The sequence below is a fragment of the Lactuca sativa genome, chromosome 3 (genome assembly GCF_002870075.4).
Source record: "Lactuca sativa cultivar Salinas chromosome 3, Lsat_Salinas_v11, whole genome shotgun sequence".
NCBI classification, from domain to species: domain Eukaryota; kingdom Viridiplantae; phylum Streptophyta; class Magnoliopsida; order Asterales; family Asteraceae; genus Lactuca; species Lactuca sativa.
The window spans coordinates 106,530,022-106,602,110 of record NC_056625.2 but is presented as its reverse complement, the minus strand read 5'-3'; the positions used below and the strand labels follow the sequence as shown (position 1 = coordinate 106,602,110).

The window sequence follows — 72,089 nt, the reverse complement described above, 5'->3', positions numbered from 1 at the left end:
GATGACATACTTATCTACTCTCGTAGTAAGGAAGAGCATAGTAAGCATCTACGTCTGATCTTAGAAACATTACGATCAGAGAAGCTCTATGCGAAGTTCTCTAAATGCGAGTTTTGGATCCGAAGAGTCGAATTTATGGGTCACGTTGATAGTGAAGAAGGAATTCATGTGGACCCTACCAAAATCAAAGCCATTGAGAACTGGTCAGCAACGAAGATGCCTACAAAAATTTGCCAATTTCTAGGCCTCGCTGGCTACTATCGTAGGTTCATTCAGAACTTCTCTTGAATTGCGAAACCTCTTACGACTTTGACCCAGAAGGGCGTGGCCTTTGACTGGGAAGAGAAGAAAGAGAAAGCATTCCAAACACTGAAACGAGCCTTATGCACCACACCGATACTATCCCTCCCAGAAGGAATAGAAGACTTCGTGGTCTACTGCGATGCATCCAATCAAGGGCTCGGTTGTGTTCTGATGCAACGAGGTAAGGTCATTGCCTACGCCTCAAGACAGCTGAAGACACACGAGGTTAACTACACCACACATGATCTTGAGTTAGGAGCAGTGGTGTTTGCTCTGAAGATCTGGAGACACTACCTGTATGGTACGAAAAGCACTATCTTTACAGACCACAAAAGCCTACAACATATATTCGACCAGAAGGAGCTCAACATGAGACAATGACAGTGGGTCAAGCTACTCAGTGATTACGAATGCGAAATTCGGAAAGAATACTCTGGTCGTAGAGTCAAATCATTGACTATGACTATCCATTCACACTCGTCCACACAAATTAAGGAGGCTTAGCTCGACGCTTTGAAACCTGAAAATGTGGCGAGTGAATCCCTGAGAGGGATGAATAAGAACTTGGGAGTCAAGGGTGGCAGAGCCTTATATTTCATGGATCGGATCTGGACACCGAAATATGGTGGCTTTAGAGACTTGGTCTTGATAGAAGTGCATAACACTCGATATTCCGTCCACCCAGGTTCGGATAAGATGTATCTGGATCTTAAAAAGTTATACTGGTGGCCTAACATGAAAGCAGAGATTGCAACCTTCGTAAGTAAATGTCTTACTTGCGCCAAGGTCAAGGTCGAATACCAGAAACCCTCAGGTTTACTAAAACAACCAGAGATACCGAAAAGGAAGTGGGAGCGAATCACAATGGACTTCATAACCAAGTTGCCCAAGACTACGGGTGGTCTCGATACCATTTGGGTGATCATAGACAGGTTAACCAAGTCCGCACACTTCCTGCCTATAAAAGAGACAGACAAGATGGAGAAGCTAACAAGAACCTATATTAGGGAGATCATACGACTGCATGGTGTTCCTATATCCATTATCTCTGATAGAGATAGTAGATTCACTTCAATATTCTGGCAGTCGCTACAAAGTTCCCTAGGAACTAGGCTGGACATGAGTTCAGCCTACCATCCATAAACCGATGGACAAAGTGAGAGGACTATCCAAAATTTAGAGGATATGTTGCGAGCCTGTGTGATTGACTTTGGGAAAGCATGGGATATTCACCTACCCCTTGTCAAATTTTCCTACAACAATAGTTATCACACGAGCTTAAAGGCTGCTCCATTCGAGGCCCTCTATGGCCGAAAGTGCAGATCCCATCTTTGCTGGGCTGAGGTGGGTAACACCCAGTTAGCTAAAGGACGAGTTCTTGACAGCACTCTCACAAGTCCGGAGATCATTTGGGAAACGATAGAGAAAATTGTTCAGATTTGTGAACGATTGAAAGCCTCTAGAGACCGAAAGAAAAGCTACGCAGACAAATGAAGGAAACCTTTGGAATTCCAGGTGGGAGACCGTGTTCTTTTGAAGGTCTCACCCTGGAAGGGCTTGATACGCTTCGGAAAGCATGGGAAGCTCACTCCAAGATACATAGGGCCTTTTGAGATTCTCGCTAGAATCGGCCCTGTAGCTTACAAACTCAACCTACCCCGTGAACTTAGTAACATACATTCTACCTTCCACGTCTCGAACTTGAAAAAGTGCCTATCCGACGAGACTCTTGTAATCCCACTCGACGAGATCGAGATCAACGAGAGCCTTAACTTCGTGGAAGAACCTATAGAGATCATGGAATGAGAGGTCAAGCAAATGAAGCAAAGCTGTACCCCGACAGTGAAGGTTCGCTGGAACGCCAAGCAAGGATCTGAATTCACTTGGGAGCGCGATGATCAAATGAAATTGAAATATCTTGCTTAAACTCTAATTTCGGGACGAATTTCTCTCTAACGGGGGGATGATGTGACAATCCGAAACTTCTAGCTTGTTTAAACATTCAAAATTTTCAGTGTTAGACTCGTTTTGCGTCCAGTTATCACTGGTTAGGATCTATTGTGAGTATTATAACTCTAGTGCATCAAAGGAATCAGTATTTGGAAGTGTCAGTTTAAGTTCTAAACTACCTAGTAACCGTAAACCTCCTCAAAAAGGAGTTTACGGTCGAGACCTTGAGTTTACGGTCAAGGTACCCATCCTTATATATATGGTGGATGATCATTTCGATCATTCTTTTTCCCTTTTCAAGCATAGGAGCCGATTTCCCTCTCAAAAATCATAAGATTTTTGCTTCCAAATTTTCAAACAAGTGATTCCTTCCCTTGGGTGTTAATCCTTCCTATATCCATGATTCACTCTTGATTCATCCATGGGTTTCATCTTTTAATCTAGATCTTCAATAATTCTCAAGAATACCTTAGTGTTTTGGACTGAAAGCACACTCCTTTGCCTCCAAATCGTGAGTACCTTCCTCCTATACTTGTATCTAGTTAGGATTCTTGTTATGGACTTGAAATCGTCACTTTATCAAAGAACAAAGGTGTTTACGGTCTAAGTGTATCTCCTTAGACCGTAAAACCTAATGAAAGGCGCATTAGAGACCTTAAACCCTCCTAAAGCCTAGAATGGAACTTAGAACCCTTCAAAATGCTTGGAAATCATCCTATGCACAAAAGGATGCGAGTTTACGGTGGTAAACTCACTAGACCGTAAACCTGATGACTATAAGGTCATAGGACCGTAACCACATGGGACCGTGAACCCATTGGACCATAAACCGTTGGACCGCAAACTCACTTGGTCATGCCATTTGGACCGTAAACTCTTTAGGGTGGCCATACACCCTAAGTGTGCAATCATATGTGATTGTATCCCTTAAATCTAAGAGTTTCCTAGTCTATTAGGGTGTTATCCCTTATAATTAGTTGTTTATACACTAATCAAATACACATACATGTCATTATATGTTTATTAGGATCTTTGTGTGCTCAAGGTTTCACCTGACACTCTACATCCTTTTTCCAAACATACTTCCGTATCACTCACTACAGGTGAGTTCATACCCCTTAATCTACCTTTTAAATGATTTTAAATGCTTTTATGGGGGGGGGGGGGAATACTAGTTGAAACATTATAGTTATTATATCAATCACATGTGATTAATAACTATCAAACAAATGGATTTGCTATAATTTAGCTGTTTTATCAAACAAACTACTTTAAAATGTTTATCAAACTCTTTTACATGTTAAACTCTTTATCAAACTTGTTCTTGCCAAACCTTTTCTTTAAACTCTTTTAAACTTATATATTGTCAAAACCGTGTCTAATGCATATATAGTTATATAAGTAAGGTTAGAAGGACTTAGGACTGATAACTCACTTTATTTCATGTTCCTTGTTTGGTTGTGGACTTAGAGGACCCTGTTATTTGTCCGAGTGCCATTTGATCCTTAGTATATATTATGTATATATTTATAAGACATAAAAGCTTTTGTCTCAATTTAATACACTCAGTTATACAAACAACCTCACTAGTAAACTATAATAGGTATAGTTTAGGAAGTCACTATTCACTATTTTTAGTACAATGAAACATACAAAGAGTCATCTCATACATGAGTCAATACATACTATAAAGAGAAACAGATAGAGAATACTATAACGAGAAACAAATAGAAAATACTATAACGAGGAACAATACATACTATACACTATACAAGAGAACATACTATGATGAGAAACAAAGAGAACATACTACATACTAGACAGAGAGAACATACATTACACTAGTACATACAATACATATACAAGAATACTATAACATAAATGTGAGCCACGGTTTCGGGGCATGGCATCACCTGCCATGGCTCATTTTGTATCCAGAGTCTCCTAGAGGGAGAGCGTGAATTTGTGTATAGATCTATACTGGATTGACTATCCGACACCTTGCTGTTCGCTACAGTGGGACTTGCAAGTCTACGGGTGCCAAATTTCATTTCTTCCGACATCTTTCATCATCGTGTTTTTAGTCGATAGTATGGTACAATCATATCACATTATACTTTAATTAATAACCGGTTTAAGGTAGTTAGTACAACAATAGTTACCATAATACAACACTACAATACTTTATTATTTTCCCATTGCATTCACCTTGTGATCTTCTCACATAAACGGTAATGTAAAAACTATATGTTTGGTTAATGATAGTTACATTTGGGAAAATGCACACTTTTATACAAAACAAACATACATAACATTTGATGCCTTAGTAGAAGGCTACGTTTAGTAGAAAATATATGATTTTCTAAGAGATACAAACATTTACTACAAATATTTACAAACTTATACATCAAACACTTACAAACATTTTCATACAAACAATGACACTAAAATGCTTATGAACTCACCAGCTTTAAAGCTGATCAACTCTTTCAAAATAACTTGTATTCTCAGGTCATCAGTTGACAGGTACCGATGCCAGGTTTTGAGAAGATGGAGCTCGTTCAAGACTCATCTCTTATTTTGATTTACATTTTTGGCGTCTTATAAACTTCACAGAACACACTTGTATTAAATTATATTATTAATGAAATGGATGATGTTGTTGTTTGTTTACTATTATGCTTTGTTGTGATACTGTATATGACGTCCTCCGCCCCCGAACGTTTCCGCCGTTCCAGTTTTGGGGTGTGACAACATGTAATGTGACACTTGAAGAATCGTTTTTATCGTTGTCGCCACGAAATGATAACAAAGAGAATGGGTGGAGAGATGATGAGATGTTAGGATTTATGTAATGTTTTGTTAGAATTATAACATATTTTGGAATTAATGTTTGGATTAACATTTTGGGATGCTGTATTATTATATTATTAATGTTTGTATGTATTTTTCTGCAATTAATATTTAGTAGCACTTTTCATAGCATTTTTTCTGTGTTTGGAAGGTGCGGTTAAAAAACAAAAAACAAATAACGACTATTAGTTGCATTAGTGGCGACGGGCTATTACCAGCGACACAAGGCAATGACAACGACAACTAGAACATTAGCGACGAACCATCAACGACGACTGTTTAGCAACGACATGTTGCCATTAAAGGTATTAGCGGCGAAGCCGTTAACTTTAACAGCGATAGACATTGTCACCAAAGGCTGTGTTTCTTGTAGTGTTAAATATCTCAAATTTTATTAAATTTGAATAGCCATATATGTAAGTATACCCATAATTAATTAGGTACTAAATAAATATATTAACCTTATCACATATAGTGTGTCTAAAAGATTATGAACACATCCATATTCATTTGCACCCTTATATTTTGGAATGTGGGGTTACTTATAGGTAAGCCTTCTTTCTTGCTTCTATAATTGAATGTTCATTGATAATGCATGGGATCAGATTTAGGTGTCAAGTAGGGTTATGCATGTTTCTGACCAATTTGGGAATGCCAGTGCTATTAATTAATTATTGTTTTCTCTTGCATTTTATAGGCTAAAAATAATTTTAAACTAATTATATACGTATTTTTTTTAAAAATTTAATTATTGTTGTGCATTTGTCATATATTCCTTTAGAAAAATACGTTCCCTACCACATTTTGAGGTCAAAACTAGTTTGTGAATGCATATATTTCCATTAATTGCACATATTTCAATGTTTGAATATCTTTCAGAATATCTATGCTGCTTCACATGGAATTCGACATGTAAACCCCACAAGGCCAGACCTATATACGCTCAAGCTCAAGTATGTATGCACTATATAGTATACACACACCTGCGAGTTTATGTTCAGGGTTCTTTTATAGTCTACAAACAAATTCTTTTATTATTGTATTACGTACCAAAATATTTTTAAGACCAATGCATACACTACTGTTTCTCAGATTCCTGGATCTGCCTAGCTATATATGCGACCCCCACAATCTCTTTGTCTTTAAATAAGGCAAGAGTAACATGGACATGGAACCACTTGGGAGCTGTTTTAGTAGAAACCAAGTGTTAGTATGTGGTTAGTAGTTCATGCCACTTGTTGACAATGATGGTTCTATGCACAATTGGCCATTTTCAAGAGTAACATAGGAGGACCCAAATATGTCAAGGTTTAAATTTTGCATTTTCCGTACAACAGTTTATGGTACCATGGGCTAGCTAGCTCGACCTTTTGTACGTTAGTCATTGATGTCACGAACCATCGCTATAGTGACTACATGAAGTCTTAGATAACTGAAACTAGAACTGTTCATATGGTAATTAATGACAAGTGGCTAGTGGTTATCTCAAACGTGAGTGTTACAAATGAACGGGAAAATTTGGACAGACGAATTCAACCTCATGAGTCATGACATACTTTTATTATTACCATTTGCACGAACTTATATCTAAAAGATGTCATATGAAATGCGTTCACCGTAAAATAGGTGTGATTTTGAGTGTACTTTGAAATTATGGTATCGATATTTTAATGTGCTACATTGTCGATATAGGTATCCTATCGTTATGAATATGGGTAAATATGATGTATTGTGAAAAATTAGATATATGTTTTAAGGCTTATTTTACAGAGCTACAGGCATCGAATAAATAAACATGATTTTAGGTTAATCTAAGGTTTCCAGCCTAAGTGTAGCAGCGGATATTTTGTGTTCGTTAGAAAAGGCACAACTAAGGAATATATATGAATCTATTAGAAGAAAAATTAAAAAACAAAATTTTTAAATGAAAATCTCTTAAAAATATGCATAATAATAATAATAATAATAATAATAATAATAATTATTATTATTATTATTATTATTATTATTATTATTATTATTATAAAGGTGAAATCGTAGAAAAGACTAAACTGTAAAATAAAACTAAACTCATAAAAACATATTAAAATAATTTGTAATTTGGTTTTACAAAATGTTGGAAATAGAAAGTTGTAAAAGAATACAAAAGTAGAGCTATGATGAAAAGGGAAAAAGGGGTGAAACACCCTATGTACCTAGACGCAAACACCTTACACTACTATGCAAGCAGGCACCACACCCTATTGGTAATGGGTGGAGCAGTTTGGGATGGTCCACAGCCTTATATTTATTTAGGAGGGTAACTATCTTTTATCCGTGTTCATATATTGACAACTTCTTTTTCTTTTTTGTACATAATAAAGCAACTAACTTGTTTTAACTGTTTAAATTGCACCAATATTACCGGTTAATACCTGTTTTAACCGGTAACTCAAAAGGAAAATGAATTAGGAGGGTAACTACCTCTTATCCGTGTTCACATGTTGACAACTTCTTATTTTTTAAGAAAGCAACTAACTTGTTTTAACTATGTAACATCCCAAAAATCATGACCAAAAATTGCGTTTTTAATTTAATACTAAAACCATAATTGTCAAACCATTAATTTAATACTCCGACATCGGGCCCCGCCCGGCATCAGACCCTGCCTGGAATCGAGCCTCGCTCGGTATACATGTTTGTCTCTCTTAGGCCCCGCCTGTCTCCAAGCCCCGCCCGCTAAACACATACAATCATATAACATACTAACACATAAAGAAACATACTCTACTATATCTCTGTACTAAGAAACATACTCTGCTAATAATGAGATACGAAACATCGTCCGTACTCAGCTACTGATGAGATATGAGACCTCGCCCACACTCACCTCCTTACCAGGCACATACAAGTATCACACAGACAACAAGTATAATCTAACATGCAAACATTCCTTGGGCACCTGCCCGACATCGGACCTTGGTCTGGAATAACATACTAGCATACAATGCCTAGGGCTAACCCCCAGGTCTTCCTACTCATAGACTACATGGGCTGACATTGTGGCCTTAGACCCATTCACACAGTGAGGTGACTCACCTTGCACTGCTGAAGCCCTGGCTGGAACTAGTTGAGTACGGACGAAGTTCCGTATCTCATTATTAGCAGAGTATTTTTCTTAGGACAGGGATACGGTAGAGTATGTTTCTTTATGTGTTAGCATGTTATATGATTGCATGTGTTTAGTGGACGGGGCCTAAGAGAGACAGATCTGTATACCTAGTGGGCTCGATGCCAGACGTGGCCTGATGCTGGGCGGAACCCGATGCCGGAGTATTAAATTAATGGGTTGACAATTATGGTTTTAGTATTAAATTAAAAACGAATTTTGTTCATGATTTTTGGGATGTTACACAGTTAAAACAAGTTAGTTGCTTTCTTTTGTACAAAAAAATAAGAAGTTGTCAATATGTGAACACGGATAAGAGGTAGTTACCCTCCTAAGTCATTTTCCCTTTGAGTTACCGGTTAAAACATGTATTAACCGGTAATATTGGTGTAATTTAAACAGTTAAAACAAGTTAGTTGCTTTATTATGTACAAAAAAGAAGAACTTGCCAATATGTGAACACGGATAAAAGATAGTTACCATCCTAAGTCATTTTCCTTATTTATATATACTTTATGTTATATTAGTATAGAAAATAAAATTATGAATATATAACATTCCAAAAATATAACAAATTTTTTTGTTTTTAAAACTATTCTAAAATCTATAAATTACACAAAATATAGTTTCAAAATTAGAACCACGATTTAGAGTATCCCAAAATCATAATTTAAATAAAAATTTCAAATGATGTGCACAATCATTCATTCGTCTTGTCCCTGTTCTCTGATGACCCTGAAAACATAAAACCAAACTGTAAATCAAAGCTTAACGAGTTTATTCCCAAATACCCCACACACTACTAACAAGAACAATAAATGCAATAGGGTTTGTTGGTCCATGACCTCAACCCAACTGTCTAGAGTTTGTTGGCTTACAACCTCAACTCAAGAATCTTAGGTTTGTTGGTCTACCGAACAAAGCAATACACCTCAAACTCTCCCATCCATGGTTTGTTGGCCTCCCGCCTCAACCCAACCACCAATATGTCGACAAATGCAATATATATATATATATATATATATATATATATATATATATATATATATATATATATATATATATATATATATATATATGTAATTGTTGGAATAATGTCTAAGGCTGCAACTATATTAGACAAGTATTTGACCCGGTTGTGCATGGTCCTTTTGGGTTGCCTTCACCATAGCAACTTGACAGGATGATTTACAATGAGAGAAGAAATATTATTAATATATTATGAGAATAATATAAGGAATAATAATATTATTATTTGATTAATATAAGTCATAAATTAATTAGGAATTAATTTGGTGACTTAAAGAGATTAATTGAATAAAGGGGCATAAACTATCAATTGAATGATAGTTGTATTTTGGGCTATAATCCCTTAAGGATAAAGGGGGACGGTTTTGAGGGCTTTGGATAGACCTTAAAATCGTCCAAGGCTTGTCATTAGGGTATTGGATTGCTTAGGGCCTAAGTTATCCAATTAGAGTTTTAAGGGTGAAACCCTAGGAGCCTTACAAGTATAAATAGACCCAAGGGGTTGATGAAATCGACACTCTTGCCTTTGGAAGAACCCTGGCCGATTTCTAGCTCCTCTCTCCTCTCTCTATAATCATCCTCTTGCTAGTTGGTGTTTGTAAGCCATTAGAGGAGTGACACTTGTGACTCTAAAGCTCCAAGGACAAGAAGATTCAAGCAAGTGATTCAAGGTAATCATCTAAATCTGATTTCTTATGTTATTATACTAGAATCATCATTAGAAGTCTTGGATTCAATGCATGTTCAATTAGAGAAACCTAGATCCAAGCATTAGGGTTTGTATATGCACATATGAATGTTCATATGGCTAAAACCCAAAAGTGGTATCAGAGCCTATATTGGTTTCTATTGAATTGATGCATTGGTTGCTTGTTTGTTGCTTGCAAAATTCGAATTTTGTGATTTTGCTTGATGAACTCGGCGAGTCCCATAGTGGACTCGGCGAGTCCATTGTGGTACTCGGCGAGTCCGAGCGTCAGAAAGAGCTAATTTCGGGATTTCTTGTTGTTTATCTTTTGGATACTTACCATAATCTTAATAGGTCAATATAAATCCGATTTAATGATATATTTGAGTATATTCTTGACCTAATTGAAGATAATTATCAATTAATGAAATATTAATTTCCTTATATGATAATTGATTAATTATTTTAATTAAATTGGTAAATTGTTTTGCAAGAAATAATTAAATAAATCAAATATGGATAATTATGTGATTAAATGTTAATTTAGATTATTTGTTATTTGATCCCCTATGTTTTGAAAAGTTTAAAAATGCTAGTCATACCGTTAGTAGGCTTCATTCATGAAGCCGATCTATAAGGTGGGTATAAGGTTGCTGCCTATAAAATGGCGCTTAATGGGTGTACACTCACACCCACCGCTTGCTTGATCGGTGGAGGGTCGTTAGCCGAACGGGTAGGATAGGGCAACCTCATCTCCTCATTAAAAGTATAATAGGAAATACAAAGTAACTACATGTTTTTCAAAAATTCCCAATCATAGTTACTTTAGGAAAAGTGAATTGATGCAATCCCATGAAATTACACTTTGCACCCTTGCTAAGAAGTTAGTGGAGCGTGTGTGGTTTACCGACACACTAATTGGTTCTAAGCAAAGGTGGCAAAGGGTGATTCATTATTTATCATAGTTCGGTGGAGCGTGTGTTTTTACCGGCACATCGAATAAGTGATTGTTACAATGAAGGCACCGTGTGAATTTGCATGGTAATTCACACCCACTTTGTGATCCTCGGTATCCCAGTCACAAACGAGAGGGGCATGTCGAGCTTTAAACATGCCATTGAAAAGTTCAATGAATCTCATCGAAACCTAGGAATTCTCAATACATTTAGAACTTAAAGTTATGTTTTCATGGTGGAGAATTAGTGAATCGTCATTCACTTACCTTCAAATTGTTTGCATGTTAGATTACGGCATCCCTTTTCTAATATGTAAATATTGTTGTTGGATCCTAGCCCTAATTTTTCTTATTGGGTGATAATTAGGGATTCAAATTCTAATCTATCTTTGTCCTTTCTATTTGTAGATGTCGAACGCGAACAACGCTGCTGGTAGCTCGTTCACATTGATGAGCCTTTGCCAAAAGGTGACTTTCGATGGGACGAACTTTAGTGAATGGATAAGATACATTCGCACGACTGCTCGCTACGAGGACAAGGAGTATGTCCTCGATGAGAAGCTCGAGAAAATCAACCCAGAAATCGCTACTCCGACTGAAATGACTGCTTTTGAGACTCATGAACATGATGCAACGAAGGTTCATTGCATCATGATAGCCACAATGAACACCGAATTCCAAAATTCCTATGAGGACATGTATCCGTATGAAATGCACCAAGACTTGTTGGAGAGATACCACCAGAACGCGAGGCAGGAACGTTACGAGATCTTCACTAACACGATCTCCGCTAAAATGGGTCATGGAGAATCTCTAACCGTGCACCTGCAAAAGATGCAAAGGTATGTCGATCGTCCACTACTAGAAAAAAGGCCTTTTACGACGCTCATTGCGCGTCGTAAAACGCTCAGACGACGCGCAAATGCGTGTCAAGGAAGGCCCTGTCATAAAGAGAGACGACGCGCTTTTGCGCGTCGTCTATAGACGACACGCAATTACGACGCGCATTTATGACGCGCATTTACGACGCGCGTTTACGACACGCAATGCGTATCAAGGAAGGCCCCGTCATAAAGGAAGACGACACGCATTCGCGTGTCGTAACCTTACGACGCGCGTGTTAATGACACGCAATGCGTATCAAGAAAGCCCCTGTCAAGAAAGGCCATGTCATAAATGAAGATGACACACATTTTTGCGTATCATAATTCTAAATGTTTTAAAAAAAAATATTATATTATTGATTTACTAATTTTCAAATTAAATAATACATTAAAAATCTCATAATACAAAATAAAATACCATAAGTAACAAAGATAATTCATTTCACTAATATGTCAAATACAAATAATTATTCCAATATTGAGTAATTGTAATAAAATAAATGAACTCAAGAGAAGTAGAATTTATATACAATCGCATTATCTAGCTTACTATGTGCTAACAACTCTCTAGGTGTTTGCTTTTGCTTGAGTTTTGTTTCCTCCAAAGCTTCTAGCCATGCCAAAGTATGAGTCTTGCTTTTGCTTGAGTCTTATGCATGTCCAAATCAAGTAAAACATTGCTAAATTATATTCATCAAGTCCTTGCTGTGAAGTCTTAGATAGATGCTTAACTGTAATATCCAATCCTTCTAGCAGGCCCTAGAGATCAACCTGCCAAAATAGTACACCAAATTAATCAGAAGCTGAGATGCTACCTATAGGACAATCCAAAAACACAATAAATCCATGGACTTACTGTGGATCAATAATTACATACACCAAAGTAATGAAAACAGATGTTTGTTGGCCACACAACACACATAACAAATGTAGCAGAAATGACACATACCTTCTTGGAACTGAATTGAAGTCACCACAGACGAACATTGGAATATCTGCACTTGCAATTATCTTTTCCAATCCTTTTAACAGTGTGTGAACCTTCAATTTTCACATTCATATAGTTTTTAAGTTATTAAACAAGAAGAAAAAGTGTATATATACAAACAACAAGAGACACTTATCTTCTTTGTTGTCATTTCTCTTCGACAAAATCTACACTAAAAAAATGTGCGCATGTATGTTAATGTCAAAATTCCTATGAGGGCAAAATGGTCATAATAATTTGGAACAATCCGGAAGAGTATTTTTGTCCGAGTGGAAAGTGAATCTTGATTTTATACATTTATATATATATATATATATATATATATATATATATATATATATATATATATATATATATACACACACACACAACACAACACAATATCAATGTATGTTAGTGTGTGTGCTAATAACCGAGAAGCTAAATAGCTTCCTAACATGGAAGATAACATGAAAGTAGCAAAAATGAAACCATGTGGAATGTCTTCACCATTTAGGCTTAAAGCAGGTGTCCATAGAAACACAAAAGTGTACATTGAACCCTCGAATAAAGATTGTATTGCACCCAATAATGCTATCTTTTCATCTGTTTTTACACAAAAAAAAAAAAAAACTATTAGGTCCAAATTTAGAAGGCAGAATGATATGTATGCATAATTACAAGATTGCCACTTTGGATTCTTCATGCTTCTCCTGTATATGTATGAGAGAGAGAGAGGGGGGAGAGAGAGACCTGATGCAATTGCAACAGCAGCACCCCTGAATTGGGTCATTAGATCTTTGCTTTCTGATGAGTCACCATAATTTTTAGTCCATGATGATATGATGATGGCCATTCCAATGGCAAGAAAGATTGAAGCTGCATCAAATGGAGCAACAGGTCCCATGGCCAATGAACCAACTAAAAGATTTCCAAATAAACCAGCTAAAATGGCAACCAGTCCATTCCCAAGAAATATTGCCTTAGAGAACGTAATTGATAGCCATTGTTGCTCAAAACCTCTCTATAGATGCATCAAAACAAGAGCATTAGAACCATACACAATATAAAGGGTGTATTTAGAAATGTAATATTATATCTCACCTTGTTGTGTTCAGCAACAAGCCATGATTCAAAGGCTGAAAAGAGGAGAGAGGTGGCAATCCCTCCCAATATACGCCACACCATTAGAATTCTGTACTGAGGTGAATGCTTGGTGATGCAACTCAGAATGTAGGTTATGCAGTAAGTAATTGAAGCTCTTTTTCCTTCTCCTTGTCCTTCACAACCCCATTTTTAACAAGTTCTTGCTCTTCTAAGGTTGTTTTCTTTGAATTTTGATCCTTAATTTTCACCTTTGATTCAGGTTCCTTTCGTGACAGATCTGGTAAACTTTTCCTCACTACATATTACATAACAAGATTTCTAAGCATCTATCTCACTAACAGTTGAGTAAGGAAAACTGAAATTTGCTTTGTACTTTATTTTTTACCCATAGCAGCAACCTACTTACATACGTACGTCTCCTTACCAATAATAGCAATGTATTTGATTATTATTTTTTACTTATAATAACACTTATAAGTTATACCTACCATAATAGCAATGTACTTGATTTTTACCCAAAATGGCAATGTTGCATTTTCTACATATATATACAAGCATTTTAAGTTATCTACTACATAATACTACTATCTGTAAAGAAAATATAAGTTTGTTGCTACTAAAAACAAGCTATCAAGATTAAAATCCAACATTGCTATATTGTTATTATGGGTAAAAATACAGTACAATGCCTATATTGGTAGAAAGAGTATAGTATGTTGTAATTTCTTGCAATATGCCCTTAAAAAGAAGGGAAAAAAGTACAGCAGAAGTACTTGGAGGTCTATTTTTGGCCTTTGCAACACGTCAATTTGCTTTTCCATCATCAGAACTGCTACTTCCACTTTCTGTTTCATTTGAACTCCCAAAGCTCCTAAAGTAAGTCCACTTTTACAAGTTACAAATACAATATTATATGAAAAGAGATTTAAGTTATATATATATATATATATATATATATATATATATATATATATATATATATATATATATATATATATATATATATATATATATATATCAAAAGCAACTATTTGGACCTTCTTTTTGATCTTTTGCCAGACAACCGTCTCTTTTCTTTCCGTCTGTTCTTACGCTGTTTGACTTCTTTCTTTGTTGATCTCTTCTTCCTCCTGTTACCACCAGCAGATGAACTTGAAGAATCGGAATCAGCTTCTTTCTTTCCGTTTGTTCTTACTTCACAGTTTTTTTCTTTTTACCTATAAAGAAAATGTAACAATAAATTATATAATCAAATAAATGTTATTCATGGTTAATAAATAACAACAACAATACCTTTTACGGGTTCCACCACATTATTGTTCTTATCTTCAATAACTTCGCCAAAATCCACAATTTTTACCACACCAGAAGGTTTTCCATCATTTGTTCCAGATCTTATCACAGTAACACTACATATAGTATGAATAACATGTTAACTAGTTTCATTTACATCTCAATATTACTAAATGTGTGTTGCTCCACAATATACTAATTTGGAGATTTTACAAAACAAGATAAGGATAAAGGTCTCAACCATTTAAATCAACTTCTCCCCAGTTTTTCCCACTAATAGAAAGCTGTTTCTTTTCTGTTGTTAACCCACAGGAGTTCTGGATAAAGTTGGTCAGGCTAATAACATCCTGTAATATAATAAAATAGAAAACTATGATAAGGAAAAAGATGTTTGATATGTAATAAAGATACATGCATGAATCACCATGAAAAGCTACCTGATCACGAAAACCAATGAACTTGTACTTCAAACCATCTTTTATTCTAACAGCAAGCTGATTAGTCCATGGAACTTTCATCCATGTAAGACCAGAAATATCAGATTTATCAACTTCAACAGCCATAGGGTTGTCTTCAACATCCTCCCCTATTGTGTTCAACATCCTACCCAATAAAAGTGAGTCCAACTTCTGTAGAGTTCTTCCCAGCCATATCTGTAACGTACGTTTGTGATGACTGTATCAGTACAGATGATGTACACGTATATGTCCAGCTGGCAAAGTAATATAGGATAATGATGAATGTATATGAAGGGTATCTTAGTAATCTTACCTCCACACCACGACTCATCTCTTGTATAGCTGATAGCACTGGTAAGCTATCCAGAAGTTGGAGGTACTCAGACAAGACCTGGAATGTCTGTACATAAAAAGATTGTATATTTATTATTTACAATGCTATGATAAAAAGAAATTCTAATATTAATATATATATATATATATATATATATATATATATATATATATAAGGGGAGCTGATAATTCCACATCTTTTTATACATCCATGGATTTTTAAAGTAAATTGACAGTTATGCCCTTCATCATCTATCTTTAGAATGCAATTAATTTATTCAAAGGATGCATACGCTTTATTTTTGATAAACCATTACACCAAATAAACTCATTCCTCATCTCACAGTGCTAGAGATCCCCTTGAACCACAATCTCCAACAGAATCCTATCACCTGTGACCATCATTTTCACCTACATATGCTCTTTTCCTAATGCATTTCTAGTAATTGACAAAATACTTGACTATCTACACTTGATGTTACCTGCTTCTCTAAAAACATTTAAAAACAAAAGTTCACTACATTTAGAAGTGATTCTTGTCTCTAATCTTGCATATTAGAGAAAATAATCAATCTGAGTTTTCATGTGATTAGTGGCTGCATCTGTTCTGGACTTGGGGCATCTGTTCCAACTGAGCAATTGTTCAGAAGACTTATAATCACACTTTTGATACCCTTGATTTTGGGGAAGGTAACACCTTTTATTGTCACTTTTTAAGGCCCATACAATATCACAGTTTTTAGTCATTCTGTGTAAATATCATGCCTTTTCTTAGAACCATAGCAATTTTCCCCCCACATATGAAACAGGGGCATCTGCTAAAAACGAGAAAATTTTGTGATGCTTCTCAAACTATATCCATAATACATCTCAACAACATAAAGATTTCAGAATCAGGGATTGATGGTTACCTTACCCTATGCTTCTTACTTTTTTTTGTATCTCGTCCAAAGAATTAATGTGGATTGCATCTGTTTGTTACATGGTGTTTCACAAGTGTTGAGATTAAAAAAGTAATTGTTGGTTTCGTTTGACAGGCTTTTCGGGAATCCTTTAAAGGTGATATTTCTTTTGTCTATATAATTTACGAGTTGTTGGGATATTCTGATTTAAGAACCGGAACCATAGAACCTAGTATGTCTAAATCGATATCCATTCAGCTTGATAATACCAATTTCAATTTCAATTTCATGTACTCTATTGTTTACTGATCCAGATCCACTTATGATGATGACATGTTAAAAGCCATGTCTCTAAGGGATTGAAGAAACGAGCATCATACCAAAATCTACAAACAAAACTAATAAAAGATAGAGATTGTAACACACCTCGAGAAGTGAACAATTGACCGTCTGATTGAATTCATCAAATCTTCCTTGTCGTTCTCAGATGAAGTGTATTAGGTCAAAAGCTTGAATTCCAATCGTCGCCATAGTCGTCGGCATTGGGCGGTGAATCGCCATAGGATAGCCATGTCAGGATTTGGGTTGATGGGTCGTTCGACAAGAAGGTAATAGCCACGCTCTGCGTAGGGTCAAGGAGCAGAACGACGATAAGAGGGAGTACTGATGATATTTACCTGCGTAGGGTTAAGGAGAAGAACGACGAGAATAAATGGCATGTATGATGATACGATGAGCACAGAGACCACGATGGAGGCGTAAGAGCCTAAGACGACGACGGTGAGCAGAGCGATGCGATAGAGGCGGGACTATGGAAGGAAGGATGTGAAAGCATAAAAGGCATGACTTAGGGTTCTGGTGGGTTTGCTAAAATTTAAGGGCCGGATTGAGTGAATTAAAGTGAAGTATGGATTCAGATTTTAAGGTTCAATGGTGGTGGAGGTGGCGGTGGCGATTAGGGTTTACAGAGAGAAGGAAGGAGTGAATGAAGGGTTATATTGATGAGAGAGGGTAGAAGCGGGATTCTTCAAAATTTTAGAATTTCACGATTTCGTTTTCCCCCTTTAAAAACGCGCGTTTAAGAAAAAATATAAAGCGACATTTGAAGAGGTCACACGTTTAAGATAAGCGCCCTCCGTGTTTGTATTTTTTTTCTTTTCTAACACTTATTTCAGGGCACGCACAAATGCGTGTCCACTATCCTTAAATTTTTTGAAGAGATGATACTTTTTTAATGTCACTCTCTAATGCGTAACATAAATCAAAGAGCGTCGTGTTTTGCGCGTCGTAAAAGGCTGTTTTTCTAGTAGTGGTCTTTGCAAGTTGAATGTTGATTTTGGGGAAGACTTGGCTATCGACATGGTGCTTCACTCCTTGCCTCCGTGTTACAATCAATTTAGGATGACCTACCACATGAACAAGGAAGAGGTCACCCTAAGTAAGCTCCAAGGTCTCCTTAGGGTTGCTGAGAGCAACCTCAAGGACATGTCTGTTGCACCCACTCCCAATCCACCCGCTGCTCCTGTTTTGGCCATTGGGCAAGGAAGAGGCAAGAAGAGGATGGCTCCGTCTAAGAGCCACCGCAAGGGAAAGTCCCGAGATGGTTCCTCTTCTAGTGGGACCAAAGTTGATCCCGCTAAGCTTAACCCTAACCCAAAGGAGGCAAAATGCCACCACTGCCATAAAATAGGGCATTGGAAGAGAAGCTGCCCAGACTACCTGCAAGCCATCAGGGAAGGAAAGATCAAGCCGTCTTTCGCAGGTATATACACAATTAAATCTAATGATTCATCTCATGCTATTTCTTGGGTACTAGATACCAGGTGTGGTTACCACATTTGTTCTGAATTGCAGGTACTAAAAAGAAATAGGGATGTGGAGCATGGAAGAATAAATCTAATCATGGGGAACAGAAGATTGTTGCCTATGACCAAGATTGGAGTGTATTCTCTAGTGCTTAGGAATGGTTTATGTTTAGATTTGAACAATTGTTGCTATTCTCCAGAAATGGCAAGAAACATCATTTCATTTCATGGTTTGTTTAGACAAGGATTTAGATTTTCTTTTAATAATGAGAATGGTTCTATTTATGCTTATCTAAATGGTGTCTTATATTTTGAAGCAATACCATGTAATGGAATATATGAAACTGTTATGATTGTAGATAACCTAGGAAATGATGTTTTATGCATGGATTCTTCCAATAGTATGGATAGAGCATCCTTGTGGCATTGTCGTCTTGGACATGTCAACAAGAAGCGCATAGCCCAACTCCAAAAGGATGGAGTGTTGGAGTCATTCGACCTTAGGGAAGATGACACATGCGAGTCTTGTTTACTTGGAAAGATGACCAAGTCACCCTTCACTAGCACATGTGAAAAGGGTGAGGGTCTATTGGACCTCATACATACCGATGTATGTGGACCGTTTAGATCAACCACACAGGATGGGAACCGCTTCTATGTGAATTTTACTGATGACTATATTAGATATGGGTATATCTACTTAATCAAGCAAAAGTCAGAAACGTTTCAAAAGTTCAAAGAGTTCAAGAATGAAGTGGAGAATCAATTGGGCAGGAAAATCAAGATGCTTCGATCCGATCGAGGAGGAGAGTACCTAAGTCTTGAATTCCACGACTATCTCAAGGAGTGTGGAATAGTTTCACAATTGACGCCACCTAGGACACCGCAGTTGAATGGTGTGGCAGAAAGGTGTAATCGAACCTTGTTAGACATGGTCCGCTCTATGATGAGTCGTGCTTCACTACCTATCTCATTCTGGGGGTATGCCTTAGAGACTGCCGCCCATATCCTTAACCGAGTGCCTACTAAGAAGGTTACCAAAACACCTCACGAGATGTGGACAGGGAAAGTCCCTCGTTATCACATATCAAGGTTTGGGGTTGCGAGGCTTTCGTAAGACGAGATACTCACGACAAGATCGAACCTCGTAGTGAGCGATGTATTTTCATCGGCTACCCGCAGAAATCCTTTGGATATCTCTTCTATAGACCGAAGGACAATGTTGTCTTTGTTGTGAGGAGAGGAGTTTTCCGAGAGTGAGAACTCATAAGCCAAGGAGACAGTGGGAGGCAAATCGAGCTTGAAGAGATTCAAGAGTCGATTGTTGAAGGAACCTCTATCGCTGGCGCTCAACCCGAGGAGGAAACTCCGGTTGAACCGATTGACGAGTCATTACCTCTTAGATGTTCCGAAAAAGTTAGAGTTCAACCCCAGTTTTATGGTTTTCATATTACTACCGAAAGGGACACGTATATTAGTGATAGTACACTAATAAATCTAGATGAACCTAATAGCTATAAGGAAGCCATGGCAGGCCCGGAGTCTGCGAAATGGAAAGAAGCAATGGACAGCGAGATCCAATCCATGTATGACAACCAAGTTTGGAATTTGGTTGATAATGTGCCCGGACGTAAGACCGTTGGGTGCAAATGGATCTTCAAGAAGAAGACCGACGTGGATGGAAACGTACACACGTATAAGGCGCGATTGGTTGCAAAGGGATTTAGTCAAACTCCCGGAGTTGACTTTGATGAGACCTTCTCACCAATTGCGAAGATAAAATCTATTAGAGTGATGCTAGCAATTGCTGCATTTCATGATTATGAGATTTGGCAAATGGATGTCAAGACCGCTTTCCTTAATGGGAAGTTGGCTGAGGATGTTTACATGGCTCAGCCAGAGGGTTTTGTTGATCCGAAGCATCCGAATAGAGTGTGTAAGCTTAAGAAGTCCATTTATGGACTTAAGCAAGCGTCTCGCAGATGGAATCTTTGCTTCGATGAGAAAGTCAAAGAGTTTGGATTTGTACGAAGCGAAGATGAATCATGTGTATATGTCAAAGCCAGTGGGAGTATAGTAAGCTTCCTCGTTTTGTATGTCGACAACATACTACTCATAGGAAACGAAGTCCCGACTCTGCAGGAGGTTAAGTCCTGGCTCGGGAAGTGCTTCGCTATGAAGGACCTCGGAGAGGCTTCCTATATTCTGGGAATAAGGATAGTGAGAGAACGAAGTAAGAGACTAATAGGACTTAGTCAGAACACTTACTTAGATAAAGTACTGAAACGTTTTAGTATGGAAAGCTCGAAGAAGGGAGAATTACCGATACAAAGTAATGCCAAGTCGAGTAAGACTCAAAGTCTGAGTACTGAAGCTGAAATAGCAGAAATGAGCCGAGTTCCATACGCTTCCGCAATTGGCTCAATCATGTATGCTATGACTTGTACTCGCCCTGATGTAGCCTTTGCTTTGAGCATGGTTAGTAGATATTAAGGGAAACCTGGCAGTGCCCATTGGATTGCGGTCAAGAATATCCTTAAGTACCTTCGGAGGACGAAGGAATGGTTTCTAGTCCTTGGAGGGAGTGATGACTTGAAGGTGTGAGGGTATAGTGACGCCAGCTTTCAGACCGACAGGAACAACTACCGTTCGCAGTCGGGCTGGGTCTTTACCCTGAATGGAGGAGCAGTGACTTGGAAAAGTTCCAAGCAGGAAACTGTAGCTGATTCAACGTGCGAATCAGAGTACATTGTTGCAAGCGAAGCGTCGAAAGAGGCAATATGGTTGAAGAACTTCATCGGTGATCTTGGAGTTGTACCTGCCAAAAAGGAGCCCATGGAGATTTTCTGAGATAATGAAGGAGCGGTTGCCTTGACCAAGGAACCAAGGGATCATGGTAGATCTCGACATATCGACATAAAATATCACTTTATCAGACATCGTGTAGAAGAAGGACAACTCGTGGTTAAGAGGATATCATCAGAAGATAACCCAACAGATCCGCTTACGAAGGGACTGAGTAGGGTTAAGCACTTGCAGCATGCTAGGAGTATTAGGCTGAAGGATGATATTAGCATAGATTAGATAGTATTGGAAACGTGTAATAGATTAATGTAATTAACATTTAATGATTAAATAAATGAGTATTATTTATGAGTAATGTTACTGTCTTATGTTAATTGTTTAACTATTGTTTCACTTTGCATGTTTTGACTTCCAGAATAATTGAGTTTATTAAGAATAATCGAATTATTCAAATTGTCCACAATCGTTCATATGTTGGAAGTAGGTATGAATGAAGATTGTCATGAATTGGTGTGTAGATTGTCTAAATGGTATTAGACATAGCAAAAGTGTGCTGCAACGTTCATGAGTGCTTATGAACTAGTTTTGAGCATTGGAACAAACCCGCGCTTGCTGGAATCACCTTATGGAATATGATAAATAAAGGGTGATCGCAAGACGATAATATCATATGGTCTTAAAACCTAGATATATGGTTTGTTATTTGTTAATTGGTTGTACATTGATAATGTGAAACCGCATCAGTAACTTGATGTTATAAAACGCATTATTGTGTATAGTTGATTAATGAATAAGTAAATGCATATAAGTCGAAGTTTATCTGTTACTTTTATCCTAAGAGGGGAAAAGCGATATCTCGGCTGCTCGATGATTTGATTTGACTTATGTGTCGGGCCCGGCCAGAACTGAATTGATGTGTTCGATTGAGTTCTATGTCGAATGAATCTGAGATCGAGAAACCAATTGCTGGAAAAATTGGTTCCATTGAATTGTCAACATGATATCTAAACAGAGGACTGTACGATCCCTTATCTAAAGGACAAGATTGATTAGATCAGAGTTTGACAGGGTCTTTGAGAGCTACGATTGCTAATGGGATTATACTTGTATATATAGTTACTAGACTTATCCAAGTGGGAGACTATTGGAATAGTGTCTAAGGCTGCAACTATATTAGGCAAGTATTTGACCCGGTTGTGCATGGTCCTTTTGGGTTGCCTTCACTATAGCAACTTGACAGGATGATTTACAATGAGAGAAGAAATATTATTAATATATTATGAGAATAATATAAGGAATAATAATATTATTATTTGATTAATATAAGTCATAAATTAATTAGGAATTAATTTGGTGACTTAAAGAGATTAATTGAATAAAGAGGCATAAACTGTCAATTGAATGATAGTTGTATTTTGGGCTATAATCCCTTAAGGATAAAGGGGGACGGTTTTGAGGGCTTTGGATAGACCTTAAAATCGTCCAAGGCTTATCATTAGGGTATTGGATTGCTTAGGGCCTAAGTTATCCAATTAGGGTTTTAAGGGTGAAACCCTAGGAGCCTTACAAGTATAAATAGACCCAAGGGGTTGATGAAATCGACACTCTTGCCTTTGGAAGAACCCTGGCCGATTTCTAGCTCCTCTCTCCTCTCTCTATAATCATCCTCTTGCTAGTTGGTGTTTATAAGCCATTAGAGGAGTGACACTTGTGACTCTAAAGCTCCAAGGACAAGAAGATTCAAGCAAGTGATTCAAGGTAATCATCTAAATCTGATTTCTTATGTTATTATACTAGAATCATCATTAGAAGTCTTGGATTCAATGCATGTTCAATTAGAGAAACCTAGATCCAAGCATTAGGGTTTGTATGTGCACATCGGAATGTTCATATGTCTAAAACCCAACAACAACAACAACAACAACAATAATAATAATAATAATAATAATAATAATAATAATAATAATAATAATAATAATAATAATAATAATAATCAACACATATAAGTAATCATACAATTCTTCCAATCTAACAAGTTACTATATCATAGCACATCCTATATACAAGGATACATAACACAATCTATTGGGCCGAATTTGGTGGTTTCGATCAACGAGTACAGTGAGGAAGACTCACCTCACAAAGTAGAAGATTGATAGCCTAATCACTGCTCCAACACTAACTCTACAGATAGCCTATACCACAAGCAGAGACCAAGCTTCAATCCACTACTCAAAATACTCCAAATGACCTAAAGTCCAACTTGGTCAAAGTCAACGGTCAAAGGTCAAAGATGAAAATGAACCTCTAGCTGGTCGCCACGCAGTGGCCATCCATGACAGCAAAATGACAAAATAGACGAGGTCTAGCCAGTCGCTATGCCTTGGTAACCTAAGGTCATACCGTGAGCACTGGTTCCTATCAGCTTAATGTGTTAAATCGTTTTCTTCAATTTTAAGGGCTCCAAAGCTTAGATCTGGTCCATTTAATGGTCTAAACGGATAAAGATTCCAACTTTATCCCTTTAGACTCCCCAATAGATAAATATTTCAACTCCTAGGTCCAAAAGGGCAAAACACAACTTGGCTTAATCAACAAACACTTAATTTTGAAGAACTCTTTTCCAGCCTTTCCAGAAAAGTTTCTAGCACTATTACTAACATAAAAATCCCTGCTTTTCAGATATGCATGCCCAATGTAACACCCATAAAAGTTCAATCCAATTTAAACTTTTAAAACATTTCAAATCCATTAAACATTACAAATTGTTTTCAAAATGTATCATATCAGAGTATCCCAAAAACAAATTCATAAAAAGTGAGGAGTTGTACGATCACGCCTTTGCCTTGCCCCGATCCCTTGAAGTACCTGAAACAATAAACTGAAACTATAAGCCCGAAAGATTAGTGAGTTCCCCAAAAATACCGATACACACACCATCCACATAACCATGTCAGCAACATTATAACATAACAAATTGAACAAAATGCAACGGGTCCACAGCTTTACAGACTGGATTACCCCTGGGCCCACAGTGTGAGTCTGGATTGCCTTGCAGGCCCACAGCTCACATCTGGTTTGCCATCGAGCCCACATTACGAATCTCCCTTAGCTCGTAACTAGAATGCTCCCGGGTCTATTGGTTACCGCACGAAGCAGTCCCACCTCAACCCACCCCACATAACATATCAACATATAACATAACCACTATGCATGCAGATAATCATATAACATAGGTAGTCCATGTTGACCCTTACTCGTCGAGTACCCTCGGCTACTCTCCGAGTTCCTCGAGATACTCGTTCACTCGCCGAGTCTCCAGAGTGACTCGTCGAGTTCCTAAGGTTCACGATCGAAGCTTTTGGCCACTCGTTGAGTTTCCTTCTTGCAACTCGACAGGTTTACACGCATTCATCAATTTGGGGAAACATTAAATGACTCGCCGAGTTGTTAATCCAACTCATCGGGTCTACGGCAATCTTCATCGGACTCACCGAGTTGTTCATCCAACTCATCGAGTTCAATGCCTATCTTCATATGACTCGCCGAGTCGTCTATGCAACTCCCCGAGTTCCTTCAGCCCTTTAACCATGCAGACACTTTTCAAGCCATGCCAAGGCCCCAAATTGCAGATCCAACTTCCTTAGGCATGCTTATCACGTAAAGTTCCAAACTTTACGTGCATACAAGGCTTGAAGACCCTAAAATGGAACAACTAAGCTTGCAATGAAGTCACATCATTGGGGGAAGACTCATACTAGACAAGGCTGATGGCTTTATGAATCTAGAAGCCAAGGGGAATCCAGATCTGAAGTTACAACTTCAGATCTTGGATTAAACACGAGAACCCTTTCCTAAAGTCATGCACAAAAGGGTTTAGGAGAAAATGAGCCAAGGGAAAAACTATCTAATACCTTCAAGAGAGCCCTTTCTGACGCAGAACTTGAAACCCACAAATTCTTGCTTCAACTAGCTTGCTTCCCAAGTGATTCCTTTACCAAAAACTCCCCTCTAAGCTTAAACCTCTAAATAATACACACACACTCGAGTTAGGGCCTTTCCGGACTCTCAATGGACTGTAAAGAGGCCAAAGGAGGTTTGTGCTTCTTTAAATAGGGTGCAAAAAACCTGGGATTTAGGGTTTCATCTGCCAGCTCCTACTCGCCGAGTCCCTTCTTGGACTCGGCAAGTAGGTCACTAAAACACGTGGACCAACCTGCTGCTACTCGACGAGTAGGGCAACCAACTCGTCGAGTAGACCCAAAGACTAAAAAAGATTCAACATAATTCAATACCTGAGAATCGGGGTGTTACAACTCTCCTCCACTTGAATTAGACTTCGCCCTTGAAGTCCAGTGCGATGAACAATGTCGGGTAATCGTCCCGCATCTCTGCCTACGGATCCTATGTCCACTCAGATCCCTTCCGATGCTCCCACTATACCTTCACCAAAGGTATCTCCTTATTCCACAAAACTTTCATCTTCCTCTCAAGTATGGCCACAGGCCTCTCCATGTAATTCAGGCGCTCATCTACCTGAATATCATCCAATGACACCATTGCCTCCTGATCCACAATGCACTTACGCAGCTGCGAAACATGAAAAGTTTTGTGGATCCGACTAAGCTCCTCCGGAAGCTCTAACCTGTATGCCACCTTGCCAACACTGGAAATGACCCTGAACGGCCCAATGTATCGGGGACCCAATTTCCCCCACTTCCTAAAGCGAATCACACCCTTTCAGGGCGAGACCTTCAGGAGCACCATATTATCTACCTGAAACTCTAACTCGGATCGGCGTCTATCGGCATAACTCTTCTGCCGACTCTGAGCGGTCTGCAGTCGCTGCCTAATCTGCTGAATCTTCTTGGTAGTCTGCAGGACTACCTCCGTCCGCCCCATCACTCAGTGTCCAACCTCACCCCAACAAACCGGGGTGCGACATCTGCACCCATACAGTAGCTCAAACGACGGGGCGCCAATACTGGAATGGTAGCTATTATTGTAAGCAAACTATGCAAGAGGTAGGTGGGAATCCCAACTCCCACCGAAATCAATGACACACGCCCTCAACATGTCCTCGAGGGTCTGAATGGTCCACTCACTATGTCCGTCTGTCTGTGGATGAAACGTTGTGCTAAAGTGCAAGCGTGTGCCTAGTTCCTCGTGGAACTTCGGCCAGAAACGGGAGGTAAATCTGACATCTCGGTCTGAGACAATGGAGATCGGAATCCTATGGCGTGCAACAATCTCACGGACATAAATTTCGGCCAACCTCTCGGCCGACGAACTCTCCTGTATCGCCAAGAAATGAGCACTCTTGGTCAATCGATCCACGATGACCCATATAGTGTCGAACCCTTTCGCCGTCATTGACAGCTTCGTGATAAAGTCCATCGTGATCTGTTCCCACTTCCACATGGGGATCTCTAGAGGTTGCAACTTACCATGCGGCCTCTGATGCTCGGCCTTGACCATCCTACACGTCAAGCACCTCTCAACATACGAAGCAATTTCTCGCTTCATGCATGGCCACCAGTAACTCAAACTCAAGTCTCGATACATCTTGGTTGCCCCCGGGTGTATGGAAAAATGAGACTTATGAGTCTCCTCCATCACTGTCTATCTGAATCCACCAGCCATCAGAACCTAAACTCGAACACAGCGAGTCAATAACCCCCGCCTATCCTGAACAAATCGAGCGCTTTCACCCTTGATCCTTTCCACTTTCCAGTTCTCTGGCCGTATGCCCTCGACCTGGACATCTCTGATCAAACTCACCAGTTGGGAATCCATTGCTATCCTCATACACTTTGCTGGGTTGCAATACCCAGCTGACTTGCGACTCAACGCATCCGCAACCACATTTGCTTTACCAGGGTGGTAAAGGATCTCACAATCGTAGTCCTTGACTACATCTAACCACCTGTGCTGTCTCATATTCAAGTTCGGCTGATCCATGATGTGTCTCAAACTCTTGTGATTCATGTATATGGTACAGCGGACCCCATATAGGTAATGCCTCCAAATCTTGAGAGCGAAAACCATCGCTCCCAGCTCCAGATCATGTGTAGGATATCTCGTCTCATGCGGCTTCAACTGCCGCGATGCATAAGCTATCACCCGTCCCCTATGCATGAGGATTGCCCCTAAACATGTGATGGAGGAATCACAAAATGCCACAAAATCCTCAACTCTCTCCGAGAGTGTCAAAACGGAGCCTCACACAACCGCTGATGGAGGGTCTCAAACGCCCTTTACTGCTAGAAACCCTACCGAAAATCCGCCTTCTTCCTCGTCAGACGAGTGAGGGGTACTACTATCTTGGTGAAATCCCGAATGAATCTCTAGTCGTACCTTGCCAATCCCAGAAAACTCCTGATATCTGAGGGAGATTTCGGAATCTCCCACTGCATGACTGCGTCGATTTTGGCCGGGTCGACCAAAATCCCATCCTGGTTAACAAGGTTCCCAAGGAACTGGACCTCTCGTAACCTAAACTCGCACTTTGAGAACTTGGCATACAACCATTCTCATCTCAGAACCTCCAACAGCTCCCTGAGGTGCTCCTCGTGCTGCTCTCGAGTGTTGGAATACACCAAGATATCATCTATAAACACGATGAACGAGCGATCCAACATCGGTCTGCAGACCCGATTCATCGGGTCCATAAACACTGCCGACGCATCGGTGAGCCCAAACGACATCACTACGAACTCGTAATGACCATAACGAGTCTGAAACGCGGTCTTCTCCACGTCCTGCTCTCTGACCCGGACTTGATGATACCCCGACCTCAAATCTATCTTGGAGAACCAAGATGCCCCCTGCAACTGATCAAAGAGATCATCTATCCTCGAGAGTGGATAACGGTTCTTCACCGTCAACTTGTTCAACTCCCTATAATCAATGCACATCCGGTGCAAGCCGTCCTTCTTCCTGACGAAGAGGATCGGTGCTCCCCATGGAGAACTGCTAGGTCGAATGAACTGCTTGCCCAACAATTCCTACAGCTGTGAAGACAGCTCCTGCATCTCGGGTGGCGCCAAACGGTACGACGCCTTGGCAATAGGAGCCGCACCCGGCACCAATTCGATCCGGAACTCGACCTGCCTCTCCGGATGCATCCCTGGTAATTCCTCAGGAAGCACGTCGGCAAAATCCTTGATCACTAGAACCGCTGAAACTGAAGTCTGGTCTCCAACTCGCGTATCCACCACGTACGCTAAGTAACCCACACATCTGTGCTGAATATACTGTCGAGCTCTGGTGGCTGAACAGAACCTTGAACCCACTCTGGTGCCCTCACCATATAAAATCAGTTCTCCCCCACTTGGGGTTCGAACTACCACTCTCTGGCCCTCGTAATCTATCATGGCACTGAAACGACTAAGCCAATCCATACCCATAATCACGCATACTTCCCCCATGGGAATCGGAATCCAATCTGTCGGAAAGACCACTCCGAAGATCTCCAACTGACATCCTCGGTAGACCGAAGAAGCAGAAACTCCATGTTCGTTGGCGATGTAAACTCGCAACGGACACTGTAGCTCGTCAACTGGTACACCAAACCCCTTACTAAATGTCTAAGAAACGAAAGACCGACTCACCCCCGAGTCAAATAATACCAAAGCAGGCAAGAAGTTCACTAAAAACGTACCTAAGAACAGGTACCACATATAAGAATAACACATATATAATAAAATAGGTAAAGGAGAGGAACATACCAGCAACCACATCCGGTGCTGCTCTGGCCTCCTCTGCCGTAACCCGGAAAGCACGCCCCTAAGCCTTTGGAGGCTCGGCCTTAACAGGCCTCCCATCAGCGATCCTCAAAGTAGCTGGCGTTGGAACCTGCGCTGGCTTGGCGGCTAGCAATGGGCAGTTGGCCTTCACATGGCCAACCTGATCGCAGTGGTAGCATAACCTCATACCCGAAACCGAGGCGCCCTGGAAAAATCCTTCGCATAATCCCCCTCCTTGCCACACCTGTGGCATCCGCTACCCGCCCGATACACTCCAGAATGACTCCTACCGCACTTCCCACACGTGCGGCTCTCCTGACCCCTAGTCCTAGAATCAGCGGTCTTAGACTACTTCGGTGCCGGTTGAGACTGTGTCAGGGCCAGACGCTGCTCCCTCAACTGTAGCTTGATCTCCAACTCACGCCGCCTAGCGACTTCCTGCAACTCCAACATAGTATCACATCGCCGGGTAGACACAAATTGACGGATGTCAGCCTTGAGCATGCTCAGATAACGAGTCATCTGAGCCTGCTCGGAATCAAAATCTAGGCAGAACATAGCCCTCTCTGTGAACATACGAGTGATCTCCATCAACGACTCCCCATCCTGTCTCAAACTCAAAAACTCCTGAGCCAACCGCTCCCGCTCCACCTGTGGAACATAGCGGGCGCGGAACATCTCCCTGAAATGCTCCCAAGTAACATCAACTCTCTGATCATCAGTGTACAATCCGGTCGTCAATCTCCACCAATCCTTGGCCCCTAGCCTCAGCAGGTTCAAGGCACATCTGACCTTCTGGTCAGTAGGACATGAACACGTGAAGAAACAACCCTCCACGTCTGATAACCACCTCATAGCTCTAATCGCATCCTGAGTGCCATCAAATTTCAGGGGCTTCGTGTTATCGAAGTCCCGGTACTGGAAACCCCGTCCAGCTCCAGTTCCTCCTGCCGCTGTTACAGCTGATGCAGCTGCTGCAGCAACCGTCTCTGCAAGGGTTGCGTAACGCTCGTCAAAGTACTCAACCATAGCGGTCTTAATAGACCCAAACATCTCCGGTAGCTGCGCCCGGAACAAAGTGGCAACCTCATCATGTAGGACCTCTCGAATCCTGGAGTCTAGCTCATCTGTCCCCATCTATACCACAGGCTCAGGTGCTACCGGCACCTCCTAGCCTCTGTCCCGTGATCCTAATCCCGACCCGGATGCAGTCACAAAACGTCTCGTCATCACCATGCTGAAAACACACCAACAGATATCAGAGGGTCGCATAACAATAGGGGACCAACTGCCGACTAAACCCTAGGGGTTGTGACTTCCTTGTTACGTGTATGTGTTTTTGTTCTTTCACTAGTACGGGCCCATACTACCTTCCACACCTACCCATATTTGTCTCAAGTATCACCACAACACCCTAACAACATAGATACCATAGCTAGCGCCCAACCCTCATTCCTAAAGGAATGCTAAACTATTGCACGACTGGCCTCACGGCCTCTCACTACCCATCCATCCATGAAACTTCCATCAACCTTGCAGTGCTAGTGTATGCTAGCCATACATAATGCTGGACCGTATAGACCTTCAAATATCCGATCCTACCCTCAAGTCGAATTAAACATTCTCAGGCTATAAGATCTTGATTATATACAGTTGTGATGCATACACAAGTAACTATAGTAATGATTTCAATCTTATATAAGGAAAACCCTAGGCTAGCAGGCATCATGTAATCAGGCAATTCCATCATCCAACTCCTGAAGATCCCTAGCCTAGTACTAGCATGCTGTTCTAACATATCACATAATCAAATAGCTGTATGGTATTTTGGGGATCTACTTACTGGCTCCGGCTGCTTGTACACCTTGCATCCTCCTTTACTTATTTTGAAAACTATTTAAAACCATTTTGAAAATCTTTCATTGATTTGAGACTGGATTCACACGAATGTTCCTCCAATTCACTCAAACCAAGGCTCTGATACCAACTTGTAACACCCATAAAAATTCAATCCAATTTAAACTTTTAAAACATTTTAAATCCATTAAACATTACAACTTGTTTTCAAAATGTATCATATCAGAGTATCCCAGAAACAAATTCATAAAAAGTGAGGAGTGGTACGATCACGCCTTTGCCTTGCCCCAATCCCCTGAAGTACCTGAAACAATAAACTGAAACTATAAGCCTGGAAGCTTAGTGAGTTCCCCCAAAACCATGTCAGCAACATTATAACATAACAAACTAAACATAATGGAACGGGTCCATAACTTTACAGACTGGATTACCGCCTGGGCCCATAGTGTGAGTCTCGATTGACTTGTGGGCCTACAACTCACATCTGGCTTGCCATCAAGCCCATAGTACAGGTCTCCCTTAGCCCGTAACTGGAATGCTCCCGGGTCTGTTGGTTACCGCACGAAGCAGTCCCACCTCAACCCATCCCACATAACATATCAACATATAACATAACCACTGTGCATGCATATAATCATATAACACAGGTAGTCCTACAGATCTACCTAACTGGCATAACCACTGAGCATGTGGATAATCATATAACAACATAGGTGGTCCTACAGATCTACCTAACTGACACAACCATTGAGCATGCAACATTAACTTCATACTCAACATACTAACACTGCTAGGATAACATATTCAATGGGCTGGCCTTGGTGCCTTAGACCCCTTAGTATAGTGAGGATAACACACCTCGCAAATGTCGACTCGGTAAATAAACTCTAACTATCGGATCACTGCTACAAACTCCACCACCTATTATCATAGTATAACCATACTCGTAAGTTCCCAACTCTTCAAGGTACCCCATAAGTCAACTAGTCAACCCCTGGTCCAAGTCAAAGTCAACAGTCCATGTTGACCCTTACTCGTCGAGTACCCTCAGCTACTCGCCGAGTTTGTCGAGATACTCGTTCACTCACCGAGTCTCCGGAGTGACTCGTTGAGTTCCTAAGGTTCGTGATCGAACCTTAAGGCAACTCTTCGAGTTTCCTTCTTGCAACAGGTTCACACGCATTCATCAATTTGGGGAAACATTAACCGACTCGCCGAGTTGTTCATCCAACTCGTCGGGTCTACGACAATCTTCAACGTACTCTCCGAGTTGTTCATCCAACTCGTCGATTTCGATGCCTATCTTCATATGACTCGCCGAGTCGACTATGCGACTCTCCGAGTTCCTTCAACCCTTTAACCATGCAGACACTTTTCAAGCCATGCCAAGGCCCCAAATTGCAGATCCGACTTCCTTAGGCATGCGTATCATGTAAAGTTCCAAACTTTACGTGCATGCAAGGCTTTAAGACCCTAAAATGGCACAACTAAGCTTGCAATGAAGTCACATCCTTAGTGGAAGGCTCATACTAGACAAGGCTGATGGATTTATGAATCTAGAAGCCAAGGGGAGTCCATATCTGAAGTTACAACTTCAGATCTTGGCTTAAACACAAAAAACCTTTCCTAAACTCATGCACAAAAGGGTTTAGGAGAAAATGAGCCAAGGGAAAAACTGTCTAATACCTTCAAGAGAGCCCTTTCTGATGCAAAACTTGAAACCCACAAATTCTTGCTTCAACTAGCTTGCTTCCCAAGTGATTCCTTCACCAAAACTCCCCTCCAAGCTTAATCCTCCAAAGAATACACACACTCAAGTTAGGGCCTATTTGGACCCTCAATGGACTGTAAAGAGGCCAAAGGAGGCTTGTGCTTCTTTAAATAGGGTGCAAAACCCCGAGATTTATGGTTTCCTCTGCTAGCTCCTACTCGTCGAGTCCCTTCTTGGACTCGGTGAGTAGGTCACTAAAACACGTGGAGTAATCCGCTGCTAGTCGACGAGTAAGGAAACCAACTCGTCGGATAGACCCAAAGACTAAAAAGATTCAACATAACTTAATATCTGAGAATCGGGGCGTTACACCCAATGCATGTCTTGGACTCCTATTAGGTCAAAATGAGGCCTATTAGGTCAAAATGAAGGTTAACGGCCAAAATTCCATGCATGACACCAAAACTCATTTCTAATCTAGATCCAAAGCACTAAATACCCCAAATGGCTTGGAGATTAATAAAGTTGAAAACTTTATGAGATCTCACCACTCAAATCCATCAATACATGAAGAAAAGGGACAAAATCTTAGATCTCGCAACTTAGCAAAGAAAAAGGTTGGTTCTTGGACACTCACCAAGGTCTAGAAGATATGATAACTGATGAAGAGGTTGCTTGTAAGGTAGACTACCACACCAACGGCTTCATTCTCCTTCAAACATCACCAAAAAACCAAGAATGATTTCATAATTGCAATGGAGGCTAGGGTTAAGGTTTCTAAATTTGAGAGGGTGATGAAGGCTAAATGATCACGAGACCCTAGCCTTAATTTTATTTAAATAGGGCCCAAAGCCCAAGGATTAGGGTTTTCCTCTAAAAACATCTGCCATGCCGTGGTGCCTATGGTCATGCTGTGGCGGGTCATTTAAACCTGCGATCCAAAACAGTACCACCACGCTGTGGCCACCCTAAAAATAAAAGTTAATATAAAAAATTTAACTCATAATACAACAACAGTAGATATATTTACAGTGCGGCTCAGAAAAAAAGATATATTTACAATGTCATTTTAAAGTTAAGCAATCAAGCCTTACAAATAGAATCAAAACAAAACCAAGTTGATAACATGAAGAGTCTTAAAATGACAGTAAAGGGGATTCCATCGGTAAAAGGTTGAGGGTTCAAGCGTATCACGGTATCAGGAGTTGACGGAAAGGTGCCCCTCAGCCAAAGGTTAGGAGTTCAAATATCATTGGAAACATAAGATATAGATTTAAGAGTAGGATTAGGTATGTGTAACGGTTCTAGAAAAAGAATCAAAACAAAAAAGAAGTTGATAACATGAAAAATTCCTAAAATGACAGTAGATGGATTCCATAGATCGTTCCAAGAAAAGGGGATAAGCATGCCGGGGATGGAATGGCAACATTGGAGTTGTATATATTGTAATTTTTTTTCCGATAATCGAAGATACACAATAGCTGTGATTGCTCTAGGGCTAGACTCATCTACAATATTGACATGTTGTCCTTTTTGAATATTTGTTAACTAATATTTAAATTGTTTAGATATTACTTTTTAATTAATTATTTATATTTGGTAATTAATATAGAAAAGACTAAGGACATCCACAATTGGGGTTTAACTCTTGTGTGCCATATGATGAAAATTTTTTTCTAAAAATCTTTATGGGGGTTAGGTTTACCCTGTAAAAAAGCTAGAACCTTGAGTGCTTGTTGAAATATTGCCACTAGGATTCCACTTAACTCGTTTGACGTTTCAAAAAATGATCATTGAATGGTTCAATAAGTTATTTTTTTTATTTTTAAATTAAATTTCAAAAATACATATATCTAATCATATTTTCATATTTTTTTATATTAGATTTTTGTATTTTTTTTTTAACTAAACCGCAAACAAAATTAACCATATTTTTTGTTATTATATTATGCCTAACAACGAAGACATGTCCTTGCAATCCGTTAGAAAACATACTTCCAGACATCAAAATCAGCATTAGAAAAAACAAATCACTATAAGCAAAGCAACGGATTAGGGAGAAATCTTTTTTTATAACAATTATCAATTTTCACCACATCAATGACCAAATACGGAAATACTATTACAGTTTTCGATATATAGCAGACGCCTCCAATCACAGGGTATAAAATTTATACTGTCCAGCGTTGAAATTGTATGCAAAAGTGGGATTATTATGGATCGGGTGGTATATTTGTAAAATAACTTGGTCTATGTCTGATTTTTTTAGTCTTTTTTTATATTATGTGTACGTCATTTCGATGTATCGAGTCTCACTCAGATATCCTGTGCTGCTTCACATGGAATCCGACATGTACACCCGACAAGGAGGGACCTAGCTACACCCTGGCTTGGGTATAAACATATATTTATATAAAAATTCTAAAATACGTACTCTTATAGTGTAAAAACAAATTCTTAATTACTATAGCGCATACCAAAAAATATTTTAAATAAAAGTGCATAGTCATACCATGTTTTTGGATGCTTGGATGTGCCATTAATACCCCTAGGATCTGTTTGCCATTAAAGAGGGCATGGAGTAACATGGCCATGAACCCCTAGATATGTGTTTTAGTAGAAACCATGTGTTGGTATGTGGTTAGTAGTTCATGCAAGTTGTTGACAACGATGACTTTTAGGACCACTGCTCATTCTGAATCAAAGAACATGGGAGGATCCAAATATCTTAAGGTTTAAAGTTTGCCCTTTTCACACTTCAATCACAACATTATGGTACTACGGGCTGTTCCTTCTGTACCTTAATCTTTTGATATATCACCAACCATGGCTATTATGACTACGTTAATCCTTGTAGTTTTCTGCATTTTACAATTGAATAGAACTGTGATCATCAGGCAGATGCATTCCTCAGCTAAAATTTGTCCTTATGAAATACGTTCATTATCACCATATATGGAGCTTATATATATGAAACCGGTTCCAGGTTTCATCTGCAATATCGATAAACTTGTAGATCCTTTCAACAAAAAATGGTATATTGCTTTTGTTCACTTTCATATAATTGTATAGATATTATGATGACGTGATGCATTATCCATATATGTATATTGGGACATTATGAATACAATATATGAATATTCAAACGAAAACAACAAAAAATTTAAGAAAAAGAAATTTTAAGAACCGATCTCAACCGTTAATGATTTCTAAGCTAATGTCTATTTTTCATAGCTGAGAGGAGTGGTGTCGGCTCAACCGATCTCCACTTTAGCACCAACAAGGAAGAAAGGGGGGAAGAAGGAAGGAAGGAAGAAGATATGGTGTGGCTGCCAAGTAGGGGAGAAGAAATGGGGAAGAAGGGAGGAAGAAGAAAAAGACTCAACATGCCATTGCCGAGTTACGGTTCCAATCTCGACATGCAAAGTTCACTGGATGGTGCTCAATCGAGTCAGCAATGCTGAGTGGCTGACGAGACCACTCCGCATAGGTTTATAGTTAATTAATTTCTTATATTATTTCTAGGTCATATTATCAAAATCTTAAATTTTGGTTAACATCCTTCTTTTTATACAAACTTTATAAATATTGAAGTTTGTGCTCATTTATAGCATGGTAATGTTTCAATTATGATACTATATTATTTTGTTTTAAATCAAACATGATATTTAAAAAAAAACATTAATATTGACCAATTCAGTTATTAGGTTGTCATGTTGAGGTGGAAAAAGGTAATGATTTGGTATGTTGACATGACACGGAAGTCATTAAATTATCATTCATTTTTTAAATTTGACACTTTGTTTTTCTTTAAATCGAGCATCTTCATCCCAAATATCCTTTTCGAACTTATTATGGGTTCTAATCTTTATTGAAGACTATATATGCATTCATTGTTGTTAAAATTTTACGGACATGAATAGTGTGTGGTGATTAATTTAACACAAACAATATATAAGGTTTTAATTATGTACAACTAACCAAATAGCCTTTGAATTAGCGATATCAGGAGTTGACAGTGAGAGATAGGTGCCCATCAGCGAGGTGATGAGATTCAAGTTTGGGAGTGGAAGAAAGATGTATATTTAGAAGTAGAGTAGTAGGTGTGTAGGTATGTAAGTCGTTCAAAAAATATTATGCGTAACTATCTGATGTCCCCAATCTAAAACAAAACAATGAATAGTAACGAAAAACCAATTAATAGCCTATAGACACAACAAGAAATATCCTTATTATTGATGAAAATAATTTGGCCACTAACGATAGAAGAGTAGTCATTTGTTAGGGTCAGGATATTCAGGCTCCTCAACTATCTCAGGATCCCGACTATTACCGTTATTATTATTTACTAACATTTATAACGGTTATATTTCGTTCTTAGTTAACACATATGCAGAAATAGTCAAGAGAAGACTTATTCTCAACAGAGAGTCGTCTCAACTATGCTAAAGACCCAGAATACCAAGTCAAAAGACGTTCACAAAGCTAGTCATAGAGGATCCTGAGAATATCGGACTTCTTGTTAGCAAGTTTAGACTATAAATTGACACATGTATCTCACACACCGCACACTCTACATACTCTTAGCTTACGCTACAAACTTTTTCACTTGTTCTTATAGAAATACTCTCTGTAATCATCATTTTATATTAATAAAATCATCAAGGCAGGTGATCATTATCACCTCCCAAGGTTTTGTGTTAGAGATCCTAGCAAGGATCAAGGGCATTCTTTGTAAATAATCGTGTCATTATCTTTACCTTTCTCTATTGCACAATTCGAACATCACAGCCTCTCATTTAATTTGGTTGATTTATATTGTGTAATTTTTTACTAAAACAATTTGGCGCCCACTGTGGGGCTGTGGCGTTCAAAATCCTTGAAAGATCATGTCTACACAACCGATCCTTTCTTCATCCTCCGCTCCTTCTATTCCAACCAAAAACCTACCATCTCCTCTGAGTAGACCCCCTAGTCAGAGGAAAGCGCTTGATACTTCCAAGAGAAACACCCCTCCGGTCACTAACCAAGGAAGTTTGGGATCTTTAGGACTCTAGGATCTGACTACTTTGGTCACTAATGTTGAACTCTTTGCTACGATGAGGAAAATGACGCAGCATATGACTCAGTAACATGACGACAATAGAACACTACTTAGAGAAGTGGAGAGGATGAAGGCAGAATTTCAGTGATCCCACGAAATGATGCCCACAATTGTACAACCAAGGATCCTGAACTTTGACAATGCAGGATCCTCAAGAAATCAACAGGGGAACACAGTTCCTGCTATTGCTGCATCACCCTGGGGGACGACTATGAACAATCGAGCATCTATGATTAATGATCTTGATGAGCCTTTCAATACTCCTAGAATCCCTAATTCTAGTAACTTCTTAAAAAACAATACTATAAATACTAACTCTATGAATGTTGATGTAGGAATAAGTCCAAACATAGCTAGGGAACTTCAGGAGTTGAGACAGATGATCTCAAGCTTACCTGGGGTAGTTCAACCCATACCAGAAGCATCTTAAACAAGTCACAGGATCTCGAGATTTGCTCCTGTGGTAGCCGATACCGAAGTTCCTAAGCGCTTCCAGACTCCTAGCATGAAGCCTTATAATGGAACTATGGATCCTGATGAGCACGTAGCACAATACTGAGAAAGGATGGAGATCATTCTCATCCTAGTGCACTTGAAGGAAGCTTGCCTATGCAAAGGATTTGGTTCAACCCCCACGAGATCAACTTTTAAATGGCTGCTAAACGTTCCTCCTTATTCTATTGCTTCATTTTCACATTTAGTTAATATTTCCAATAACCAGTTTTCTTGTTGTAGAGCCTTCGAGAAGATCACTAGTGATCTCTATCGGGTGGTTCAGGATCCTAAGGAACGACTTAGGGATTTTGTTAACAGGTTTGGTAAGGAAGCTCTGAGCATCCCAAACATTGACATGGCGACTGCTGTGGAGGCCTTCAAGATGGGTCTAAGGAAGGATTCACCCTTCTATGAAGATCTTGTGATGACTTCATGAAACAGATTGGACGAAGTTAGGTGTCGGTCATTGAGGTTCATAAGGCTTGAAGAGGATAAAGAAGTCCAAAATAGGAGCAACCCTTCAAGTTAATACGAGAATCCCAATAGGAAGGCCGAATATATATATATATATATATATATATATATATATATATATATAGAGAGAGAGAGATAGAGAGAGAGGGGGTAAAATATGTACAAAATTTATGTGTTATTGACACCTTATCTTCTTGTAATGTGCTATTAGGTAGACTGTGGATCCATGAGATGAAAGCGGTTCCATCAACATATCATCAGTATGTAAAGATGCCTACTCCGTGGGTAACAATGATGATCATGGGAGATCAACAAGAGCCAAAGAAATGTTATAAATCCTCTATGAAGCTTGAGACGGAACCCCAACAAGCATAGCAATTAAGGTAGGGGCACAACATGTTCTAGAACTGAAGGATAAAAATGTGAAGGAAGTGGCCCTTTTGCAACGAGGATCCTGAAGCCAAGGTCTCATATAATCCTTAATACTCGAGCAAATTGAGCAAAACCTGTTAAACTTCCTTCGAACTAGAAGCAAGACGTTTGCATGGAAACACAAAGATATGACAGGTATAGACAAGAGTATTATCACTCACAAACTTAATATTAATCCTTCTTTCAGACCGGTACATCAAAAGAGAAGGAAGTTTGCACCCGAAAGGAATCAGATTATCCAAGAAGAAGTGGAAAAGCTCCTCAAGACAAGGATGATCAAGGAATTGAAGTTCCTAAGATGGATAACTAATGTAGTTGGCATATAGAACGACAAGTGGCGCGTATGTGTAGACTACAAAGATCTTAACAAGGCTTGTCATAAGGATCCTTTTCCTCTACCATTGACTCCATGATAGATACAATAGTTGGCCACAAACTCCTAACCTTCATGGATGCTTCAGCAGTATTCCAACAAATCCATATGGAACCATCCGATCAAGAAGATACAATATTTATAACACCAACAGGTATATATTGTTACACTGCAATGCCTTTTGGTCTTAAAAATGCAAGTGCAACATATCAAAGACTGGTGAACCGGATGTTTAAAGACGAGTTGGGGGACACCATGGAGGTCTACATTGACGACATGGTGGTGAAGTCCACGAAAGCTGAAGATTATCTCAGGTATCTGAAAGAAGCCTTCAACATTCTAGACGAATACAACATGAAGTTGAATCCGTCTAAATGCTACTTTGGGATGAAGTCGGGCAAGTTCCTTAGGTATATGGTAACCAAGAGTGGAATAGAAGCAAGCCCAGAGTAGATCAAAGCAATCATCAAGCTGAAATCTCCATCTTCAGCAAAAGACATCCAAAGGATAACCGGAAGAGTAGGAACACTCAATAGGTTTATTTCAAGATCCTCAGAAAGGTGTAATCCCTTCTATGATATCTTGAAGAAGAACAAGAAGTTTGAATGGATCGAAGAACATGAAGAAGCTTTTCAGGATCTCAAAAGATACTTAAGTTCCGCGCCACTACTGGTGAAGCCTATAGATGGAGAACCACTTCTCATCTACCTCTCGGTATCCTCAAGTGCGGTAAGTGTTGTCCTAGACAAGGATCTTAACGGATACCAACATCCTATCTACTATGTAACTAAAAGTCTTCTAGATCTTGAGACCAGGTATTCTCATCTCGAAAAACTAATTCTTGAATTAGTAACTGCTTCTACTAAGTTAAGACATTTATTCGAGACACATACTATACATGTGAGAACTAATTATCCTATTAAGAATGTGATGAGAAAACCAGATATGTCATGAAGAATGGCAAAGTGGTCAGTGAAGTTAAGCACGTTTGACATCAAATCTGAGTCAAGATCTGCCATAAAGTCACAAGCATTAGCATATTTTGTGGCTGACTTTAGTGATGATCTTCAAAACGAAGTAGACATTGAAGCTAAACAACTTCTAGAAGATGAGCACTTGGGAAAATGGACTCTATTCACGGATGGAGCTTCAAACCATAATGGAATCGGGCTAGGGATCATACTAAAATCACCACAGGGGGACATCCTACCCATGGCAGTTAGTTGCGAATTAAATGCAACCAACAACGAAGCGAAATATGAAACACTCATCATGGGACTATAATTGGCTAAGGATCTTCAAATTAATGATATTTAGTTATTTGTTGATTCTTTATTATGAACTAATCATTTCAATGGATCTTATGCAGTGAAAGGTGATAGATTAGCATTATACCTTGAGATCCTCAAAAAATTAGCCTCTTATTTTGAAAACTTTAGCCTAACCCAAGTTCCCAGAGAAGAAAACACAGAAGCAAACGCATTAGCCAACTTAGGATCCCCCCCCCCCCCCCCCTAAGAAAGGAAGATCATAGTATCAAGATTCATAGTAAACAACTTGAAGAAAAGGCTAGATGAAAAGAAAGGAAGATGGGCAGAAGAGCTTCCTTTCGTCCTATGGGCAGATAGGACTACTTCCAAGGTAGCCACAACTCAGACCCCCTACTCCTCGTTGTTTGGGACATAAACAATGATCCCTACTGAAGTAGTGATCCCGAAAGCAAGATACTTGCTCAAAAATCAAGAAAACAATGACAGGATCCTAGCCCGGGATCTTGACACTATTGACGAACTAAGAGATCTTTCCAAGAGATGCATTGCATCTCATCAACTACGGATCACCAAGGCTTATAAAAAGAACAGAAAAGTCAGAAGATTCCAAATATGAGACTTTGTATTAAGGAAAACATTCCAAAACACCAAGGATCCTAGTGCAAGTAAATTAGCTCCTATGTGGGAAGGACCATATCTCATAGATGCTGAAGCAAGAAAAGGAGCATATTGGCTAGCAAAACTCAAAGGAGACATTTTTCCTAGATCCTAGAATCCTATACATCTCAAAGCATACTATATGTAAATAATTTGATTTTCAACAAAACCGAGGTGCACATATTCTTTACCTTAAACTTTTCATGATTACTTATTTTCTCCTCGAATACATTACTAACTTAAGCATCGGAGGAGCATTAGCTAGACTAACACCCACCCCTAGCTAACGTTTGATATGCAGAACAACGAACAACTAAGGATCTCTATAAGCAATGATCCCAAAACATAAGGATCCTCAAGGTTGAAGATCCTGAAGCATAAGGATATTTACACACAAAGATCTCAACATCTTAACACTTGGAAAATTCCATCATATCAACGGTATGATCTTTAAACAATCATATGCACAAGCTAGAGATTGATCATCTATCCTACACTTAAGGGTACTTAATCCCCTCTAAGGTTTAAAGAGCTAATTACATCTTTCACATGAACTAAGGTGTATACACCTCACTTGAATGCATGATATCTAACTATGGGATACAAACAAGGGGATCATTTCACGATGCAGTGCCTTGGCAACCCTCTTATCTTTGAACATAAGTTAAGATCCTTAAGTTTTAAAACATTTTCATGTTATCTAAAATTGGGATCCTACCTCGGAAATTACATAAGGCTTATAACATCTTCATGCTATCATACATTGGGATCTTTCCCCAGGAAATACACACAAATGATAACATTTACATGTTATCATAAGTAGGGATCTTCCCCATGAAATATGTCACAAGTTGGGATCCTCCCCAATATATAACATTAACATGTTATCAATTGAACTTATGGTGTTATCCAAGAATTTTGTCAAAGTCTATAACCTAAACATGTTATCCTAAGAAGGGATTTCCCCTGTATGATCTTATGATTAAGGATCCTCTTCATTAAGGATCCTCATCCTTAAGGATCCTCATCGGTACGGATCTTTATCAGCAAGAATCTTATCATTAGAAGTTAACAACAATCCTAAGTTCTTTCCTAAGTTGAGATTTATCCTCAGTAAATTCTAAGATTGAAAAACTTATGAAGCTTAAGGAAAAACTCGAAGGCAATCAGGTTCCATCTTTCCTTCTTCTTAACTTTGAAAATTTTTAGGTAAAATTAAGGATCTTAAACTTTTTAGGAGCCTAAACCAATTGCTGATTTATAAACTTTCATCACTTCAGAGTCATTTACTATCTTAAATTGATATTTCTAAAGAAGTTTTAAAGCACTTAGATTTACGAAAATTAGTTCTTGACAAATTCTTTTATACCTGTTTTATTATAAAAATTATTTGAAACTCTTAAGGATTACAAGTAAGTTATCAAACTTTTAAAGAAACTTTTAACATTTTAAATTGCTTAACAAAGTCAGTTCTTATTATTTTAAGTTATTACTTTTAGCTGTTTAACTAATTCAATCCTCATCACATCATTTTATCTATTATTTGCAAAAAGAACTTTATCTTGAAAATTATTCACTATTTTCAGGATCCTAACTACTTAAAGATCTTAGTGCTATATCTGACACGCAGATTAAACAGGACAAGGAAATAAAGGTAGACAAAAGAGAAATTATACCATGTCATTCAAAAAGTTGCACACCAACCTACTACGACAAAAGATAAATGTCTTACATAAAACAAAAACTATTTAATTTATCTTCTTGAAGGCCTAGACCTTAGTCTGATCATCATTGGCCCCATCTTTCTCTCCTCCCTCCAACAGATGCGACGCATGATCCTTAGTGACAGGAGTAGGCTTGCCAGTCAGCTGGGCGAATGCCTCACGCCAACCAACCACATTCCAGGATCCTAAATTTTTAAGATCTTCAATAAGCTTGGTCTTAGCTTCCCAAATAACTATCATATTGCTACTCTTCAGCTCAACAATCACCTCCTCAATCTCTGTAGCATGCTCATCCTCTTTCTCAACCTTCTCCTTACTCAAAAGTTCAACTCGCTTCAGAAGATCCTCATTGGTCGCCTTCCACATCTCTTTCTGTTCCTGGAGAGCCTGTTAAGCTCTCTCAGCCTGGAGCCTCAAATCGGCAAAGATACCGTCGGAAACCTAAAAAAGATCAAATGACAATAAAAAATAGAAAAATAACAAAGAATGAAGGAAAAACTTACGACTTGAGTAAAAGTGGTCAACTTCCTGAGATCATCCTTAATGCCAATATTCTCTAAACCAAATTCCACAACTTCAGAAGGCTTCTGCTTTCGGGATCCTAAAGCCTTAACTGTAAGATCTACGTGAGATCTTTTGGGAGGAAGAAGAGTGACACCTTTTTCTTGGTTAACCTTGATGAAACCACTTGTCATATCGTCTTCAAGATATGCCAAATCAAAACGAGCCTTGTACCGAGTAGTCTTGGAACCTGCCAAAGATCCCTATCAACTCAGGATCCTTATCAATCTAAAAGAAGTATCCAAGAAAAATAATGTTACCAGTAGCCATAGAAGCAGTAGTAGAAGAACCCTCTTGGAGACTGGAATATTCGAACCTCAATGAACTTTCAAGTGCAGGAAGTGCAAGACATTTGGAAACCTTGTCCTAAGAATCACCAGTAGCAGGAACAAGCTCCCCAAATTTGAATGTTGGATAAAAAAAACAAAACAAGGGAAGTAAATTTCATGATCCTTAAAATCTAAGTTCAACTCCTACCCTTTTTAGTCCATGTTTTTGCCAGTGAATCCCCATCGGGAATCGAATCACGTCTCACGAAGAAGTATTTTTCCTTCCAAGCACCATCATTTTGTTTAGATTTTAGAATGAGGTGGGGTTTGTTAGTGTTAACTCTTAACAAGAAGCGAGAATTGCCAAAAGTAGAAAGATCATAAACGAGAGCCAGCTCAGGTAACCTGATGTCCATATTCTTGGACTGAATTCAAGCGATCAATCCAAAACATGATCCCCTAAACCATAGGCATAGCTTGGATATAAGAAATTTGGGTAGTCAAAATGAAATCACGAATGATACCAGTAAAAGGATAAGTTAACCCAAGAGTAAATAGGTATTCGGGAAAGCAAACCCATGTCAGAGAAGCAAAATTCGGTTGAACGGTGGCCTCAAAAGGTCAAAAAAGTTCATCGGAATGAAAGGCCATAATTGCTTTCAACGATTCCATATCCTCATCGTCGAAGGAGCAAGCCTCATAATAAGATAAGATTTCTTGATAACCGAAGTCATTCTCGGGAGAAGTAACAAAGCTAGCTCGAGAACGACTAGTTTTCTTAACCATGATGAGGAAAATTAGAGGAATAGAAGAAAACAAGTAAGAGGAAAATTTACCTTCTCAATAAGACAATGAAGACTGAAGAAAGTAAAGAAGAAATTATCGGAAGCCCACATTTATAGCAAAGAAGAGATAAGAAAGATGATTTGACTGCTTCTCGGTTACCTCGAGATGGATAAAATTTATCCATTAAGGAACAATTTTTAAACTCTTCTTTATCTCCTATTTTTAATTTATTTTTAAGTTATCCTTTTAATATTCTCGAAATTAACTCCTATATTTTCTGGATTAACTTGGGGCAATTGTTAGGGCTAGGATCATCAAAGCATTCAGGATCCTCAAACCTCATCAAATATTCAGGATCCTCAACTATCTCAGGATCCCGACTATTACCGTTATTATTATTTACTAACATTTATAATGGTTATATTTCGTTCTTAATTAAAACATGTGCATAAATAGTCAAGAGAAGAGTTATTCTCAACAGGGAGTTTTCTCAACTATGCTAAAGACCCGGAATACCATGTCAAACGACATTCACAAAGCTGGTCATATGATCCCGGGAATATTGGACATCTTGTTAGCTAGTTTAGACTATAAACTGACACACATATCTCGCACACGACAGACTCTACCTACTCTTAGCTTACTCTACAAACGTTTTCACTTGTTCTTACTGAAATACTCTCTATAATCATCATTTTATATTAATAAAATCATCAAGGCATGTGATTATTATCACATACCAAGGTTTTGTGCCAGAGATCCTAACAAGGATCAAGGGCTTTCCTTGTAAATAATCGTGTCATTCTCTTTACCTTTATTTATTGCACAATTTGAACATCACAGCCTCTCATTAAATTTGGTTGATTTATACTTGTGTAATTCTTGACCAAAACATCATTAAAATTATTTAGTTACTTAAATAGGTGGTCACCGAGTAGTGACTAAAGTATAATGGTCAATACATCTTTGACCACTCATCTCGTCACTAAGTATATGATGCGTGTATGGGCTGTTTTGAATTAAGATTGAATAGTGTTTGAGACAAAAACAATAAAAGGATAGGTTTGATAAACAAACTAGACCTTTAGCTTGTAAATCTAAAGACAATCTAAGACCTATTAGTTTGAATTCGATCAACTCAAGGATCACGTCCAAAAGATGATAATTTGTGAACTATGACAATAATTCAAAGTGAACAAAAGGGTTCTTTGATTAAAATTCGTCTATTACTTTTCCATGCATAAACTTGGCTTTATATGAAGCCTTTATTACAAACTTGGTGGTTACAAGCCAACCAACCAATTATTCATTAAAACTAGTAAATAAAAATTAAGGAAACTCTTGAAATAACACAAAAAAAAATGTCCAAGACACTTGACAATAAAAAAAAAAACGTCTATGCTTCATTAAGGAGCCATAAGAAGCATTAATGAGCAATCAGAAGCATTAAAGTGTAACCCTAATCCACCAAAGAGTGATAAAAACGGCTAGGAGGCTTTATGAAGTAAAAAGTAACATTTTTAGCACTTATGAAGCCTTAAAAATGTTGCCCTAGCCTTCATGCAACCCTAATTCAATTTTTGGGTACCATGCACAACCCAACCATTGAGTCCAAACCATCTTCTAGCCCACTAGTAATCACTACTCCATGACATTTTGGGCTTTCATGATCCATGCATTGATCATCCCCTCCCCCTTTGAAAGGAATTGACCTCAATTCATCAAGTCCATCATCATCAAGATAAGGTGAAAGATCTCCCACATTAAAGGTAGCATGCATTCCATGGTCTCCTCCCAAATCCACCTTGTAACCATTATCATTTTCAGAATTTGTCACTTCCACACATGTATCATTCCCTCATTCTTCGTAAGGAATTGTCCTTAATTCAGTAAGAACCAAATTGTGTTGTTCTCCCATGCAAACCTTCCATGACAACAGGTCTTGAAAACAATTTTTTATTGCAGAATGTGACATTTTATTTACTCCAAGCTGGTCTCTTCTCCAAATACACATGTTCTTCAAACAACTCAAAGAACTCATAGAATTGAATCCTAACCGTATCTTCCATTTGTGGATCAAAAACCATTTTCGTACCTTCCCATGAACTCGACCCCGCAAATTAACCTTGCAATAATTTAAATGGTTAATTGCAGTCATTTTTAACAAATGGAACATCATTTGTATTTGTAAGTTGATGAGCAGCACGCCCCAATATGATGGCTTCCCAATTTAAGGCACACCAAAAGAATATGAGTCCAAACATCATGAGCTCCCTACTATGTAAATAATTAGGACTTGTATCTTCATATTTTCTCTTAGAAAGATGGTTTGTAAAAAGATGGATACCATCCTTCTTCTTTTGTTCCCAACAAACTTCATGCCATCGATCTTGGTGTTTTTGAACAATGAATGAAGAATTAATGAAAATATGTTTTTTTGTGGACAACATTGAAAATTGGCATAAGAATTGCCACTCAATGCCTCTTTTGGTGACTGATTGCTACCACCATGAACACATATTTTTTTAGATATCTTCATATTGTCTTTTGGAGAGTACAAAATTCTGCCATCATCCAAAAATAATGGGTCTTGCTGTTTTTGAGCCACGAATGAAAAGTCCCCATCTCTAATTGCACAAAACTTTTTATCAAAAGTAATAAGCAAGTTTTTTTCTCCTTTTGATCAATGTACGAAGACAAAACAAAAGCATCATTATTAAGATCATAATTAGTAAAATCCATCTTCTCACCATGCTTCCTCCTCTCACCAAGGCCTTCAAAATGCAAAATATAAGCATTCCATGGCCTCCAAAGTGTAAAAATCTCCCACACTTTGAAACGAAAATGAAGATGAAAAATGAATAAACCTTCTTGATCAATGAAGCTTCCAATTTGGATTTCTTTAAGATCTTTAGAAAAGAAATTATATTCATAAAAGATATGAGAACCTGAATTTTTGTGGAACTTATAGTCATTTGTTCTCGTGGTTATAGGCTCTTGGAATGAAATTTGTTGTTCAACAAAAATCACAATTTCTTCAACAATTTTGCCCATATCAACAAAATTGATTTCTTCCACAATTGCTTCAACAAATTCATCTCCGATCACGAAATTAGTTTCGTCTTCAATTTCTTCAATAAATTCATCTTCAACCAAGAAATTTATCCTTTCACAAAATTCCCCTTCTCCATCGGTGTCGTAGATGGGACCGGAATCTTCTTCATCATATAGCTTGCGCAACATTTTTGGACAACAACTGAATTCAAACAAACTTAGCAGATTTTTTTTGAACAACAACTTAGTTACACCCAATCGGAACTAGGCTTTGATACCACTTATGATGTGTGTATGGGCTGTTTTGAATTGAGATTGAATAGTGTTTGAGACAAAAACAATAAAAGGATAGATTTGATAAACAAACTAGACCTATAGCTTGTAAATCTGAAGACAAACTAAGACCTATTAGTTTGAATTCGATCAACTCAAGGATTACGTCCAAAAGATGATAATTTGTGAACTATGACAATAATTCAAAGTGAACAAAAGGGTTCTTTGATTAAAATTCGTCTATTACTTTTCCATGCATAAACTTGGCTTTATATGAAGCCTTTATTACAAACTTGGTGGTTACAAGCCAACCAACCAATTATTCATTAAAACTAGTAAATAAAAATTAAGGAAACTCTTGAAATAACACAAAAAAACGTCCAAGACAGAATAAAAAAAACGTCTATGCTTCATTAAGGAGCCATAAGAAGCAATAATGAGCAATCAGAAGAATTAAAGTGTAACCCTAATCCACCAAAGAGTGATAAAAATGGCTAGGAGGCTTTATGAAGTAAAAAGTAACGTTTTTAGCACTTATGAAGCCTTAAAAATGTTGCCCTAGCCTTCATGCAACCCTAATTCAATTTGTGGGTTACCATGCACAACCCAACCATTGAGCCCAAACCACCTTCTAGCCCACTAGTAATCACTACTCCATCACATTTTGGGCTTTCATGATCCATGCATGGATCAGTATAATCAATAATCAATGAAAGTCGTCACTATTTTATCCAGTTACTGACATTTTTAGTTCCCATGACAATAGGTTCAATATGAATAATGAGTTTGCAATATCATGTCCCATGCTTAAGATAATGAAGTTTTATAAATAGGATACTATATATATATATATATACATATATATATATATATATATATATATATATATATATATATATATATATATATATATATATATATATGTATATATATCCGGAAAACATAATAATTACAAAACAATACAAAGCTCAAATTATCATCGTTCATAATCCCAAGTACTAAATGAAGGAACAATCTAACAAACTGATAATCTTCCTAGAAGTGATCTTGAATGGTATAGTTTCTATGATCTTCACAAACATCAACATGCTCACTCTTGAACTCTCAAATTCCATGTTTGGCATGATGATGATGAGATCAGATGATCATTACATTTGTAAAAAGGTTTATTAAAACCTTTAAATATTATAGTGGCTTGATCTGATCAATCCACATGCATGAAAATAGGTTAACATAGAACATATTGGAAATAAGAACTATAAAATATGTGAACATGTGGCTTCAACACCACTATTAGTTTACGAGGATACAAACAAACCAAAAAGCCACAACATAAACAATGACAATAAATCCCATAATCCAAAAGAAAATCACATGTTTAACTAGATCTGATGCAACCAAGCATAAGCATATGGGGTTTAAGAAAATATACTCCCTTGATGATGAACACACTTGAACACCAAAAATCGTAAACGATTAGGGTTCTGATCGAAGCACACATCGCGGCCAAAGATATTTTTGATCATGACGAGATGGACATCAGGATTTTAAGAGAAGTGAGAGGAAAACCAAATTTGGGGTTAAGAGATTTGTATCAAATCTCTTTTTGGGCACCTCTACGGGTCCAATCAACCATCGGGATGGAATACCAACATACTATGGGTCCAACCAACCATTAGGGTGGAATACCGTTGGCTCCTCAACCATCAGGTTGGAATGCCAACATACTATGGATCAAATCATCCCCAGGAGGGAATACCATAGACCCTAAACCATCAAGTTGGAATGCCCCGGCCTGTTGGCTAACGCACAAAGCAGTGAAGCCTCAACTACTGACCAAACATGTGCACATATAACAAATAATCATATAACAGTCTACAACTAGTCAAACAAATCTATAGATCACTAAGCATAGTGTTGAGTCTAGAGGATTGCGTCATGGGCTCGGTCCATAGCCTAGTTTTGTTGCCGGTATTGGGCCTGTCCAGCCGTGCATTATTTTACATTAGGGTTTACTATTTAAGCTGCATGCATGCAGGCTTAGGAACAATCATCGCTTTCATTGCTTTCGTAATTTACTATTCTGTAAACCCTAGCTCGCCTCTATAGCGGAAGTTCTTCATCGAGCTCTGCTGAGGCGTGACTCAGTTTTGAATCATAATCTTATATTTGATTCTGATATGTGTTTGTTCTTATTTGTTCTTAAACTGTTAGAATTATTTTATCGACTTGTGAAAGATCTAAACGATCTAAGAGCTTTTAACTCATCAATTGGTATCAGAGCAGGAGACTGTGTAATCCATACACATCTCTTTTGTCGAAGATGTTCGTTGGGTTTCTTATTCCGCATTGATTGATATTTATTGAGCCGTCACTCTTTATTGACGTATCTCATTCATTGTTAATCCAACCCTAATTGAAATATTACAAGTCTGATCTTTTACAGGTGTTCGATCAAAAGTATTCATCATGTCTATGGACGATTCACAAACCAATCCTATCAATATCTCCAACAGCATAGGGTCTACAACAAGAATACCAATCTTGTATACACAAGACTATGAAGTCTGGACGCATTCACTCATTCCAGCACGTCAAAGATTGTGAAAACACAGAAGGAATACAATCAGCTTGTTAATGACGTCAAAGACATTCCTCAGGATGAAAAGGAGAAGTTTCAGTGCAACATCAAAGCACTAAGGATGATAAGGTTTACGCTGCAATCAGATACCTTTCGTTTGGTTAGTTCCTGTACTACAGCTAAGGAGATATGGGATAGATTGAAGGAATTATATTCAACAGATGAAGATCTGGAGCACTCTATCCAAACCCTCCTGTTATCAAAGTTTGGTGATTTTAAGAAAAAGCCTGAAGAAAAGCTTATCCAACTTTCGATCGTTTCAATCATCTTTTGAGTAAGATGATAAAGCATGGTATCAAAAGAAAGGTGATTGAACAAAAGGTCACTTTCATGAATGGTCTCAGACCTGAATGGATGGCTGTTGTTTCAACTGTCAAAGCTCATGAACAGTTCAAGTCATACACTTTGGCAAAGCTTGTGGGTATCTTAAAATCCCAAGAGAATGCCTTATCAAAGGAAACGAATATTGTTTCTGGTCTTGGTTCTCTAGCTCTTGTCTCTAAAGGAAAGAGTTCGATCGAAGAAGAAGAAGATTTAGATCTTGCCGAATTTTATCTAACCGTCGAGGAATATGCTATGATGGTGTCAAACCCAAGAAAGTTCATCAAGAAGAAATTCCCAACCAACAAAAACCGTAATCGGAAGGGAAGTTATAGCGCCGAAAGGGTCAAGGAGGAACCGAAGCTGGGATCAAAGAACGAAGAGTTGAAGAAGGAGACTAAGACTGGAGGAGACTCAGGTTTTGACTGTCACTACTGTGGAGACAAAAATCATTTCGCCAAAGACTGCATGTTGAGAAAGAAAGAAGAGAAGACAGGCGAAGAGGATGAGGAAGCGAGCCTCCTGATAAGATTGGAGGAGATAAAGAAAAGAAAATATGTTGTTAATAACTCTTCTATGAATGCTTTAATTGTGTTGTGTTCGACCAACAGTGATGAGTTTGGAGGTGTGGAAGTCTGGTCCACAGATTCGGAGGATGATGAAGTCATGAAGCCTACTCACGGAAAGGCTATGATGGCGAAAGCAGAGCAGTCAATGGGAAGATGCTTTGCAGTGACTGAGGGTGTGTCCCAAATGAGAGGATACACAACTAATGGGGGAGTTGAAGAAGAAAGAGAGAGAGAGAGGACAGATGCTTCGCTGCCAAGCCTGTCAGTGCTCAGATCATCGAATGCGATGAGTTGATAAAAAAGGTACAAGATATTCTTGGTTCTCTAAAATTACCTGCTAATAATTATGAAAAGGAATTAAATAATTTGAAGTCAAAATTCTCTAGCATAAGTAGCAGTCTCACCCAAACCCGTGTCACGAATTCTAACCTAACTGATCAAATCAGCAGGATTTCTTCAAAAAGTGAGGAACGAAGAATGTGGATCGAGTAAAAGGAAAAGGAATTAATTAGATCAAAAGATGATTCAATTTATTTGCAAAGAGACAATCTTAAACTTCTCAAACAAAGAAACGTTTTTTTGTTTAATTGCTAAGAGACTTTATTTTAACATTACTTAGTTGCATCTTGATTGTGAAATAGGGAAGAAAATTCATCGTATGATTTTAACTTTCCTTGAATTAAAGGAGGATGAAATCGATGCAGAAGCATACAACTGTGAAAGTGTCGTGTCCTCTGATGAAGTGTCCCCAACATATAAGATAGGTCTGGACAAAATTAAATCTTACATAAAGTCCAAGGACCACAAGGACATGCTCAAAAATCTACTTGATGAAAATGATAGATTGAAACTGAGAGCCGAAACTATACAAAAGTTTGACTCATTGAATGCCAACTTGAGTTCAGATAATAAAATTGATGTTGAAAATACATCTGAACTTAATGAGGACGATGATATGAGTGAAATTTCTGTAGAGAATTTGGTAGACTGTTCGAAATTAGCCAAGAATGAACCAAAGTCCAATAAGAACCTCATTTCTGAAAACTCCGTTGAGTATGCTCGCTCCACTACTAACAAGACAAAATCTCTCAAAGCTAAAGCTATTGTGTACCAAAAGGTTCAAACTACCCCAAATCAAGTTTACACTGTGTCGGGGGTCACATCACAACAAACTGCAGAGTTAACAACGATGGTAGAAGAAGACAATTCTGGTGGATGTGATGAGTACGTTTGGTCAGCCCCAATCGATAACGCAGATGAGACAAAGGGCCTCTCTCAGAAAACCTCATGGAGAGTGAAAGGTAGATATATACCTGAACCACTTAATGACCCCACAAAGTACGATATGCCGAGCAAAAGTGGAACCAAACCTTATGTGAATAAACCGACACAAACCACGAGTGATACCTCTTCAACAAAGAGTGAATGTCGTGCTCATGCTTCTAAAAGAAAGGCCAACATTCATAGAAATCCAAAACAGGTCGCCGAACGAAAGCATCAACGAAACGTAAGATAGAAGAAGAATCTCTCTGAAAGAAAATGATTTTGGAACTCTCAGAATCCTGATTTTGTAAGGATTGAAAGGAAATCCAAATTGGAGGAAAACTCAAGGAACCAAAAGCACAGTTACGATAGGAACCGAAAAGAAGGTTTCAGTCCATCAACAGATTGGAACCGAAAGAGTAGTTTCGGTTCCTCAAATAAATACAACCGAATGAGCGGTTTCGGTCCATCACCCATTAACAACCGAAAGGGTGGTTTCGGTTCATCTTCTAATTACAACCGAAAGGAGAGTTTCGGTCCTTCATGTGAATACAGCCGAAAGGGAAGTTTCGGTCCCTCATCCCTATACAACCGAAAGGGAAGTTTCGGTCCCTCATCCAACTCCAACCGAAAGAAAAGTTTCGGTCCTCAAGCCTACAAGTCGGATCTCAAAAACCAAAAACCTAACGTCTCTCCTAATTCCAAATCTCAAAATCCTAGTTCGCCTGTCAAAAACCCTAGTCCTTCTAAGTCAACTCGTTTGGAACCATTAAAGGATACGGAATGGTCACTAATGGCGAATTCTCCATAAGGAAGGTAGCATACATTGAAGGGCTCCAACACAATCTCATAAGTGTTTCACAGCTGGTACTTGGTACCGGGTTGAAAGTATCTTTTGGCGACGAAGGCTCGGAAATTGTTGAGAAGAAGTCGAGCAACGTTCTTTTAAGATCCAAGCGAAAAAGAGAAATGTATCCACTGAACCTCAATCCGATAAAGGGAAAACCAATAATCTGTTTGGTCACAAAGGCTCACTCCGATGAAAGCTGGCTATGGCACAGGAGGCTTTCTCACCTGAACTTCAAGGACATCAACAAATTAGTTTTGGGTGATCGTGTTCGAGGGCTGCCAGTTCTGAAATTCGATAAAGAACATCTTTGTGCGGCATGTGAAATGGGAAAGCGGAGTCGACAGAGCCATCCCTCTATTATTAACACTAAGGTAGTAGAACCATTGGAATTACTCCATATTGATTTATGTGGTCCATCATCTATCGAAAGTATTGGAGGAAATAAGTACATTCTGGTAATAGTAGACGATTTCTCAAGGTTCACATGGACCTTCTTTCTCAAGCAAAAGTCAGAAGCTGTAACAAAGCTCAAGCTCTTCATTAAACAAATAGAAACACAACTCAGAAAGATTGTTCGTAATATAAGGAGCGATAATGGTTTGGAATTCAAAAACAAAGAATTCGAAAGTTTTCTTGCTGAAAAGGGGACAACTCAATTTTTCTCAGCCCCTTATACTCCGCAACAAAACGACATTGTTGAAAGGAGAAATCGATCCTTGTGTGAAGTTGCATGCACGATGTTATGCTTCACATCTCTGCCTTTATACTTCTGGGCTGATGCAATTGCAGCTGCATGCTATACTCAGAATCGATCTTACTTGAATAAACGATTCTCCATTACTCCTTACGAGATTCTGAACAACCGAAAACCAAACGTGAAATTCTTTCATGTGTTCGGTTCTAGGTGCTTCATTTTCAACTCCAAAGAGAATCACAACAAGTTCGATGCTAAGGCGGATGAAGGAATTTTCTTAGGCTACTCCCTGAACTCCAAGGCATATAGAGTTCTCAATAAACGCTCGAAGAAAATTGAAGAAACATACTATGTCACTTTTGATGATAGCTATGTTAAGAAGCTAAGGGCAACCAAAGATGCAACTCAAGACATATTTCCAAAGAACGGTCAGGTTACTGTCTCAATTTCAAATCTCTTTGACCAATTCATGCTCTTGTTTGATGAACCTCAGAAAGCGATCGAATCAAAGTCAGCAGCGGCAGACAACAAAGTTGACAATTTGAAATAAGTTATAGATGATGCTGCTAGGAAAATGACTGATGAACAATCCAAAGGAACCGAAGATACAGCTTGAAGCCAACCTTCTAATGACCATCCTATTGTCGAGGGGGAGGGTTGCTCTCCTCATCATGATCAACGTTTTTCTTTCCAGGGGCAGGACACATCAACAAATACATCCACCTCCACTGAAACTCCAACAAATGAAGGAGGTATAAATGCTGGTCCTGAACAGGAATCATTCTTCGAGGAGGAGAAAACAGTTAGTGAAGATGACAATATGTCTGAACTCGAAGAAGAAATTAATGCTGAATTGGATCCCATCTATGATCCAAAATTTCCTCCACTTGTGAAGTGGACCAAAGATCATCCACATACTCAAATTATTGGGGAATCCTCTGAAAAGGTGTTGACACGATCTCAAATCAAAGCGAAACAGGCTGCTCTATTTTCAAAAGTTGAGTTCTGCATGTTCAATTCTTTTGTGTCCAAAATCGAGCCAAAGACTGTTAATTTGGCTCTTGATCATTCAGACTGGGTTCAGGCCATGCAGGATGAGTTAAATGAGTTTGAAAGAAACAAGGTATGGCGTCTTATTCCAACACCAAAGGATGCTTCGGTTGTAGGTCTCAAATAGGTATTCCGAAACAAGATGGAGAAAGAAGGAAATGTCATTCGTAATAAAGCAAGGATGGTAGTCAAAGGATATTGTCAGGAAGAGGGAATCGACTATGAAGAAACCTTCGCTCCAGTGGCTAGATTGGAATATGTTCGGATCTTCCTAGCATACGCAGCTCACAAGAACTTTGAAGTCTATCAAATGTGCCTTTCTCAACGGAGAACTTGAAGAAACCGTGTATGTTGAGCAACCGCCAGGATTTGTAAACGAAAAGTATCCTGATCACTGCTATATCCTTGACAAAGCTGTCTATGGCCTGAAACAAGCTCCCAGAGCATGGTATGAAACTCTTACTCGTTTCTTAAAGATGTCTAAATTCAAATAAGGTTCGGTTGACCCAACCTTCTTTCGTAAGCGAGAAGGTAACCACCTTATGATTGTCCAAATTTACGTTGATGACATCATCTTTGGCTCCACGAATCCAAGCTTAACAGCTGAATTCCGAAAGTTGATGGAAACTAAATTTGAGATGAGCTCAATGGGTCGTATTAATTTCTTTCTTGGATTAAACATTAGACAGGGACCCGTAGACATTTTTATTAATCAGGAAGCATATACCAAGACTTTGCTCACTAAGTTTGGAATGACAAGAGACTCCAAGGTAAAAGTACCGATGGCTTTTGGGACGAAACTTACACCTTCATTGGAGAAACCCACAGCTGATACAATGCTTTATCGACAGATGATCGGGTCTTTAATGTATCTTACAACAAGTAGACCAGATATAATGTTCTCAGTTTGTTATTGTGCTAGATTTCAAGCCAACCCTCAAGAACCTCATCTTCAAGAAGTAAAGAACATCTTTCTCTATCTAAAGTGAACCTCCTCTCTCGGTCTATGGTATCCAGCCAATTCAGGATTTTTTGTGCAAGCCTTTTCAGATGCTGATCTAGGTGGCTGTGGATTAGATCGTAAAAGCACCACAGGAGGATATTAATTTCTGGATGGAAAATTAGTAAGTTGGCAATCCAAGAAATAAACTTGTGTGTCGTTATCCACTATAGAAGCCGAATACATTGTTGCAGCATCTTGTACATCTCAAGTCGTATGGATACAGAGTCAACTCCGGGATTATGGCTTAAACATGAAGAAAATCCTCTTGTACTGTGACTCTGAAAGCGCAATCAGAATTTGCCACAATCTAGTGCAACACTCGAAGACTAAGCATATCGCACTGAGATATCATTTCATTAAGGATCATGTCGAAGATGGTAACGTCGAAATTCACTTCGTCAGAACGACTGATCAACTGGCAGATATATTCACAAAGGCTTTACCTGATGCAAGCTCCAATAAGATCTTGCAAGGCCTTGGAATGATGCAAGCCGAGTCAGTACCGAAATCGCCTTCGCTCCCATAAAGGTAACAAACGAAATAGAGCGAACCTATATGAACAGAAATGAACCGAACGTTCGGTCTATTTTGGGTTCGGTCCATTTCGGGTTCGGTCTATTTCGGGTAAAGTTGGTCCATGAACCGAAATGAACCGAGCGTTCGGTCTATTTCGGGTTCGGTTCTTCTGAACTTCCTTATTTTTTTAAAGGCGTCTCCACTATATTCTTTTGTAACTTTTTTTTACTTCCTTTCTCTTTCTAAAAAAAAACCCAAAAATATTTTTTTTTCTTTTCGTTCATCTGGTCAATTTTTCACAAAAATCCAAAAATATTTTTTCTTTTGTTCAATTTTTCACAAAAAAAAATTCAAAAATATTTTCTGTGTTTTTACTATTTTCCATGTTTCTAACGTTTTTTTTAAGTGTGATTCTCGATGACGCATCTCCGACAGGTAAATCCTTTTTCCTTAGTTAGGTGTCCCTAGAAGCATGCTGTTGTATGTTGACTCAAACCTCAACTGATTCTGAGTGAAGCCTTAATAACATGATCTACACCAATCATGTTTTCCCAAACCAAGCTATCAAGTTCACTCTAATTATGAGCTACCTTACTCTACTCACACTGAGTTTAGAGTTGTCTGCTTCGACCATCTTTTATTTAATAATCAGAGGTACATTCGCTCCTTATACCATCTCCATCATCTTTCTCCATTATATTTCGTTTCATCACCATAACCCCTAAGACTCTCAGTTTTAACCACTGAGGTTTATGGTTATACAAAATCTGTGTTCATGATCTTAGTTTCATGCCACTATGTACTAAGTGAAACCCAAAATTCAACACCACTAATGTATTGATGGCGAATTCAAAAAAATTCAAGATCTTACTTGTTACCAAATGGAATCTCTTTTTCTTTTTTAGTGATCTTTATGAGATTGCTTTTCACCAAGCTTTCTCTAACCCTAAAAGATCCATTTTATTTTTTTTTGAGATTTCTTAAACTCTCTTGTCACTATAAAATTATTTTTCACCTACTTGTTCAACAGATCTCATCGATCTCACAAGTACTTCATTCTGTTTTTGATCTTATGTTAAGTATCAAAATTATGAATTGAAGCCAAAGCCACCCTCTTTAACCTTTAAAAGATGCCTTTCAAAACTTCTCAACAAGTTTTTGATTGTTATTTCATGGGAAACCAAGCAAGCACTTCAATGTCTCTCTTGACGTTGAAGGAAGTGATTTTTGCCCAGAATCAATTGGTTTATGTCTAAAAATGACATCGCAGATAATCCCAAAATATTTGTTTTATTTCTTTATCTTTTACACCCTTTGCACGAAAATTTTTAATTTTCCAAATCTCTAAGTTTTACACAGATCATCAAGGCACAAAAACTCAAGCGTCGTCAGGTGAAACGATAGGGATGAAAAGGTAGCTGACTCAGCAGAAATTCAAATGGTTTGGCGATTTGAAAAAGTTGATTTTATGAAAAGGCGTGAAAAAGGGGAAACGTTTTTCTCTCTCCTGCGTCATCTTCGGCATGCCAACTATTCACACATCAATTCAGGCGCGGTTTTAGAGATAATCCAAGATTTCAGCCGGATTCTTCTCTCTCTTCCTTGTACATATAAAAGGAATTGGAACGAGACTCTCTCAACCTTTATCACTTCCAAAAAGCTATCCAAGCAATCCGCTTATTTTCTGCAACTGTTCATCATCACACTCAAGCTCCTACAATGTCAGATTCTTCATCTGTTCATGATACCTCAGTTCGTCAACCTCTACTCACCAATAAACCCCAACAAAACCTAATCATCGATCTAACTCCCTTCGTTTATGAGTCGTACATGTTGTATGTGGTTGAGTGTCTCAAACACTCTCCACTGGTCGCTGCACTGACAAAGGTTGAAATTGTGCCTATGTCATTCTTATCCACTGTCTACTCTACAGTGTTCTACGACAAGCCTATGAACGTGTCCACTTTGAGCTTCACGATGAGAAAGTCTCCATCTCCAAGAGTCGATTCTGTGCCCTAATCGGTCTCTCACAAGATCCGTCTCTGGTAAACCCTGACTCCATTACTACTGCTCAACTGTTTACTATGTTCTATCAGATGGGGTATACTGAAACCCTAACTACCGTCACGAAGTTCAAGAAGTCTTGCCTTCCTCCTCATTGGAATGGCCTGTTCACTCTTTTATTCAAGGGTTTATCTGAGCGGAGTGCTGGTTCTGACGGTGCTAGCAAAGCCTTTATGACGGTGTTGTATGGGTTGTACAACGGGCTCAACCTTGACTATGGGACTATAATTTGGCAACAGCTAGTTCAAAGTCTGATTTCTTCATCAAAGCACTCAGAAATTTCATGTGGGCGTTTCTGGACCATTATCACCAAGTGGGCAATGGATCGCAATCGTGTCCCCATTATGGCAGATTCCTTGCTTTCCTCCATCGCCACCTTTCACACGATGAAGATCATCGTCACTGACCCCACGAAGTTTTCATACATCGGTTCAATTCCGGAAACCATCCTCGGTTGTATCTCTGCAACCAGTAATGTACTTCAGCAGTACTGGAAGCGTAAACCTGTTGGTCCGCATGAACTTACGCCGGCGATGCTTCGTTCAATTGAAGAAGCTCATAAACCAGCCAAAAGGGGCAAGAAACCTGAATCACAGAAGGAGGGTCCTGTAACAAAACCATCCAAGAGGCAAACCCCCAAGAAGAGGAAATCTGATAAAGCTGCTCCTTCTCAACCTCAACCTAAAAAGCAGAAGAAGCCTGCTAGGAAACTTATTCTTCAATCCTCAAGCAGTTCGGATTAAGAATATGTTCCTCCTAGGCAGAAGAACGTTCCATCTTCAGACTCTGAGAACGACAGTTCTGATGAAGAGGAGGCTTCGGGTCGAGGGGATACTCCACCTCGCTCCCCTACTCCAGAAATTCCGGTTCGTTCTTTGCCTCCTTTACCTCCACCTGTTACAATTCCTGCTTCTATCCCTCCTATCTCTCAAACAACCACTTCTTAACCCTTCAATTCAATACCTATTCCCACTCCTATCTTCACAGATACAACCTCTACCACCACTACAAAACCTACCTTCACCATTAGGGTTGTTCACTATTCGGATAAAACCGAATTATCCAATTGAACAATTTGGATTGGACTATTGGTTCGGATATTCGGATTTTTGGATTGGTTTTCAAAAAAACCGAATTATTATTTTGGATTTCGGATTGGTTTTGGTTTACAAAATAAGAACCGAATAGTCCAAAAAAACCGAATAAACATTTATTATTTATCTATTTATAAGATATATCTATAGTTATTTATTAATTTTGTAATTTATTTTTTCAAATAGGCTAAAAACGTTTCACCCGATAAAAAAACATTAATATTTATTTTCTCTCAAAAGTTTTGTATCTATAAAATATTTAACTATAATATATTTTCTTATTAGTTGTTTATGAATTTCAAATCACAACAAAATTATTTTTTTTGCTTCTTGTGTAAAGTTGGGTAATATTATAATTATATGTTGTTTTAAAATGTTTCGGTGTTGAAAATCGAATTATAAAAACCGATCCAACCGAATTGTAATTGGATCGGATCGGATCGGATTTGAATTTCGTTTAGATAATCCGGATCCATGTTTTGAAAACCAAAATCAATTTGGATTTACTTGATTGGATTTGATCAAATCGATCCATCCAAACGAACACCCCTATTCACCATTCCCAAACCACCAGTAACCAAACCTATCTTTACAACCGAATCTCCTTTAACAACCGAAACTCCTATAACAACCGAACCTCCACCTTCTTCTAAACCCTTATCTCCTACACCTTCTACATAAACAACACCAATTTTGGGCGGTGAGGACTTGGAGTTCGACTCTACATACTTCAGTCCTTATCGAGTCCAGAGTGAGGATGATGACGATGAACCTATCACTAAACATCATCTCAAAGCAGTAAACGACAAGCTAGATCAACTGCTTTCCTCCTCTTCCTCCGGGGCTTATTCAGATGCTGCATTAAAGGCTCTGTTCTCATAAGTTGTTGCAGAACATTCAACCTCCTTAACTGCTGCAGCCAATGCTATTGAAGCCTCCACTTCTTAGTGTCAACAGGCCTCTCGTGTTATTGATGCCTCTATAAAGGAGTGCAAGGATGCGACCGCAAAAGTCGATAAAGTAGTTTCCCAGGCTCACATCTTTTTAGACTCTTTGCAGGCTGCTGCTGCCAAGAATGCTGCTACAGTTACTTCTTCTGTAGAAACTCTTCGACAGACTCTTCAGTCTGAATGCTCGAAGGTTGAAGCAACACGCCTTGTTATTCAACAGGAAAATGAAGCATTCCATGCTAATGTCAACGAACGCTTAGCTCAACTTCAAGCGGACTTAGCTATGGAAAATGGTGTAATGGATGAGCTTGCCAGACGCACAAATCAGCTCAAATTGCAAACTCAAAAGCTGCGATCTGCTCATGCTGAGGTTGATGACCTCAAGTCAGAGAGGGAGGTAATAAGGAGTTTTACTGCAGACGTGCACTCCATCCTCCTTCATCTTATTGAAGGTCATGATCCCCTTGTCACAATCACCACCAGAGGGCATTTGGCAGAAAAGCTCCGACCGGCACTAGACGTCCTTAGTCGCATCGAGGGTTTTCCGGTGACTGGTGTCCAACCACAACAAGGGGGAGAGAAAGAGTTGAAGCAAGAAAAGCAAGAAACAAATCAACCTCCTCTTTCTACCTCCAAGCCAGCCGCTGAACCGAAGGGTAATGAAGCTTCGGTCAGTAATAAGGAGAAGAAAAAGATGAAAATCGATGAAGATGATACCGACAACGAAGAAGACGATGTCTATGTTGAAATTCACAGGAAGCCTGATCCAAAGGTTGATTCTTCAGATAAATGAACTGGGGAAATGTCCATGAAGGAGAAGGCTGAGCTAGAACAAAAGCGAAAGGATGTGGAGCTCCTTGAAAAGAAAAAGGCCATGTTCCCTGAATGGACTAGAGAATCGCTTCAGAGGTGTGCGATTGACGAGCCAGCTGCTCTATGGCTTGAACCTACAATGTCATTCAGTCGTGACAACTCCAGGGATGTGCAGTTCGATACGCCAATCACTAAAAAGGCATTCGTCTTCCATTGTTTCAACTTCACTGTAGCCATTCCATCTCCAGACCCGAAGGTAGATAGGGATCTGTTAGATTTCTACTTGGAGTTTGCCCAACCTCAATACCAAACATGGAGTTCGAAGAAGATAACCACCGTCAAGGTGATGAAGCCCTATTAAGTAGGGAAATTCATAAATGTCAAGTTCAGGGTGACTAGAGGAACCGAAGGCACTGTTCACCACTTTTCCCTTACTGATCTACCGAACCTCAACCCCCACAACTAGATTCTCCTCAACAACATCCTTTTATCAAATCCGCAGGAGTATCAGCCAATTATTGATCATGTCAAGCGTATGCTTGTTTGCTACATACATGAGGTAGCAAAGATGGACCAGGAAATTGCATCTGCCATACACAAGCGACCAACGATCAAACCGATGGGAAGAGCTGGCAATGTTAATTCCATGATCAAGGGGAAGATTGACTCCAAGTATCATACAGTAATGTTTCTCAGGGGCGAAGGTCAAAAATGCATGTTCTCTCTTGTTGACAAACACCTTTTCTCGACGTCCTATCTTGAGCATATTTTGGAGATTGTACAAAGGTGCGACCAGAACACTGCTGCCGATAAAAAGTTGTTCGTCGATATGCTGAGGTGGTATATTCTATTCCGACAGACTCTTCTCGCCATTATTCCTAAACTTTTCAAAGTTATAAAGCCGGTGAGACCTGCTCAGAAGAAATAATCTCTCGCCTCATTTGACGCAAAGGGGGAGATTGTTGAGTCTAGAGAATTGCGTCATGGGCTCGGTCCATAGCCTAGTTTTGTTACCGCTATTGGGCCTGTCCAGCCGTGCATTATTTTACATTAGGGTTTACTATTTAAGCTGCATGCATGCAGGCTTAGGAACAATCATCTCTTTCATTGCTTTCGTAATTTACTATTCTGTAAACCCTAGCTCGCCTCTACAGCGGAAGTTCTTCATCGAGCTCTGCTGAGGTGTGACTCAGTTTTGAATCATAAGCTTATATTTGATTCTGATTTGTGTTTGTTCTTATTTGTTCTTAAACTGTTAGAATTCTTTTATCGACTTGTGAAAGATCTAAACGATCTAAGAGTTTTTAACTCATCACATAGCAACATCCTATCTATCAGGATACCAATCTAACAGATCACAACAACACAATAACATGCATAACAGGATATCAATCCAAATGGTTGGTTTTGGTGCCTTCGATCCAGAAAAATAGTGAGGAAAACTCACCTCGCGCTGTCCAATCATACACACGATCTTTGTTTGCTGACTGACAGATCCCCAAACCACCAATATCAAGACAACACCCCATCAACAGCCGATCCCACTAATAGTCTCTGACTGCAGACCCGCTAAACTCCACACGCTATCAGATACCACAATGAAAACCCATCAACATCTAGCCCCTGACTCACACTATAAGTCCAGACTAGGGTAAAATACCTTTTTACCCTTCTCAAGCATGGCCCAAAGCTACGACCCAAACTAGATTACTAAAGGCCTAAAGTCCAAAATTAAACATCTATGGCCCAATTTTACAAATTGGGTCCAATTCCTTTTGTGGTCCATTACCCAAGTAAGTCCAACAAGTCACAACAACCCAACCATAAAATCCAGAAGGGATTAACATGGCCCAACACAACCAGGCCCAAAACCAAAGCCCAAAACGAAAGGGCCCAAGTTTGCCGAGTACGTGCAATGTACATACTTGTATGGCCAACATACTCACCAACCATGGCCATCTTCCCAAATTCATCACTTAATCCATTAAGAATTGGATCCAAACTCATATTTGACTTCCCCAAGGTTGTTAATGACATAAAGTTGCCAACTTTATGTGAATGCATGGCTAAATGAAAATCTAGAGCTCAAAAGAGCTTGATACTTGACTTAATACATGCATGGAACCAAAACTGCCATAAAGTTTTCACCTTTATGCCCAAGGAGCCCATAATATATCTTGATCTACATTTTCAAGCTTCAAAAACAACTTTAACTCCCAACCATCAACAAAAAGGGTCAAAATGACCCAAAAATGAACCAAGAAGAAGATCAATGAAATGAAAAGGCAAGGTTTGGATTTTATACCTACCAAGCTACCAAAAGGAGATGCAAAAGTTGGATCTCAAAGCTTTCCTTCAAACATTAAGTCTTCAAGTTTCTCCTTCTTCTTCTATATCCGCTAAATGAACAACAAATTATCACCAAAGGCTCAAACACGCAATAATCGAGGGTAAGACTCATTTTGAGGGTTTCTGGCATTTAGGGTTAAAGCACCCCTCTTACGCCCAACGTACTCCTCGTACGTTTAACGTATGAGGCCAAGGTTCGTGATCCTTCCTTCTAGGCACGTTAAGCGTACACCAACGTACGCCCAACATACTGCTCTTCGCACTAGTGCTGATAAGGAGGCAAACCCTAAGGAATTAAGATGTTTAAATAGGGTAAACATGATCAAAATTTAGGGTTAAAGCACCCCTCGTACGCCCAACGCACTCCTCATATGCCCAACGTATGAGGTCGAGGTTCGCAATCCTTCCTTCTAGGTATGCTAAGCGTATACCAATGTACGCCCAGCGTACTAACCCGCCTAGTTCCTATGTACGTCCCACATACTTAAGTATTTTCTTACACCCTGAAAACTCCTAAGGCCATAAATTCTTCGTTATAAACTCCATTTCGAAGATCCTTATATCCATGAAAAGGTTTCAAGAAGCTTTATGCTTTAATAAAATCATACCTACCTTACAATTTCCTGAACAAACATCTCATTCCCATAAGAGCCCAAGCTGACATATTACTAAAATACCCTTTGGGTCCAAAACACAACCGAACACCCAGTTCATCTAAAATACTTCTTCCGCACCCAAAAGGAAATGATTCGGGACAGGGCGTTACAACTCTCCCCCCCCACTTAAATTAGATTTTGTCCTTACCATCCCCGACATGCCCGACAACCTGAGGTACATAACTACAACCTTGAACATACCATTACCTTCCTAAGGAAACTGAGCCCAATTGAATTTTCCACCGAAGAAGACAAATCCATTATCCCATGCAGAAACCCAACCTACTTTATCTGAAGCTTGAGGTCTCGAATTGGTCTGACTCCATGATAGACCACCCGTACTGAAGAAATGCTAAATCCATGACACTTATACATCAAACTATCAATTTGAATCCTGATGATAACAATTTCATGAACACAATGAGATATAAGATGTTGATTTCCTTAACTGATGGACCGATATGACGCTGATATAACTCTGAGGCCTCATCACTTACCAGAACTTCACACAGGTAGAACCATCCCAGAGCGCAAACACATAAGCTAAATCCTGAACCTTCTAGCTGATACCTTGACATACAAATTTCTTAACCTACATCTCTCTGAATAGATACCTTACATGAATACACTGGTGATTCCCAACGCGAGTTTCCACAAAATCCCCACTCGGAAATGGCGACTCATAATATCTTCTAGTAGACCCTTCTCTAAAACTGATGAGCACCCAATTATAAACCTACCCCAGTCTTGACTGGAGACACTACCAGAAACATGTAAAAATGATGCTCAAAATATATTGATTGCGAGCTTCACCCAAAACCAAATCATATGATGTACTAAAACCTTAATAACCCTTGACTCTCTGCTATGCCATTACCAACCATTGCTTCGATGAGCAAAGATGATCAAACCAAAAATTTCCACGTTACATCCAACCCCTTATTGGCTTAGGTGTACCCCCACCTGGGCATCCACTCGAGACAGCTATAAAGAACTTTATGACTTGCGACTTCATAACCAATTCCTAGCTTGAAAATCAAAACCCTAGCAACAACTTGCGAACAAACGGAGTTATAATGCATACATTCCACAAAGACTTCATGATACATGGTTGATACTCCCTATAACCCTTACTGCTCTCTTATCCAAACCATTTGATTTGTGACTCGCCTGACTCCCATCAGCGCGTCAACACCGAAAGTATCACAAGCAGAAGAATGAACAATCATGTTCACTAGGCCCAAAACCTATGACTAGAATACCTCCCGATATCACACCGAACTTTTTGTTATCGCATCATTCGCTCAGTGCTCGAGTACTTAAGATACTTACCTCATTCCATTGCCTTGAAGGTACCAAATCAACTCCCCCACAACCCCAACTGAGCACAACCAGGCTACTACCAAAACAAAACCTTAGGAAAGCATGGTCGCAAACAACCTGGGAATGGGATAACGATTGCACTCTTACTCCATTTCAAAGGCTATAACCCAAAAGAACCATTCACATCATTCGAACCAAGGGCTCTAGTGCTATCTTGCCCAGCTCATATTAAAAACCACCATGCACATCCTTAGGGAACCATAATCTCGTCGAAAGAGAAAAGAACTACCATAGATAATCGAAATAACACCTCAATCAATAACAAAAAACATCCTCATGATCGGTCAAAACAAGATCCCATACTTGACTGAGACTAAATGGATTCCACCACTATGCAACTAACTTGAGAAGACTCCCAAGGTGATCCTGAAGGTTACCAAAACTAAGTCTGTTATGAACAAAATTGCCACTCCACCATTGAGGGTAAACATACCCGAAGACCAAAGGAACATAGAACATACTAAACTTGATGACAGTTTGGCCCGACCATTGAATTTCGGCTGACACAGTTTAACTTTTGAGAGAACCTCCGCTGAATAATGAACCCTACAACCAGTGGTCATGGACACATTGACAATTAATAAAGAGAATCAATACTCACATGGAACTGAACATACCCACTTCTGGAAAAGATCCACCGTTCAACATCTACCAAACTAATTCAAATACAACAATCCAAACAACGAACTAGAAAATCCCTCAACGGCTAAAATACTTAACATGAGAATCCCAGTTCTCCCCCACTTAGGGCTCGAAGTACCACTTACTGGCGAGAAAACAAATCATAACTCAACGACCTTAATCAGGTACTACCCTTCCTAACTCTCAAAATTACAAGCATGCTCACTCCTTCTTCGAACTCAGAAAAAACTGAAAGGTCATAACCCTTTCTATAGATAATGACATTCCAATCGATTAATCACCATCCCACTTCCCGTTGCAAAACCCAAGCCGATCATACTCATCGTCCCTTTATTGAGTCCCGGGACTCGAATACCTGGCCTCAAGCAAAATCTCCGAGGCCTCAAACTAAAGCTTACTAGGTTTGAACCAAACAAACCAAATCAATATGCCACTGAGGCTTAGAAAACTTACCAGGTCCATTCACATACCTAAGCAGCCATAACCAAAAGATTGACAGGAACAGAAACAGAATCATGGTATCCAACCATGTTATCTTCATCGACCAGCCCTTAGAATCCCTGAAACCTTCCTTGATTAGAGTATGGATCCTGTGCTTCCATTAGTATGGGCTAAATACTACCTTCCAAACCTATCCACACTTTCCTCAAGAATTATCTCGGGTCTTCTAAGTCCTAGTAATAAAATACTCTTGAAACCTGCTCCCCGACGAAACAACCGCACAAAATACTCCCTAGGCTATCCAAGGACTCACCCACACCCCCTCTGTCATTAGCTGATGAAGGACTTCTACAAACACCAACTAACCACTTCACGAATATAATTACATGAAACCAAGCGTAAATAATTCTTTGACTAAAAGGCTCAGCCCTACAACGGTTGGACTCAAACAAGAGTTCGGCAATAGGTCCGAGTCCTTTATTCTAATATTATTTAACCTTCATAGCATGGAATTTTATTGTATTCATTTGATGGTTAACTCTCATCAATGTGGGTCCCACAAACAGAAAGCAAGCAACATTTGAGTAGAAAAGCCGACTTGCACTAAAATGCAATAAAATCAGGCAGATCCTCATACAAAATCCTCGACCTCAAACTCCCCACACCACGGGTGCACCTTCACCCTACTCTCACTCTCCCCAGAGTGGATAATCATTCCTCGCGCTGACCCGCTATACACTGCAACCACTCATTTAACTTCCACCAACCTTGCAGCACTCATGTATGGTAGACATACATAACTTTGGATCCTATAGATAGTCAAATATCTGATCCTACCTTAAGCCCTTCATCAAACAAGAATAGGAAATAAGGCCAAACCAAAAATTCTCAGGCTATAGAGTCTTAATTATGTACAACTATGATGCATACGCTAAGCAACTACAATAATGATGTCAATTTCATATAAGGAAGAACCCTAGGGTATCAGGCATCATATAATCAGACAATTATATCCTGTAATTCATGAATATCCCTAGCCTATCACTAGCATGCTGTTCTAACATATCATAATATCAAAGAACGGTGTGGTAATTTCGGGTCAACTTATTGGCTCCGACTGATCATACACATCACATCCTCTTTTGTTTATTTTAAAAGCAACTTTGAAAGTTATTTTTAAGACCACTACTTTGAAAATCATTTTTAAAACCCTTTCTCCTTAATTTGAGAATGGATTTACACGAGTGTTCCTCCAATTCACTCAAACCAGGGCTCTAATACCAACTTGTAACATCCCAAAATTTTCAGTAAACTAAAACTTTTCAAAATAACACATTTATTAACAAAAGTTTTTACAAAAACATTATTTCCAAAAAAATGATTTTAAATCAGAGTCTCTTAAGATCCAATCCGTTGTAAAACCAATGATGTGTACAATCACACCTTCGCCTTGCCCCAAATCATCTGAAGAACCTGAAACCATAAACAAAACTATAAGCACAAAGTTAGTGAGTTCCCCCAAAGTACCAACACAACAAGTAACACATATACAATAACAACATACTATGGGTCCAATCAACCATCGGGTTGGAATACCCCAAGACCCTCAACCACCGGGTTGGAATGCCAACATACTATTGGTCCAATCAACCATCAGGTTGGAATACCAACATACTACGGGTGCAACCAACCATCAAGTTGGAATACCCCACGCCCCTCAACCATCGGGTTGGAATGCCAACATACTATGGGTGCAATTATCCTCAGGATGGAATACCCAAGGCCCTCAACCATAGGGTTTTAATACCCCGACCTATTGGCTTACGTACAAAGCAGTGAAGCCTCAGCCACCGACCAAACATGTGCACATATAACAAATAATCATATAACAGTCTACATCCAGTCAAACAGATCTACAGATCACCAAGCATAGCAAAATCCAATCTATTAGGATACTAATCTAACATATCACAACAACGCAATAAAATGCATAACAGGATATCAATCCAATGGACCGGCATTGGTTCCTTCGACCTGCAAGAATAGTGAGCAAAACTCACCTCACACTACAAAATCATACAGACGATCCTTGGCTGATGGCTATTAGATCCCCGAACCGACAATATCAGGACAACACCCCATCACCAATTGAACCCACGAATAGTGTCTAACTACAAACCCGCTAAACTCCATACGCTATCAGATACCACAATGAAAAACCATCAACATCTAACCCCTGACTCACACTATGAGTTTAGACTAGGCTAAAAGACCTTTTTACCCTTCCTCAAGCATGACCCAAAGCTAAGGCTCAAACTAGATGACACAAGGCCCAAAATCCAAAAATAAACATCTACGGCCCAATTCCTTGCATGAGCCTTTACATAAGAAATTCCAACAAGTCACAACAGACCAACCATAAAATCCAGATGGCCCAACATGGCCCAACACAACCAAGCCTAAAAACAAAGCCCGAAACGAAAGGGACCAAGTCTACCGAGTATGCGGGTATACTCAACCCGTACACTCAATGTATAGCATGGAAGGCTTGTACGCGAGACATACATACTTGTACGCCCAAAATACTCACCAACCATGGCCATCTTCCTAAATTCATCCTTTAATCTATAAACACTTGGATCCAAACTCAGATCTGACTTCCCTAAGGTGGTTAATCACATAAAGTTGCTAACTTCATGTGTATACATGGCTAAATGGGACTCTAGAGCTCAAAAGAGCTAAATACTTGACTTAATACATGCATGAAACCTTAATTGCAAGAAAGTTTAGACCTTTATGCCCAAGGAAACCATGATATATCCAGATCTACAATTTCAAGCTTCAAAAACGACTTTAACACCCAACAATCAAACAAAAAGGGTCAAAATGGCCAAAAATGAACCAAGAAGAACCATGAAATGAAAAGGAAAGGTTTGGACTTTATACCTAACAAGCTACCAAGAGGAGATGTAAAAGCTAGATCTCAAAGCTTTCCTTCAAACAATAAGTCTTAAAGTTTCTCCTTCTTCTTCTAGATCCACAAAATGAACACCAAATTCTCACCAAAGGCTCAAACACCCAACAATGGAGGCTAAGACTCGTTTTTAGGTTTTTGGGGCTTTAGATGCTGATAAGGAGGCCAACCCTAAGGAATAAAGATGTTTAAATAGGGTACACATGATCAAAATTAAGGGTTAAAGCACCGCTCGTACGTTTGACGTACTCCTCATAAGCCCAGCGTACTACCTTCGCACTAGTATGCTCCGCGTACTTCTTATATATGCCCCGCGTACTACAGTTTCTTCTTACACTCTGAAAACTCCGAAGGCCATAAATTCTTTGTTATAAACTCAATCTGGATGATCCTTATATCCATGGAAATGTCACAAGCAGCTCAAAGCTTTAATCAACTCATACTTGCCTTACAACTTCCCGAACAAACATAACATACCCATAAGAGCCTGGGCTGACTTATTACCAAAATACCCTTTGGCTCCAAAACATAACCGAACACGTGGATCATCTAAAATACCTCTCCCGCACCCAAAAAGAAATCATTTGGGACATGACATTACAAAAGTAGGTGTTTCAGGTCAAAGATGAGATACAAGACAAAAAGAGGTATAAGGCTCAGTTGTTGGTTAAAGCATTCCAATAGAAAATAGGAATCATGTAACACCTGTTGTCCACATTGGGTTAGAGTAGGGCTTAAAGGAGACAAAGGCATGATTTTTGGGAAAAATCATGTGTCACGACGTAACCATAGTCTGGTGACGACGTGAAAAACCAAATTGAAGAACGCGTATCTGGAGGATTTGTCACGACATGACATGTATTTGGTCACGACATGACAAGGGATGCAACCCAAGCATATGGTCTTTTATAGTTTCCTTTGTATTTAAGCACCCTAAACCTAGATTTAGGGTTCATTTTTAGCCTGCATCTCGCTTAAGCCTTAGAAACCCTAACCCTAGATTATTTTGGTGGTTTTGGTGCTCTTTGAAGGAAGTAGAAGGAGATTTGGTGCAAGGACTAAGCAATAACCACTTTCTCATCTTTGATATCACCTTTTGGACCATTTTTAAGAATTAAAGCTTCTACATTTAGGATTTATTCTCTTAGATCTAAGTTTTTTAGTCCCTTTTGGTTCATGGTTTTGTTGGATTGTATAGATGGAATAATGTTGGCAACTTTGTGGTCCTCCAAAGTCCTTAGAGCATTATTACTTATGGATATAAGGATTAGATATGGATTGTGAACCTTGCATGATTTTAGGTCATTTTACTTCCTTTTAACATAGTTTGGGTAGAGGACATGAATAGAGCATGCATGTCCATAAACTTGTCATTTTTATGAACCTATGGAGTCCCTTAAAGCTTTCTGGAAAGTTGGAGTTGAAGAATTAATGGATTAAGGATTTAAAACATTATGATTTTACCTCATACGTTCTTCACGACGTGACCAAGGAGGGTTCACGTCGTGGTGCCTGTCGAGTAAGTTGTATGTAATTGAGTTGGCTTA

The 72,089-nt window shown here is 39.0% G+C and overlaps 1 protein-coding gene and 1 long non-coding RNA gene across 2 annotated transcripts; one reads left to right on the top strand and one right to left on the bottom strand.

The window, feature by feature from the left end:
- Positions 1-12,945: 12,945 nt before the first annotated feature.
- On the bottom strand, positions 12,946-13,795 carry LOC128132807 (uncharacterized; the record flags this gene model as incomplete). Its single annotated transcript, XM_052769784.1, has 3 exons — positions 12,946-12,970; positions 13,158-13,383; positions 13,531-13,795. Coding segments are annotated over 3 exons (516 nt in total), but the record flags the coding sequence as incomplete, so codon positions are not given.
- A 21,487-nt stretch (positions 13,796-35,282) lies between these two features.
- LOC128133043 (uncharacterized) lies at positions 35,283-36,495 on the top strand. The gene is made up of 2 exons (XR_008231232.1): positions 35,283-35,831; positions 36,031-36,495. It is a non-coding gene; the product is annotated as an uncharacterized LOC128133043 (long non-coding RNA).
- The last annotated feature ends 35,594 nt before the right edge of the window (positions 36,496-72,089 follow it).